Consider the following 72,089-nt stretch of genomic DNA (forward strand, 5'->3'; position numbering starts at 1 on the left):
GCGTTCTTCCGACCGATGAAAATAGCATGGAGAAACATAATTTTACAGTGGAAGAAAACTGATGGTCGAAATCAATCTTCGATTCCTAAAGGTTGTTTTCCCAAATTATTTAGTAAATTAATGGAAAATTTAAAAGAAAATGGCTCAGCAAATGTTATTTCTGGCTTTAGAAAAACAGGGATAAATCCCTTTGATCCCTCTGCGGTTTTAAAAAAATTGCCTGATTGGGACAATCAAGCTGAACAGCCCGAAATCGTTGATGAGACAATCTTGGACTATTTAAAAGAAATGCGATACGGGACGAATAATATAGTTGAACCCAAAAAAAAGAAAAAGCTTCAGGTTCAGGCAGGAAAAAATGTGTTATTATCGAGCGATGAAGACGACTGACCCGGAATACATACCTTCTTTAATCCTAAAATAAAAAAAAAGCAGAGAAATGAAAAAATATTGGATGGAGTCACTAAAGGGAAGGGCAAAGGAAAAAAAACAAAATCTAATATAAAAAACGATTGCAAAGAAAATGATCCACCTGAACGTGAAAATCAGCTTGATAATGCAGTTCCAAGTTGTTCGTACAACATCAGTCCTTACGATGTAAACAATATGCCTGTTATTTTTGAAGACGATCTGGATGGCATCGGGCAAATTGAAACAATTGTTGAAAATGAAGAGAATGCGCCAGTTCCAAAAGAAAAGAAGAAACAGAAAAATGAAAAAAGTATGGATGGAGTAAGTAACAAAGGGAAGGGTAAAGGAAAAAATACGAAAACTTATAATAAAACCGATTCTTTTATTATCGTACACCTTTTAAAAATGCTCTTTTTTGGCCAGGAAATTTAGAAAAGAAGAGGAAGACTACCACAGATTGCAAGGGGCAATTAAAAAAAAACCAAAAATGTATCCCACCGTAGCAACTAGCGACCAGTTTATGGAATATCAACGACGAGTTGAGGCAGAGAAACTAGCTAAAGAGAATGATAAATTAGAGAGAGCTCAAAAGAAGAAAGAAAAAAGTCAGCAAACTAAGTCAAAAAAGAAGACAAAAGTTGAAATCAATACAGATATTACAGAAGCAAAAGAAAAAATGGAGTACCCAGAAGGGGTGTTTGTTGTTGTGCAATATGAAGGAGAATATTTTCCCGGAATAGTGATGGAAAATTTAAATGATAACATAAAAGTAAAGACAATGACAATGAGTGGAAGTTACTGGAAATGGCCGGAGAAAGATGATATCTTGATCTATGATATTACAGACATCATGTGCAAAATCGAAAGTCCAGCTCTCATGTCTAGCAGTGGGACTTATGATGTTCCGAAAATAAATCAACTGCGAAATCAAAACAATCTGTGAACCCTTTAATAAATACATATAGTTACGTACATACATAATAGTATTTTATATATCTTTTAATAATTGTTATTTAATGATCTCATTAAAAATATATAGTAATATATTTTGTTATTATAATAAAGATTGACATATGATGTACGTCCTACGTTTAGATCCTTGTGAATCTAATTTAAGTATAAAAGAGTTTATTTTTGTTATTTTTGGATCAAATTCCTAATAAATGCTGAAGTAATATTCAAAATGGTTGTTTTTTTAAGAATTTTCACTCTATTTCTAGGTCATACAGTTGATTTTACAAGGTAAGAATTGGCTGGTCGGAATCTAGCTACTTAGTGGTCGGATACACGAATATTTGTAGTCAGTTGGTCGGAAAACGGTGCTTTCAGTTGATTTCCAGTCGTAACAGTTTAAATACAAATATATACATATATAAGTCATTATAAGAGACTATCATGTATAGATTTTCAAATTTAAGTTCGTGATCTTTCAGAAAAGCATATTTTTTAATGAGCTCTAGAGTATTTTCTTTATCTTTTGAAGGATTCATTTAGCGATATCAGTCAGTGGTCGGAATTCGGTGCCATTGCGTTACATATTAAACATACAAATAATTTTAAAACATAAATAAAAGCCATTTATTTTGGCATTCACATGCATACAATATCTAGCAAAGCCTGTCATCATTTTGTTTATGGTACAAAAAAAAACATTTCATTAAAACCTAACACAACACACTGACCAAAAAGGCACTTGCTAGATAAGAACCAGACCAGAAACAATGCATAACTGAGCACAACAAAAGAATTAGTAGTTTTTTTTTCTTTTCCTGAAAGCCCCTAAGATGAAGACAACCAAGAACAAGCACTATTCACACAAAATAAATTCCAAATGCCTGATAACTTTTAAAAACAAAATTCTCTGCAAATGTATGTATTGCAAATGTTCTTTTATTTTCATTAGAAAAACAGCGCCACTTTGAGATATAAACATCCACTTTTCATGATACTATCAAACCATAATATGCCTATAGACAATACCATTAGCACCATCCCAAACAAAACCTCTAAGACGACCCACGGACCAAACAATCAACTAACAAAGCTATGAAGAACCAATTAAAGAGATGGCAAACATTTTCAAGAAAAACAAAATACTAAGGCAACTGACCAATACCCCAGTCCTATCATCATTTTCAAGAGCCCTACCAGTATACTTTGGACATCCTCTTCCATTTTATGATGCTTTTTAAATGAATTCATTTTGACAGTGCCCAATAATTTTCACTGGCCTTTAGTGAGCACTTTGTTGGTCATTCTATCCGTCCAACTAATTATTGTGATGTGATGTTGGGTGACTTTTCACACATGGTTGGTTAGCCCCATGGTAATAAACACAAGTTAATTAATAACTATGGGTGCTAACACTACTGATAAACTACATATATACATATTTATAAATACATATTACAACATTTTATAACACCCAGACATTTCCATAAAACATAACCAACACAAATATTTCCAGAAAAAATTTAAATCAAATCCTAAGATGACCTACTGACCACACATTGAAAAACACCACCAATGAAATTAACCTTAGACACATTTTTACTGTTCATATTTCTATCACGATATAACGAATGTATGGGTGTGATGTGTAACGGAGTGGACGGTGATGGCCTGAAGGGACGGTTCGACTTAATTTCACACACTAATAAACTAAGATGGTAATTTCACACCACACCATAGAATAACAATATTATACATTTCAATGTAGTGTAACTCTGTTTTAATAAGGTTTTATTAACCAAAGACATGTTATAAGCGAAATTGACCAAGCAAAGAAAGAAAAGCAAGTTCCAAGTTGAGGTTTGACATTGACAATCGCTAATTTCCGACTTTCCGTAGCTTCACTCACAGATAATCACAGATTATAGTTACCAAGCAAGCAATAGACAACTGGTTCGTAGTGATGCCCTGAGTTCCGGTTTATCATATTATATCGAACATTTTAATTCCTACTAGATGTTCTTTACGCAATTTATAACTTTTTAGATCTCCATATCGGTTTCGATAACGGATACTTCCTAGCGTAAGCCCAAAGATTAAAGGAATATAGCATGAGCCTTTTTAGGCTCAAAGACCCCATCGCAAGCACTGCAGTGTATTTACAGTATGTTCATGGCTAGAAAACGCAAGTATGTGCCGCGTAAGTTCGGCACTTATGGTGTGTCATATCAGGCGATTACGTTGGTACGTAAAATCAGCCGCGGAACTTCGGTCGCGTACGTTCGGCATAGTGTGTTTAGACACTTACGCTTTAGGTAGACGCTCTGGTTCCCCATGCGAAGGATGTGTTCACACCATCTGAGTTGTCGCTGCATTAATAAAGATAGCATATTGGATCGTCGGAGAACCTCTGTGTAGGGAACGCGATCCTGCCACTTCATTCGTGAAGTGAAATGGACCTCAGACAGCTAAGATGAAATATACCTACCGAGTTTTTTTTTTCGTAGCATCGAGATAGAAATTATAAGTCAATGGTTCGTAAACACAGGCAAGACGTACACGTCAATTTTATGACATGGGGTCTCCAGACACGATCAGTGAGTTGTCCAAAAGTTGCGGTAGCATTTGCAATGCGTATTTTATATTGCTTTTAGCAATAAAGATTACAATGAATGAAATAAGAAGTTTGTAACGCGTTAAAATCAAATCTTAATCGATTATTTTTTCATTTAATAATCTGTGCTTTGATAGGTACATACAATAATCCATGACATGCAGTGTTGCCAGAATGTTACTTTTGTAACAGTTTTCGTTACTTTTGACCCTCTCATGTTACCTCCGTGTTACACGACTCAATATGTTACTACTAAGACAGACGAAAAAATACATTATACAACGTTTATCAAAAACATAGTAATTCGCCGAATTTAAAAACTAAACACACATCAAAGACTGTGTTTTGTTTTATTTCATTACATCGTCAGTCGATTATTTGATCAACCATTATTACGATCCATTTTCGAAGTTTAAGAAACGGGACAGGATGAAATGAAAATTCATTTTAATTTGAATGTAGTAAAGTGCCACAAGTAACAATCATGTTAAAATTTTTACTTTTCTCGTGAAAATGATACTTTTTGAGCTATCTCACGTTATCATGTGCGGTTTGACTATCCGCCGCTAGCAACACTGCACGTACATTGATCTCCATCCATGTTTTCGGCTGAAAGACATGTATCTATGGCCAAGAATAAATTAAAAAAAAATTATGTCCATTGATCAACTTGTCTATAAGTTGATCAATGGACATAATTTTTTTTTACTCTCTCTACTTAACATAATATTATTCTGGCCTCTGGGTTTATTTAAATGGTTTAAGGTGAGCCACGCGCAGCACAGTAAATCGCGTTGTGTTTCTTATTTAATAACGGCTTAATTATTAAGAGGTGATGTGTTTTTGGTCCGTTGTTTGTCATAATAATCATGTGGTCGTTGATTCTAGTGTCCTGTTTGAAAATAAAAGCATTGGGTTGTTTGTTCGTTCCCGTCGTGTGTTTAGAGTGAAATTATTGTCGCAACTAGCCTGCATCGACAACAAATCAAACGTTGTCTTTCGGGCACTCCGTACTCAATAACAGAACATTCACACAATGTTCCTAAGTGGTCCCACTGACCAAAGTGTTTTACTCAATGTTTGTTCAAAGTCAAAGTCAAAAACGTTTATTGAAATAGCACTTTTTCACGTCAAATAATACAAAAGGACAGCACCCCCAAAACGCCACCCTTTCATCACTTCCTAGTGTTATGGTTGGGAAAAAGAAGTGGTGAAGAACAAACTTCCCAGCAACACAGCTGTCTATTACAATTTAATTATGTATAATTAAATTACAATTATACAATTCAATATTGTTTCAAATTATAGTCACAAAAAAAATATATATAAAAAACACTTGTTGTCCACTTCAGAGCTGCCATCTGCGTGTATCTGTGAAATAATCTTAATAGTGTTGTTTTCTAAATAAATATATCAGTAAAAGTTTTGATAGCTTCTGGAATAACTCTACAATGGTTAACAAGAGTTGATGGAAAGAATGTATGTGTTTTCTGGTATTTTTATATACTAGTTAGAGGTTGTTCTGTTATCCAAAGTTGTCATTGTGTTGTGATTTAGAGAAAACCCTGAGCTTACAGAAGTGCTGGTTTACAGAGGAAATCATTTATTTGATTTATTACAAAGACAGTATGTCTATATTGTTTTCAGATTCAAATATTTTATTTCGGATTTCTCCATATGTATGCTAAAATTGTAATAAAGCAATAACCATGGATCCTAAAAGAATGTTCGGATATATTGTTCCATACAAACGTGTTGCAGCGTAGGAGGATCCAGTCATTTTTATATGTGGTCGGACAGGAGAATCAGAGGACAAAACCTGCGTTATCCTTGATTGTATGGAAAAGGGTACAGGGAACAAGAAATGTCACGAAACCAAAATGTTAAGTGTTATTATAAACTTCTAATAGGAACTTAAGTTTACCTTATAAAGTCTTATTATTAGGAACATAAAATATTGAAATAAAAATCTTTTTCAATAACTAAAAAAGTACCTAATTAAGTTTTAGAACATACAAAAAGTGGTAATGTCCACTGTGTCCCATACAAGGAATGTCCTACTTAATATTTTTTACTTCCGTGTGGGATTTTAGATTGATAAGTGTCATATTTTTATGTATTTTATGTATTCTAAGTATGAATTCCTTCAGATTGGATATGTTATTTTGATGGAATCCAAAAGTTTCATTTAATGGACAACGAAATGAATGAGCCTAGTCACTGTGTAGATCTTATCCTAAATTCTGCATTTTCTGAACGCGCTTGTTATGTTGGTGGGTGTCATCGCTTTTAAAAACGCAACTCCAACAGGCTCTCCAACTTCATAAATAGAAACGGGTCTGCCTGAGTTTCGTTATAGCCAGGTATCTATGACTGCATTGTAATATGTCTTGAAAGGTCCAAATATACCCATGTCCAACGGCTGCAACTTTGCTGAAGTGTGTGGGCACAATGTCAATATATTGCCTGCAGCTTTGGCCAACTTCAAGGTTTTGATAAACAAATGAGATTCATGACTATCCATAATCAAAATGCTCGGATTTTCAGGTGTAGAATTTGTGTGTTTGATGAAGTGTTGAATAACTTCGGGGACTATCTCCGAATTCATCGATTCGCTTTGTGCTGCTACACCCAAAGTACCAGCGGGAGTATTTTTGGTCATGTGATTCTTAACATTTTTGCGAGGAAATATCATGACTGGAGGTAATGCTGTTCCTCTAACTCTTACTATGCAGCAAGTTCTCACTAATGTTTCTCGTTCCCCACTAGTGACTTTACTTACATTTCGACGGCTTTTGAGGGCAGTGACACGCTGATGATTTTGGACTGTCATAGTAGAAGTCTCATCGAGATTAATGAGTTGTCTAGTTTCAAAAGCCACTATTTTCACTTTGTTTTCTTTAACTGAAAATGCCAAGACGTGGTAGGTTTAATGATGGACTCGTAACTTTTATTCCAATCAAATACAGGAATTGATGCTAGATCTTAGCACATACCATTTTGTTTTAAAAGATCTGCATATTCGGATGGAGAGATTATCACTCCCTTTGTTTTCAGAGTTTTCTCAATTCTGGCAAACAGCCTGTCTGGAGGTATAAAGGAGTGACCTACAACAGGGAAGATCAGCTATATTTTCTTGATATTTGTTGGGGCTTCTGTGTACAACCATTTACCGAGCATCGCTATCATGCCTGTATTTTTATTTTGTCCAGCGCAACCGTCGGACACATCGTAGAATTTTTATTGTAGGGTAAAGGAACCAAAGAGTGCGCAGTTTTGAAAAATATTTTTTGTTACACACATGAAAAGTAAACATAATGTAGCACAAAATAGGTATACCAAAGTTTTATAAAGACAAATTACTACTAGATAATAAATTCGTGTCCCATCTGTAAATTTTGGGTTTCTTTCTTTGGTTTTTTTTTTAATGAAAATAGCGTCCCTTTATCTGTGGAAATACTGCTGTAAAACTCCTCACGGCAGCTTCCTCAAAATCGCTTGTGAAAATATTGACTTGCATTGTCGGAGACAAATAATACTTCTTCTTGATAGGTAATGAAAAGTATTTTAATTAAGATAAATAATTACAGGTTTACAAGGACAACGCGACACTGGCATCGCTTAATATTAATTTTTATGTTTTTTCGACTATGCTCTAGCGGCGTAATATTAGCAATGGCGGCGCGCGGCTCCAGCGCGAGCGTCTTGCCCCGCGTCCCTCTCTCCACCCCCTCGTGTCCCGTAGAGCCGGGCACACATCCGGCCGGTTTTAGTAATATTTAGTGTGGGGCGCGAACATGCATTTTGGGAATTGTTGTTTTTAATGATTGAAATAATATTTTGTAGGTCGATTTTGTTTTGTTAGGTAGTAAAGCATAGGCAAAGGTAAAGCATAAAAGGTAAAGGTAGCATAGGTAAAGGTTTTACGATATTTTCAACCTCACCGTAGATGCTGTAGAAGAAATGGTTTAGGCGCGCATTTAAATGTTCCGTCGCAGTATATATGATTGCAGCTTTCCAGTTCCTGTCTACCCCTCTGTGTATTCTCGCAAATGAAAGTATTCTCGTTTTTCCGTCGTTATAGTCGGCAAGTATAAAATCTTGAAACGGTTGAGGCACCTGGATATCAAATAAAAAAAAATATCTTAAATTAGTTGTACTACATCGAATAATAATAATAATTGATGATTGCAGAGATGCGATGGGCCCGTTACGTTATTGGTATAGGTGTTGATCTCGATGGCTCAATAATTATGATGTATTACTTTTTATTTTTACAATGTTTATGCTTAATATAATACATTTGTGCGTTCATTTTAATTTCATCCTCGCCGCTATATGTGATTTTTCCGGCCAAAATTCGATGGACGGATCTGCACCAACTGCAGCACCTACTCTAAAAGAAAATGTCATCGTTAATACAGTAAAAAGTTGAAGGAAAACAAATAATTATGATGTATTACTTTTTATTTTTACAATGTTTATGCTTATTATAATACATTTGTGCGTTCATTTTAATTTCATCCTCGCCGCTATATGTGATTTTTCCGGCCAAAATTCGATGGACGGATCTGCACCAACTGCAGCACCTACTCTAAAAGAAAATGTCATCGTTAATACAGTAAAAAGTTGAAGGAAAACAAATAATTATGATGTATTACTTTTTGTTTTTACAATGTTTATGCTTATTATAATATACATTTATGCGTTCATTTTAATTTTATCCTCGCCGCTATATGTGATTTTTCCGGCCAAAATTCGATGGACGGATCTGCACCAACTGAATATTAACAAATGAATAGTGGTATTACAAAAATATTGTTTTAATTTATCTTTATGACTTTCACAGTCGAATTGAAAATCAACTAATAAATCGGCTATTTCTGTTACGATTTTCTTGATATTTATTTTTCGTAGACCTTTTTTATAAATGCTACTGTGATATTTTGAAGTGCAGATAAGCAATTTTCTAATTGTTTACTTGGATAGTGGTTTGGAAATAAACGCAAATAGTAAATTTTAGTTGATTGTATTTTGTTGGAGGATGGCTGGTTATCGCCAAGAAGAGAAATAAATAAATAAATCGTTTATTTGCATTAAACATGGTATACAAAGGTGTTCAATAATAATATAGTAGGTACAAGCATGTTTAGCTAAGATGAAGAAGAACGAGCGATGTCTAGGCAATCAAGGAAATGCACGCGTACCTGGCTCTCCAGCGTTGGGCTTCACAAGTTAGCGGCTGGCGGTGGTCTTCCGATCACATAACACAATTGTCACGTTCACACCCGCGGGCGGATTATCACAATAGTTCGCTATCCTACAGTAGGGGCGAGGATGCGACACGGGAGAAGCACGAATACTTCCTTACGGGGATGCGTTTACTTCCAGCGGTGTAGCAATGGAGTCACGGCGCGCGAGCGCGTGTCACTCTTACTCGCCAGGCGTGCGGAACAGAACAGGAGCGGGGAGCAAGAGAAGGGGTAGCATCGCTCGTTTGATTTTATTCAAACGCAGTACTATTTATTTGGATGCGTGGGCGTAGTCCGTTAGTAAAAATATAGATGGCGCTACCAGATCGCACAGCCATTTTTATTGGCATATGCTTTTATTTTTATGTCAGTGTTGTCTAAATTTTCGACAAAATTTTACAATATTTTTCAGGCACTTTGCCAAAACCCAGCCACACATAATTTTTCTGACCGGCATCAGGTTCACTACGCTCCACCAAAATTTCTTTGTTACATAATATTTCGTTGTCTTTGGAAATATCAAAAGTCGTTTCCGGCTGCTCTGTTACAAAAAAATCTAAAGATTGTAGGCATTCATTTAAATCTTCTTCGCAATTTGCGCGGTTTGTGTGGGGAGAGTTATAATTGTTTAAGAGAAGTGCTTTAAATGCCTTTTCAAATCCTATTATGTTAGGGGCAACATTCCTCGCCCCATAACCCTCTGATATTTCCAAAGAAGTTCTCGACTGGGTCCTGGTTCAAATGTCTTGTCAAAAATGTATCAAAACCATACTTTAAGTGTAATATTTTCCAAATTACTTCTATGCCTTCTATAGTTTTAATCAAGTTATTAACAGATGGGACAGCTGTTTCCGTCAATCTTATTTTGTTGCCACACTTTTTTGTTACTTTAAATTTAATTGTTTTTAATATTTTCTTGGCTTCTACCCATAGTTGATAGTGCTGCGAATGTTTTTAATGGGTCCCTTATATTTTTGTCCATCCGGAATGTGAAATGTATTAACATTTAAGCTGTCGTAAAGCTTATCCAATAATAAAGTGGTATCTATCAAATTTTTACATTCAATATTAAGATCCCCTCTGGCAGTTAAATGCTTTGTTGCGACTGTGACTGCAACACTGTGACTGAAGATCTGCGTCGCCGACTTCACTCTCATTTTATTTATTTTTTCAGGGTTTACATGTTCTTCTGTTAGTTTAAATAACATTTTTAATTCCCCGTGTGTCTGGTCTGCTACATAAAGCTGTTGGAAATATGCCCATTCCACAATTTTTGCTTCATTATTTATATTATAAATCATATCTTTGGTCAAAAGGTTATTTCTGATACCTTTTATCAGATGAGGCACGTCATATAAGGGGATTATAGTTTTCCCATTTAATCGAATTTGGTCATATCGCCATTCTAATCATTCTTTCTACGACACATTCTTTCAGCCTGTTGTCCAAAACTATACCCACACCATTTCTGTTGCCGTCACTTCCACAATATAAAAACTTATATCCTTCACCTATCTCTCTAGCCCTTGCACCCTTCCATTTAGTCTCCTGCAGGCACGCTACATTTATTCGACGCCTTTTCAAAACATCTGCTAGCTCTCTTCCTCTTCCAGTCACCGTTCCTACATTCCAAGTGGCATACCTCAATTTCAATTCTCTCACACTTTGAGCTCGCATCTTACGTCGCACCCGCCCGTTATGGTGCGACAACCCTTGTCCATTTCCCACAGGAGGAGGAGCCAGGTGCTGCTCCTGCGCATCGCCTGTGGGGTACGCCCTAGCCCTATGGCTCATATCATTTACTATTCTCATGCTGCATAGGTTTCGGCTTAAGTTTTATGGTCGGCCGTCTGCCTGACACCAACCCTCTTTGGGAATGCTGTTGTGGTGATTTACCCGTCACCGTGCGGGTGGCCCAAAAGTGCTATGCACTGGACTTTAGGTTCCCTTAGTCACCTCTTACGACACCCACGGGAGAGAGATGGGGATGTCCTATTCTGATCCGGGAACGTCACGTTTTGTTCTCAATAAAATCCGAAAATGTCTCGGTGACCCCAGGAGGCAAAGAGAACTTTTGTCTATTATTTTTATGCCATCGGCTACTGCGTTAAAATTTTGGAGTGTCGTCTGTCTATCGGTTGTGTCAGATATAAAGAGTTCGCATTTGGAAATGTTTAGGTCAAGGCCAATGTTATGGAGTTTGTCTCTTAGGGAAATGAAATCATTAAGTACGTTATCTGTGTTGCCTCCCAGGGCCCCATCATCGAGATACCAGACGTTGAATTCAGAATTTAGTTGCCGAATTATTGGGTTAATTGCCAAACTAAAAATCACAGGCACGAGGGGATCACCTTGTTGACAGCCAACAGCGGGATCTAATAGGTTGTCCCGATAAAGTAATTTTGTTGGATGTCTATAGCACGGCCAGCAAGAAACTGAAAATTTGGGGTATTTCTTTTTTAGCTTCTGCCAGCAAGGTGTCCCTGTTCACCGAGTTGAAGGCGTTCTTAATGTCAACCTTCTTCATTCCCATAATTTTGATAGGGCGTGTACGGCAGCCTCGCAGCCCCCTTTCGAGCCATAACCTAGCTGCAGGGGCTGAAATTTGTTCGAAACGTCCTCACTATAAAATTTACAGCAGATTTTAGCTGCCATACGACGATAAGTGGTCCCCACGGCAATTGGACGAATACCGCCATATATCTTGCGCAAAGCACAGAGGTTTGCTCCATACAAAATTGCTATGACGGTTTCGTCCACCTTGCCGGAGAGCATAAGGTTGGTCAGGGCCGTAAGCTCCTTCAAGAGTAACTCACCAGCTTCCCCGGCGCTCGGGCAGGTAAGATCCTTCAGGTGTTCCTGAAGGAGCCTATGGCTGCCGACCAGAAATTGTGGTGTGTCTGAATCAGGAGGGTCGGGAAAAGAGAGGCCATCTGCTGGGGCTGGGTGTTTACTCTCCAGAGCGGAGAACGTGTCTGGAGAACACGGAGCCACCACATCAATGCTAAAGAGAATTCTAGCAGCCCCCCGACTGTCACCCTCGCCTAGCTTTGATTCCTCTAGGCGGGGTATATTAGAAAGTCTTTGGGTCGGTAATTTGGTATCGAAATCTTCATGACCTAAAGTTAGGCAGTTGTCTTTAATTTGTTTTGTCAAGGACTTTTTGTTTGGGAAGGTGAGCAATTGCTCCCAAGCACGTTGCGAGTTCTCCCGTGCAGCCAGGCGAACACAACCTGCCAAGTGTTGAGCAACCAGAGGCCTGGCTCCACCGGGAACTCGCTTTAATATCGGAATTGAGTTTTTTAATTTAGATAATTTTTGCCAGAAAGGATCGGTGGTTGGAGTCGGGTTTGTAGCAGTCGCATTGGCAGAGCCTGCACATTGAGATTTGTGGATCTTCCCAATGTACACGCTCAAGCCTCGCTTACCTCTGAAGAAACGAGCTTGGGGGCACAGGCGGCATCTCTCTAGTGCATCCAGAGATCCAGAAGATTGACATGCACTATAATCCATATCATTCCCGCTGCGCATCCGTGTGCTGCGGCTTGTTTTATTTACACTATAAGCTAAAAACACTAAAATTACTAATGTTACAAGAAAAATAAATCCAAAAACACAAAAATAATAAACGCGTAATATTATTTTAGATTAGAACATCACCTGAGATGTCGCGCAATGCCGCGGCCCACCAACACTTCTGTCACTTCTGTGATGTATGTACAGGCGGCATGTAAGGATCTAATATCACTAGATATACATGAGATATCGAATTATATTGCAGTGCGATGTCGAATTGTTGACATGCGTTACGTACGACATGAAACCAATAGGAATATGTATCACAATTATTCACGATGCACTTCTGTCTCGTCGTACGTACCTATTATGCACAGGTACACATACACAAACTTTATGTAACAAAGTTGATCTTCCTTCATACTTACCTTACGGGATAATTAGTTCAATTTTTCATTTAGATTTTAACAGGCTTTCCAGGCTTAGGACTGGCAATATTCATTCATGAATTTAGATTTAATGACAATGAATATTGGCGTATTACAAATCAACTGTACAATACAATGATTGTTATTATTTTTTTGTTCTTTTCTTTTGTTTTTTTTATTGCTACTAATAAATACTAATTGCGATAACTTTTTTGTCTTAAGGCGAGTTCTTCTTTCATTTAAAATTAGTCCCGCTTTAGAAAAAACTCTCTCGCAGGGCACGGACGTAGCCGTGATGTTTAGCCATGATGTTTAGTTGAAACAACATAAATTTGTATAATCGTGGATATACACACACCTTTACGCTCGCTCCACCAAAGCAGTGGATTTTCCGCTTTTTTGATGAGCGGTTCTTGTATATATTTATCGAATTCTACTATACCAGCTGCCGTCGGATTTTGGGAACGAGACTGGCTATTTCGGCGTCAAATTCATCCCAAATAGAGCTAGATTCACCAGGCTGTGAAGACGTCGCTTGTGGAACTGGTAGTTCTTGTATCGAAGTTGCGAGGATCACCAAACCCGCTTTTCTTAAATCTTGGATCTAATATTGTGGCCTCACAAAGAACTGCATTATGTTCCACCCCGTCAAATCTTGAATTCATTTGTGATTTAAGCGAATTGAGCAGGCTTTCAAGTTTTTCGTTTGCGATGGAGTATTTAAGTGTCCTGTTTATTACTTTACAATAAACTATATATTATGAAGAAGACACATATTCTTCGCCACTTATTTCTACAGTGACATTGTAAAATATTTTTAAAACTTCAGTCGCTTTTTGAATCACAGACCAGTCCTCTTAGTCTGGCCGCATTATTGCGTATAGCGTATAGCGTGGCTATTAGCGGATCTTTCACTCTAAGAAATCGCATGAGCATGTCGTAGGTAGAATTCCAACGTGTTGTTACTTCCTGCTTCAATTTTAATGACGAGATATTCATTTGTTCTTCGATCTTCATCAATTTATTTTTTGCTGGAATAGATCGGTGACAATCGTTACCGCCTCGTCCTGCCACGGTCTCATCCCACATAAAACACCAACTTTCTTTGGGAACTGAATCCATAATTGTGAAGTTAAAAGTCCACAACTTTCTGTAATACTAACTCTGCCCTTTAGTTAAATAGGGTATGGGTAAACATTTTTGGAGGTCCACTGTCAGCATTTTTTTGGCACCGTGGCATAGCTGCAACTTTATCAAATCCTTTCAAAGTGTATCGTAGACCGCTTTCCTCAAGGTGTTTATGATGTAGAGCTTTAATATTATTTTTTTCAGTTTCATCTGTGGCATTTTTGTATTTGGTAACATACGTATCGCAATCATCACAAGTATCATGAGCAGGAGGATTGAAACCGAAATTAAACTCTGTATTAAAAATATGTCTGTATAGCCACGCCTTTGCCATATTCTCTTTCGGTAAACCCTCTTCAGTACAGAACTCTAAATACAAGAATATAATTTATCAATATTTAGGTTTAGGTGGCTTCCAAGATAATGTCTTTCTGTTCTGTTTCGACTATAATGGCTCTCATATTTATTATCATTCTCATATTTAGGTATCTTGCTAATATGTTTTCGTACTGTCTCTTTAACTATATCTGCTGTTTTATTAGGCGGTGGATGTCTTCGTCGTCTATCTGCTTGAACAAATCCTTGTTTAGATTTTTTTACCGCGTTCCTCACCACAGTTTCTGAAATAGCCAACGTATTCAAATTTAATGTGTATACTCTTTTAGGTGATTGATCAGGGTCACGGCGTCTGGATCTAGCAGTTTGAACTTCTGAGACGCTAGATATAATAAATTGTCTTTTTAAATCCCACGTCATCTCTTCCGCGTAATACATCTGATAAATGAATTATAATTCCGCGTAATACATCTAATAGAGTCGTTGACATTTTGTAATGAGACTTTTACCTGGGTATCGCGCCCGTTACAATGGCCTCAGTCTTCGTTCGTGCACAAGAAATACTCTTCGCATTATTGGAATCTTCAAATATAGCCTTTACCAGTTGGCTGGTGCAATCCATAGATTTAAATGACTGGTGATGTTTCACTGTGTGGAAAGCTAAAGTGGCTTCAGCGGCGGCTATTTGGTCTGTCAGTCCAGAACTTTGTGGTTGAAATAAAGAGTCGGTTTATTATTTATAAAGAGTATGTTTTTCCGTTAGGATATGTTTTTCCATATCAGCACCTCCCTTGAACTTAATTGAAAAATGATTATTACATATTGAACAAAACACTTCGGTAGGTTCTCTTCCATCTTTCATAATCGGAAATCTTTGTTTTAAAGTATCTGTGAATGTACACACGTATCGTGGTCGTTTGGTACTTGAAGACATTTTAACTCGTATCCATCCAACAGCTCCGATTCTCGCTCGCTCGCTCGTCCCGTAATGACACTCAATGAAGCGTAGTCCAACCTTCGCAATGGCGCAAGACGAACTGACTGAGTGAGCGAGCGAGCGGCAACAGCGCTGCGGGGCGACGGGCGCCCCCCTCCTCCCTACACCCCGCTGTTTTGAGTGCGATGTACATACAAGCTTGCAACGCGTCGCGTAAAACGCGTGCGCAAGATTCGCAGTGTATACGTTATGGACCATGTGATTAATTCGGGCATTATTTATAATGCCCGAGCATTATGAATACTGTCTAGCTTTATCGGGCCAAGTGATTAATAACTATCTTAACTTCATTATTTATCACATTGTACGGGCATTATTATATTGCTGCATGACAGTTGGGCAATTTGATGATAAAGCTATATTTTATGCGGTGTGAGGGTGGCAATTGTTTTGTTCTAATAAATAAATCCTGTTGCTTGCTGCATATTTTATGATAATTGTTTCAAATTATATGTTCTATTTTAATGGGAAATTATAAGTCTAGTTACAAAATTATTTATTGGACAATTGACATCTAATTTACTAACTCGGCCTCGTTTTTCTTGATCTCATTGTTATTGGCTCGTTTTTTTTTATCATCATCATCATCGGCCTATCGCAGTCCACTGCTGGACATAGGCCTCTCCAAGTGCACGCCACTGAGATCGAATCATCCATTTTTTTTTATGGTAGAATTTAATTTGGATTCAAAACATTGTATTAAAAATTGAAGTTAGTGACGAAAACGAATCGCTGCAAAACCGACTCCACGTAGTCTTGTCTGCCCTACCCCTAGAGTGCAATTCAAAACCGTGTAGGCGCGGAGGGGCGAGGCGGCCTGCGAGCTGAGGCGCAGGTAGTTGAAGCGCTCGCCGCCGCGGCTGAGGCTGGCCGGCTCTGCCGGGCAGCAAGCCGAAGCTGCGGTGGTGAGCGTGAAAACCATCTGCGACGATAAGCTCGCATGGTACCGCCGGAGCCCCGCAGCGCCGGAGCCGTGACAGAAGCCATGCTTGCTGCATGTTGCATGCTTACTTCCATGCTCGGTCAATTAATGATCTGGTCAGTACTTACTCCTCCGGAGCCGCCGCCGCCGCTCCTCCTCCTCCTCCTCGACCGCAGCAGTCGGAGATACTAAAAAATAAAAGTTCACTCAAACCATGCAAAACTTAAGTAAATCAATAGAATGTTACAGGCAGACCCAATCAGTTTTAGCACTTTCATTAGTAAGTATGTCCAAAGCTTTGAAGGCGTTCCATTAAGCAGTTTCATGTATTTGCCCAGAGCTTCGTCCACAATGTAATAAGCTGCCACACCATGTTAGAAAACTTTTTCCCACAGAAACATTCCGAGACGGTTACTTAAACCACCAATATAAATATATCATCACATTGTGACGATATCTTCAGAGGCGCATGCGATGCAAAACATACCAGTCTGCTGTTCACCGAGTCAATCCGATGTAACTTTGAAAAACCTTGTAAAACACGATAAATATTTAAGTAGGGAAATATTTATAGTTCGCAATGATTGTTAATAAACTTACCAATTGCCCATTTTGGTTCTCCTGATATTTGACCGCAACTTGATACACTTTTGGACAAGGAATTATACGTGAAATATCTGTGATAGTGACTTAGGTCATTTGTGTGGTTAACGGTCACCGAAGAATATTGTGCCGTCACGGTCAGGTTTTAATCTATTCTAATGACAATATTTTGACAATCTTCGAGTCGAAGATTGCCAGGCCCGATCTTGTTGACCAATCAGAGTTATCGAGAACTTAACACTAGTCAGAAAAAATACCTTCAGTTGATCTCCTGTTTATTCCGTAGCTTAATTTCCAACTTGTAGTCTACTGAATAATTTAATCCCGGTACAAATAAACATATACCTACCGTTCGTGTATTCAGTTAACACTTTCGATGCCCAGCACCCGGGATTCGAGTCGAACCATAGTTCATTCCTTATGCCCGCAACCCGAATACCGAGTCGTCGCTATGTGTAGCTATAGATGCATGTGCTCATGCCCAGGACCCGAATAGCGAGTCCATAGCTAAGTAAGCTGTAAGGGTTGTCAAAAGTAAACAAATGAAATCAATTGAAAAAACATCGCTTTAGTTTATAACGGATTAGAAAACGTAAATTGGTATTATTCCATCCAGTTATTGCTTCATTCCAGTATTGTATTAATTTGGTACATGCGTACTTAGGTTAGATCTTGTTTGATGTTAGTAATAATGCGCTCACGCGCGCCATCTATTGATGTATGTCCAAATCAAGAGACGTTAAATTCGCAAAGATAATCCTTGCCTAATATAAATGGGAAATAAATTTATTATTAGGTCAAAGTAATATAAAAATACTAGTGTTTATGCCTGTAGCACACCTCCGCTGCGAAACCCAAAGGGCGAAACCGCCACAGTTTCGCTGTGAGTTGTGAGTTGTTGGGCGGCGAAACAATAGCGAAATTCCCTGCTTATACGTACAAAACTGACTATGATGTTGTCTCTTTCTAACATGATTTCGCTCATTTGCTTAGGCGCCGTCTACATCTCCGCCCGTTGTCCGCCATTTTGGTGTGGTTCCGCGTGTATCTTGAGCGAAATAGGAACAATGGATTTGGAATTTACTGAATTTTTAAAGTAGTCGACCACAGTAAGATTAGTTCCTCCTCTGACTCCGAAAACGACGACATTTTCTTTCGATTCTTATTTATCAACTGTTCTAGTTTTAGGTTTCGCTCTGTTTCGCTATTATAGTTTCGCTTAACGGCGTTAGCACACTGACGCCGCAAACCGCGATAGCGAACAGGAAAAAGCGGTAAACAAGCGAAATTTAAGCGGTCGTTTTCACACCGCATTTCAGTATCGCATTTTCCTATTCATTTTAGTGCAACATGTCGTTTGAGTCAGACTGGTTTCTTTCTGAATCTGAAGAAGAAGAACTATTACTTCTTGTATCGACATTAAGAAAAAGACGAAGAATATGGGTTCATGAAATTAATCAAAAAAGAAAGAAGCTTGGAGAAAATAAATTATGCAAAGAACTACAGCAGCATAGTGATCGTTTTTTCACTTATTTTAGAATGTCGCCTGAAACTTTTGATTACTTGCACAACCAACTTCAGCCATATATCCAGAAGAAAAATACAAACTTCAGGGAAAGTATATCCTCAAAGGAAAGATTGGCAATATGTTTAAGGTAAGTTTATTTATTTATTAAAAAAATACAATTTAGATTAGTATGTAGTAGATAATTCGCACACATGTTTCATTACTCGTTCCAATTAGCAAAACAACTTTGAGCACTCAAGTAATTATTTTCCTTATTATCATTTCTTTGGTCTGATGGTTGAATCATGATGTACTTTTGAGTACTTTTTTCATCAGTTATGATTTGTGATGTGTGTTGATCACTGATTTCAGATGATTGTAAAATGATGATATTAGGTGTTCGTATATTATTATGGGTGTTGACACCTGATGTGGACGGCTGATTGAGGTCACGATTTTCTGTTTGGCTTTGCGTGTTTGAAAGTGTATTATGATAGTTGACGCCTGATGTGGATGGTTGACGGACGTTACGATTGCTGTGATTGCTAAGATCATCGAGAGTAATACTTTCTGGAGTCGAAACATAGGTACTGTTGCTAGAGTTTGGTCTATTGTCACTTGTTATTTCTTTTAATTCATACTCGGTTATTAATTTCATGATTTGTAATTTAATAATGGCTTGGTTGTTCAAAGAAAGTTTCTTGACACTGTCAGCAAAACCTAAAAATGTCATATCAAGCCTGTCACACAATACATTAACTAGATTTTGACCTGTATTTGGAGTAGATGATTTTGCAATCTTCCTCTTTTCTAAATAATTAATAATTTTATCGGATGGATCTAAGTTTCGGCGTCTTCTTCTTCGATATAGATCGCTTCCTGTCTCTGAAATATTGCTTACTGACCCATCATCCTGTGCTTCTTGTTGTGTCTCATTTCCGATTATAGGTTCTACTCGTTCTTCTATATCCGTTGGATTTTGAAGTAAATTTTCAATCTTATTATTTTCCGCTGCTTGCAGTTTTGGAGGGCTAGTATTTAAAGTGCTCTCAGTAGATCGTAAATTTGTTGTAGAATCCACATAACTCATGTGTTCAGCCCACACCCAATTAGCATATTTCTTTGCAGCTTGCCCACTAAATGTTAGTTGAGACTGTTTGTACTTCTTGTAAGTATCACGCAGATTTTTCCATTTTGCTTTTAGTGATTTCACTGAAACAAAATTAGGAGACACATGTAGATTATGCAGATTTAACAAATCTCACACAGCGTAATACATTCTGTATTTCATTTTTCAGATTTTTGGCTACGGGCGATACTTTTACTACTATTTCATCTTCATACCGAATGGGTATAAGCACCGTTTCAAGTATAGTTTCTGAAGTTTGTGAAGCTATTTGGAAAGTATTGCAGCCAATATACATTCCAGTACCAACTCTACAGACATGGGAGCAAATATCAGAAGGATTTTATACAATATGGGGCTTTCCAAACTGCCTTGGGAGTATTGATGGAGAACATATAACTATCTAGTCTCCACCTAACAGTGGATCGATGTTTTATTGCTACAAAAATAAATTTTCTATCGTTCTTCTGGCGCTAGTTGATGCACATTATAAGTTCATTTATATAGATGTTGGATCATATGGCAAGGATTCAGATAGTACAATTTTTGAAAATTCAACACTCTACAAACTTGTAAAAGGAAGGAAAATGGAATTGCCTGCATCTAAACCTTTACCAGGTTGTGAAAACCCTACACCACACGTGTTCATCGGCGATGGAGGTTTTAGATTGGAAACTTTTCTAATGAGACCGTTTACTAGAGAATCAATAATAAATGATCCTGATAAAAAAAAAATTTAATCGTGCATTAAGTAGAGCTAGAGTTGTCGTGGAATGTGCATTCGGAATATTGGCCCAGAAGTTTCGTATATTTTTGAGACCCTTTGAAACTGATATAAACAATACCGTAAAAGTCGTCAAAGCAGCAGCATGTCTACACAATTATTTACAAGATATGGAAAGTGCCTATGTGTATGAAAACCAAAATTCTACTAATCCTTTGGGAGCATTTGTATCCATACAACCAAACAGACATAGGGCAAATAATGAAGCGTTTGATGTTAGACAAAATTTTGTGAATTATTTTAAAAGCTAGTTTCTGTAATTAAATGGAATGCATTGTACACATCTACATTTTTTAAAACATCCTTTAAGATTATTCCAAACGGACCCCATGGCTCTGACCCAGTAAGGAGTCCTTATGAGGAGTCCGTCAGAATTCAAAATCTCACCGTTTTCCACCCCGAAGGGAAGAAAACGATTATTTCAGGTCTTGCCGAGGCTTGACCTTTCGGAGATTACCTACCTTACCTAGAGTACACACATGCTTGCTACTTGCGTCCATTCATGATAGTGTGAGCTGCGGGCGGGCACAGCGACGACCGCGCGGGGAGAGAGGCGGCGGCAGGCGCGCGATTGTAACTCGAACGCGCTCTCGTCAGTACCTATCTCCGAAAGCCGGCAAGAGCTTGCTCAGGTCAAGCCTCGGCAAGACCTGAAATAATCGTTTTCTTCCCTTCGGGGTGGAAAACGGTGATATTTCAGTTCTGTGCCTTCGGCTTGACCTTTCGGAGACGTGTCTATCATCTGCCGGTGCTATTAAGCGTACTGTGATAAAGGTGAGAAATAAAACCTTAGGTTCTCATCTTCAAAATCAAGCTGTTTTATTAAAATTAGAATCAATGGCTGTTATACAAGTAAGTACAAAATCAGTTCAAGTCTTGTACGATCACAGCAAACGTATCTTTTAACGATAAAATGCTATTAATACAGTTTTATAACTAATTCTTCTTTATCAAACATAAAATCTTTATTCTTCATCATAGTTTAACAATTTAGCAAATATAAACTGACTCTTAAACCTTATCATTTTAAACATAACAGGGTCCTGACCCTTTCTTATATCTAATAAATAAACATTAGGTAAAGATTGAGATCTTTAATGAGATCAAATGTTCAGTCTTACACTGCATTAAAGGAATTATTAAGAACATTAACATTTCTACCTCGAGGCTGCTCTACTGATTTACAGTAGTGTTTGAAAAAATTTGTCGAGCCTCTCCAGTTCCCTCGTTTCAATATATCATCCAGCGGTACGTTGTTCTGGAAGTCATTAGAAGCTACAGCTGATCGAACCGAGCCTGGGCTGCAGTCTATGCCAATATCCTTAAAGGGTGCCTTCAACCAGCCCGCAATAACGGTTCTGGAAGCTGCTTTAACCTTCCCTCGCGTTGTAATAAACAAATTATTTAAGCCCTCTCGTGCCCTCCTTCTACTGTTAGTCACGTCTATTAAGCAATTTATCCATTTTACTAAACTCAAATCCATGTCACCTGAGCATGTTAGATGCCATCCGGATTGACGGTTCCTGTCATTATCTGTTTTTGAGCCAAATCTTGGCCAAAACGTTATTGAGGAATCTGATCTCTCACAATGCTGGTCGTCTATCATAAGGAGGGTGAGGTCATGTATACGTCGACCTGAAGCTAGCAATAGAAGAAGCGCCACGTGACGAGATACTTGAAAAATACTTTCCTTATCAGGTATATTCGATTTTAGCCACTGAAATAAGTCTTGAATGTTCCAGATCTGAGTCTTTGGTACTGCTGACATACATTTTTGAATTTTTATGGCTTTGAGCATTGCAGCCACTACAGGATGATTTCCTAGTTGTTTTTCTTGAGTAGGGTCGGCAAAAGTAAGGATTACAGACTTGTGAACCATAATTGTTGATGGGGCTAATTTCCGTACTCGTGAAAGGGAACCCAGGTAAGCAGCAACATCAAGAGGTCGAGGACTATTAGGTTTTCTCCCATTTTGTCTACACCACGAGACCCATTGCTTCCATGCGGACTCGTAGGTACGCCAAGTCGAATCGCGCCATGCTGACTGTATCAGGTTAACGTCAGCTTGGTCTAAACCAGCTACTAAATCCGCCCACCCCGTATCTTCCAGACCTCCAAATATAGATTTTCTACCTTCGGCGGAGGAAGGTTCGTGGATAAGTCGATTAGGTTCTCTATTAAGTTCGGTATCAGGTACGGGGCACCCAGGGCTCTGTGTTTGAGGTCGCTTCTCCAAAACACTGTCTCCCATCGAGGTACCACGATCAGAAATGTTCCGGAGGACTTGTTCAGATGTTGGAGTACCCGAGGTACAAGTGGTGGAGGGGGGAAAATCCACGCCAGTTCGTAGTTCCAAGTTCGGCTGAACGCATTCACGAAGAGAGCTTGTGTGTCCTTTGCATCTATCGAGACATAGACCGGTACTACTTTCGATTGGTCTGAGGCGAAGAGATCTATCTGAGGAACTCCCCATTTTCGAAATATCTTCTGTGTGATCTCGCTTTTGATGTGCCAATCGGGTAGGGCTTTTCCTCTGGATAAGCAGTCGGCGATTGAATTGTAGCGGCCGGGCAGGTAAAACGAGTGAATGGTTGCATTTAAACTCTGAGCTAAGACCAAGATTTCTTTTGTCATTTCTAGCAGTGCGATAGACTTGGTTCCACCCTGGTTTCGCAAATACGACACCACTGTCCTGTTGTCTGACTGAACCATTATTGATTGACCTAGAACTACCTCTTGGGACTCCTGCAAAGCTACTAAGACTGTGTAAAGTTCCTTTCTGTTGATATGCCATTTTAATTGCTCTTCTGTCCACAGACCTGAAAGGAGGTGGTCGCTCATCTGAATGCCCCAGCCGTCGTTGGAGGCATCTGTGCTCACAAACATCGTCGGTTCCGGTACAAAGATCCTTCCGGGATTTCTGATATTTTGAGCCCACCAGCGAGCTTCCTGAATAGCCTGTGAACTCACTGCCACCCTCTTCCCGGGCCGGTCTTGTGACAGTTTTCTTGCCGCTCTTTGCATATGCCTGGTGTAAAGTCTTCCTAGAGGGGTCACAAGTGATGCGAACCCTAGCCTTCCGATCAATGCCGTGCCGGATTCCCATGACCACTGCTTTGTTTCTAAGACTTGATTGAGATCTCTTGAGATCCGGTCGATCTTGTCTTTTGGAAGCGTCTTTTGGTTTGTCGATACATTCCAAATAATTCCCAGAAATTTTATTTCCTGTGTGGCCCTTAGCACGGATTTTTCTAGATTGACACACCAACCCATGCTCTGTAAAATTTCTACTGCATAACGCATGTGCCTCTCCAGCGTGTTTGGGTTTTGGTGTGCAAATAGGAAGTCGTCCAAGTAGACTAGAACGCGAAGACCCTTTTCTCTCAGAAAACTTGCTACCCACTTGCTGACACTGGAAAAGGCTATTAGTGCAGTGGACAGGCCGAAAGGTAAAGATGTCATTTGATAAACCCGATTCGCGTAAGCGAACGCAAGGAATCTTCGATGACTCTTTTTCACTGGGATATGAAAATAGGCTTGGCTGATATCTAGCTTTCCGAGATAATCTCCTTCTTGCATAAAATTTGGAACTTGACTTTGATTTATCAGACGAAATTTCGGGGGTTTGAGAAATTGGTTCAAGCGTCGTAAATCGAAGATTTGCCGTAGCTTTCCGTTTCTCTTGGGTATTAGAAATATTCTTGATAGGAACCCGTTCGCAACCTCGCAATTCTCTACCACACCTGACTTGAGCAATATCTCTATCTCCTTGGACATAGCAGGGGACAGGTTTGTGGAAAACCTTCCTAAATTTTCGCGCAATGGAATCGAAGGTGGTTTTGCTGCAAAGGGTATTGTATAGCCTGTAATAATTTTAAAATCTTCTTTGGAGCTCCTAACTCCTGCCACCGAGCTTGAAATTTCTCCAACTGTCCCCCGTGAAAATTGTCAGTACTTACGACCTCTTTGTAATTTCTTATCCTTTCCGTGTCGATCGGGATGCTTATTTGGTGCCTTAGAGTTTCCGCTTCGGCGGTAGTTTGCACTGCGAGTAGACGTGGTGGTGGTCGCTGCTGAAGAGTGACCGCGACCAGTCGGTTGTTTGCTTTTGGAAGCATGCGAAGATGCTTTGCGAAATGAGTTCTTCCGAAACGAATGAATAGTTTCTTTTATTTAAATTAGATGAGGCAAAAATTCCCGATGTGCCACCGTTGTCTTTAATAAACGCGCTAAATAGTTTTCATCAAACAGGTGGGTTGGCGAAGGAGGTATGTTGTTGAGGGCGCTGGTGAGGACGTCATTTTAGGCCTGAAAGTTTTCTACGAACCTCAATGGTTTCAGCCCTATTAGCGCAAACATATTGTAGCAGTTGATCTGACACTAATTTGAACTTAGAGTCCTCTGCCTCCACCAACCGTCTCAAGTCCGTGCTGATGTCTGGGCATTTTTTAATTATGGCATTGAGCCCGTCTGCTAGCGCCTTGCGCTGGAGCAACAATCCGTGTGTGATTGTGCCTAGAATTCCTTCTTGCCTCGTCACCCACGGAGAGAGCCGCGAGGCTAAAGTACCCAGTTCTGTATTTACTTTTAGCGGGCTAAATGGCGAAGCGGCGTGTAAGTGCTTCTCTACGTCCTTGTATCTGATGCGATTCCAGCTATCAGTGCCCAGTCTTTGACATTCAATGCCTTCCTTTTTGGCTTGCGACGACGGCTCCGGAACAAGAGGATCTGCTTCTTTAGTCGTGGGTCGAAACTCAAGCTCCTTTTCGTTTCGCTCGTCTTGCTCGTTTGGATATGGGCCCCAGGTAGGGGCTTTCCACGATGGGGCGTCCGAGGCGTCCGAACTTACTTCTTCCTCGCCATCGGAAAAATCGTTTTCCTTGTCAGAATCAGAGTCCGAATCTTTGTTTCTGCCTCTGCTTTGAGTGACCATCTCCAGGAGCATTTCCATTTTCTGCTCTAATGCACAAAACCTTTCTTCCTGAAGTGACGTCCCAGTAGAGAACGGCGGAGACTCAAGCCTAGGTCGACGTGTCGCGGGCTCTTTGACCCGAGACGTCGACCTCCTCTTTCGACTGGTCTCTTCTGTCTCCGAAAGACAGCCTGAGAGTATTTTATCTGTCTCCGCTCTTGTGTGGAGAAGAGGCATAAGCGCAGCAACCGACTGTTTCACGTATTCCGTGCGCGCCGCAGATCCGCGGATGCGGTTGGAGATGGCAGGAGGTCCTATAATAAGGGCACGTGTAAATGCCCAGTCTAGTATCTTGTGCCGAATTTCCCTATACCTTTTTTCGGACAGGTGATCCGCCTCCGGTATAAAGGCACGAACTAACCCTACGGTAGGCAAAGCAACTACGAGTTTGTTTAGTATATTTGGGTCGACTTTCTCCCCAAAGACTTCCTCTTTCGTTGCCGTGGTCACCTCCCAGTTCGTCCAACCATCGGGGAGATGCTCTTGAGCCAAAACTTTCACCCGTTCCAAGATCACGTTCTCTTCCTCCGCTTCGGCATGCTCGTCCAAAAGTTCACCCAGAGTCACCACTCCTCCAAGCTGGGTCATCTGAAGCAAAGTGAAAAAGTTCACTGAGTGCTCACAAGTTGGGGAGCGGTTCAAGGCGCGGGGCGCGCCGCTCAAATATCGAGCCGCGCCATCCAAATGTTGGGCGGCGTCGCCTAGATTAAGGGCCGCGCGGCTCGAACCTTGAGCCGCGCCGGTCAAATATCGAGCCGCACCGCTTAAATGGTGAGCCGCGCGCCGCTCAAATAGTGAGCCGCGCCGCTCAAATGGTGAGCCGCGCCGCTCAAATGGTGAGCCGCGCCGACCAAAAGTTGAGCCGCGCCGCCCAAGTTTTGGGCCGCAATGTTTATGTAAACAAAACATGCAACTCGCAGCGCGACCCGTAGGTACGATAGTGGCTGGCTTGCCAACGTATCGCTTATATCGGTCGCAGTTTGTGGATGGTATGTCCGACAAACATTTTATTGGCTCTAATAAAATTGCAGATGCAAAATTAAGCACTTAGACCTCAGCATTCTTGTTCACAGTTGGCTCGCACCTAAAACACACAATTCACACAAAACAAAATAATGAATAACTTACCGTTATATATATTTTCTTACACAAACGTTACAACAACGTTACACCACAATATAACGGTTACACTGTAGCAATACGTGCGCACGCTAGAATAAAGATAGCGTACTGACGAGAGCGCGTTCGAGTTACAATCGCGCGCCTGCCGCCGCCTCTCTCCCCGCGCGGTCGTCGCTGTGCCCGCCCGCAGCTCACACTATCATGAATGGACGCAAGTAGCAAGCATGTGTGTACTCTAGGTAAGGTAGGTAATCTCCGAAAGGTCAAGCCGAAGGCACAGAACTGAAATACCTAATTTCATGCTCATCCACCCTACCGAAAGTTGTATGGGGTCGGTAGGGATGAAAACATCCTATCTGCCCCTACATCTTAATAACCATTTATTTAATTTTTTTTTCTTCCTTGAACGCGTAACTTTGCATTAATTTGTATTAAACCGCAGTTAAGGGCCAGGTAAACGTTCAAACTTGTTTGTCAAACTTTACGTTTTCTTCAAACAACCGCGTACACGATCAAACCAAGGAACAAAATGATTTTCATTAAACGCTTCAAACACGTAGATCAACGTAGATTGTTTGACAAACACTTCAAACACAGCCGCACACTCTCAAAAAAATTGATAAACACGTAAAATTTGACAAACACGTTTGATCGTTTACCGGGCACTTTAGGTTAAATTAAACTCACCATCCAAGCCGGTACTTCCCTCGATTTTTCGCCACGCCACTTCTTTTTTATACGAATTCTTGTAATCAGGATGTCCCATAAGGTATAATTCGGGATAACCTCGAATTTCATTAATAATTCTTTCAGTTTCTACTTCCGTCATCTTGTATCGTCGCGATATTCTGTCGAAAAAGACAAATCGCGTCGTTTCTCTCCCAGCGGCGAAACTAAAATGGCGTACAGCGGCGTCCGTGTGAAACAAGTATCGCGAGGTACAACGATACCACACAAACTAAGATGCAATTATAGGAAGTCATAGGCGATAGAGCGAGATGTAACATAACGCGATACGTTTCGAAGTGTGGGACAGACTTACCGCAGTTTCGCTATCGCGGTTCGCGGCGTCAGTGTGCTAAAGGCATAAGTGAAGTACTGTTGCACAGCGAAACTCACGCAGCGGTTACGCAGTTGTTGTTTCGCAGCGGTGTGCTACAGGCATTACAGCTAAATCACATATCATTTACAAAATATGAGAAGAATTACGGATTTCAAAGGTTTTTGAAAGTATCTCATTTGGGGATCTCTTTGAAAATATTAATAACATAAACGGAAGTAATACGATAAACGGAAGTAATAAATAAACTTCGTATATGTTTGTATAATTATAATTGATTAATTAGTAAATACTTTGGGTTGAGGGTGATAAATTACTTTTAAGATGTACAAATAGAGGATTATGAATGATCGTTCTACTTCACACAGTGATATTATATTGATTTGTTTTTCTAAATATAATTAGTCTGCTACAATAGAGTGTGCATTAGCTTAGGATTCTAAGTGGTGTAACTTATTTCTTAATAAATTCTTGTTTTAGGCAGGAGCCACTGTTGAGAGGCAATGCGGGTGCGGGTCAGGCTGTAGAATATGTGTGGGTAGTTTTTATTTTCTTATACTTTTTATTAATTTATGTGGTTGCTACCTGCTACCTGCAAATACACAAAAAAAATAACTTTTCAACAAATCTTCTGCGCATGATTATTACTATGAAACTATGACCGTCCTGAATGTTTAAAATAAGAAATAATCATTATTTTGTTGTACCTATTCTATTACATTCACTAATCAACAAAAAGAAAAGCTAATTATGTAATACTCTTCTATAGTTAAGTAAATGTAATTTAATGTAGTTAAAAAAGAGAACATTCAAGTATAAACTGATAAACAAAGCTTACATTAGTTTTAGTTTGACCAGTAGCTCACAATTCTATGAGACATGATTTATTTTTAGCCGTATGTAGTACCTAGTTGCTAAATAATATTATTTAGAGTGAGTTGCACCACAGGCGTAGTTAATGCTATAGTTAAGATTAATTTTAGCAGTAACTATAACGATGACCACAGAACTTTACAAATGTTTGTTGCACCATGATTTTTTTGTTAACAGTTAACGCTAATGGGGTTGACAGTATAAAAAGATAAATTATCCCTAAAAACTGACGGGGAAAATTATTTGTTATGACAACACTGTGAGCCTTATGTCAAATTTATTTTCACGAATCTCGTTTCGTGAGGTTAGGTTTGTGTTATTATAATTGTTGTGTTTTTGTTGTGTCCGTCTGTTTGCCGAATCAAGCACGGATATTGTAATAGTAATAATGGATGACTTCAAGACAAAGTGAGTTTAATTTTATGTTAAATTTATTATACCTGATAAAAAGTGCGCCACTACATTAGTACATTATAACTTTTAGCCTATGCAAGTTAAATCAAGCGTGTTTTACTTAGGTCCTATATAAAATAATATCTCAGTCCACACTTTTTATTCATACAACATTGTTTAGAAAATGTTTTATTTAATTGTTCATACAATAAATAAAAAAAAACTATGTGAAATAACATAATTAAACATCCATATGAAAAATTCATGGTATATTCCTTACTGCCTATTGTTATTTACCACATTGAATAAAGTATTTGTTATTTTACAGGGAAAGAAGTGTCAATTTTACTAAGGAAGAGATTAGTCGATTGCAGATACTTGTAGACAAATATAAAAATGTACTTATGTGTAAAAAAACTGATGGGAGTAGTACAAAACAAAAAGACCATGCATGGCACTGCATCGCAAAGGAATTTAATGCTGTTGGTCAAGTACCTAGAAACATGAAGCAGCTAAAATATAAATTTGAAAATATGAAAAGATCTGCAAAGAAGGTAATTCTACCTACTTTCCGCTGCTTGGAAGTGAACTAATCTCACCTTCTAAAAACATGAATCAATTTATGTCTAATGTTATAACAAAGAAATTATATTTTGCAGGTAGCAAGTAGAGAACGTCAGGAAATGAGACGCACAGGTGGAGGAAATCCTCCCTCACTTCCTCCAGATTCAGAAGATGCTACTGATTGGTTAAGATCCATTATGTCTGGATCTATTGATGGAAATGAGGCTATATATGATGATGACATTATTTCCCCAAATTCCATTGTTACAGTGAGTAAATTATTGCAGATTATAAATAAGGTGTAAAGGAGATACTATAAAATATATTCTTTTTTTTTTTTCAGATTCCCATAATTCACAAAGATAAGGATTTTGATGAAATTCCTCCTATACAAAAAGTAATGAGGGTTTGAATTGTTAAAGATAATTTGATTATTTTTAGACCCTGTTATCTACATATCATCACAAATATTTAGTGATTGTGATAAAACTTATAAGTACTAAGCTTGTAGGTTTAAAAATTTAAAAAATAAATAAATTGCACTATTTATTCAAAACTATTTGCCACCAATCTGCTGTTTAGATTTAGTAATAAATTGAAAAGATTAATAATAAAAGCAATGTTTTTACAGAAAGTGAAACTAGACACAAATACTGATAGTGAAATTCAACATGACATGCCCAATATACTCAAGGTATTTATGTATTCCAAATTATTTAATATGTATTTGGATTAGATGCATTAATTAATTATATTAACTTGTTTGCAGGATGTTGTAGTCAACACAATTATTACAGATCAAGACAAAAGTTTTGATAATGTTGAAAATATTGTCCCAGATGAAGTTTTTGATGCTAGTGCCCCACATTCATCACTAAAGAGACCAGTAGCACCACAACTAAGTCGTAAGTATTTTTACATGACAATCTATAGCCAAACTTTGTACTTACATACATAGATAAATATATAACAAAAACACCAGAGTTCACCACAAGTGTTTTTCCTTGGTGGTGATCGAACCCACACCATCTAGTACATCAGCAGGGTTACCACCGACTGCGCTAATAGGCCATTTAATTATTGAGTGTGTAGCCTAATATTTTATTTCAATTTTAGGTATCATAAAGAAAAAACAAGGGAAGAGTGAAAATATCATAAAACAAGCACTAAGGGAAAAGAAACTGACAGTTTTAGATGGCCTTCATGAGTTGGAGATGGAAAAGATAAAGTTATCTATTAGTCACCAAAATGAATTACACAGCCAGTTACTGAGGCACAATGAAGAAAAACATAAGCTTGAAGTGGATAAACTTAAACTTGAAATAGATATTTTAAGGGAGAAAAAAATAAATTTTTAAGATACATTTTTACTTTTTGTATAGGAGAAATTTCATCAAAATCCTTATCTTTCTGAATTATGGGAATCTGAAAATGCCATGCACTTTTTGTTTTCTACTGAGAAAAAAAATAAAAATGCATTTTATTTTTGAAGTTTTTATTTATTCATTTAAAACATAGTCTATCTTAATGTAATCTATCAAAATAAGTATTTATTAGCATATTCCTATTATGCTCGTCATGCTGGCTAACATATGCAGAGGTCAGGTCATTGTCATCAGAATCTGATGATTCATTATCAGAGTCGTAACATGTTGGCATCGGGTCTCTCAATTTCTTGCAAATATTATATAGGACAGCCATTGCCACTATAGCACATTGGGCTCTTGCTGTATTTGTTCTGAGTTTCCATGACACTGCAGGAAACCTTTTTTTCCAACAACCAAAACTGCGTTCTACAATATTTCTAGTACGAATATGACTTTCATTGTACAGTTTTTCAGCTTCTGTAACAGGATTACGTAGAGGTGTTAGCAAATATGGTTTATTGGCATAACCTTTGTCTCCTAGTAACCAAAAACCATCAAATTCTCCATCTTCTAGGCGTCCCTTAATGACACTGCTGTTGAAAATATGGCTGTCGTGACAGCTTCCAGGCCATCTAGCAACTATATTTGTAATGTACATCTCAGCATTTGTGATTACTTGCACATTAAGAGAAAATACCTGTTTTCTATTTCTATATGTTTCTGCATCTGCACCACCTGGCGATTTGATTGGTATATGTGTGCAGTCTATAGTTCCTATTACTTTAGGAAATGCACATATTTCATAAAATTTTTTGGCCTCAGTTTCCATTTCCTCAATATTTTTAGGCATTGCAATCCAGTCTGTTCTTAGTCCGGCTATAGCTCTGCTCACTCGATGAATTATTCGACAAACAGTAGATTTGTGAACACCTGCAGCATCCCCAATGCAGCGTTGAAAAGAACCACATGCGTAAAATTCCAATGCCATTATTATTTGCTGCTCTGGAGTAACTGCAAAGTTTCTGAAAAGAAAAACAATATTGTTTATGTAGTTATACCTTAGTCATACATAGGACGACTCAAATATTCCCACTATAGTTTTTAAAGCCTTTATTAAACAGGCACTTACTTCATGGTTCTGGTTTGGAGCAATGGTGCTAAATGAGAAGCCAGGGCTCGTGCTAAACCTTTGGAAATCCGAAATCTATCCAAGAACTCCTGCTCATTCCATTTTAGGAATCGATTAACACGTGGTTGATACACTTTTTTCTTTCGAGAATTAGGTAAATCATTATAATTTTCGTCGTCAGAAGAACTAGATTCCCATAAAATATCACGTACTAAAGACATTTTTAATTTTTTTATACTTAAATATGATAAAACAACAGAAAACAACGGACTAGGTTATTATTTTGACAAGATTTTGACATTTGTTAACTTAGCAATAACGATAACCGGCCAAAATTGACTGGTTACGGTTATCGTTAAATATGACGTCATTTTAACCATTGTTAAAATGGTGCAATCCATTATTGACTTAACCAGAGATTTGACCGTTGGTTCGAGTTTTGTTATCGTTAAAGTAAGTTGGTGCAACTCACTCTTAATGTTACAGAAGGCAACCACAATGTCGCTCCGGGCGGTCAGGGCGGGTGCAACCCTGCGCCTACTAGTATGTACCAAGGAAACTATTCTTGCACCCAGAAGTTAGTTCTTTATAATCACTCATTTAATCCCAACTCATTTACCATGAAAGTGTAATTAATAGAAATCTTTCTAACACTAGTTATGAAGTAATATCAAAGAATATTGGTGTGTAACTTTGCTAAAAATGAAACTACAAAAATACCCTCAATCAGTCTTTATTTACAATACATTTAAATTTACAATACAAAAAACGATACACAAAAGAAACTTATAGACTACTGTACCTACATTAAACAACTAATAATTATGAAATGCCCGAAAACATTCTAGGCAGAGGCCAGGTTGTTTTTCACAATTGGGACAATAAAATAGGGTGTTCACCCTTTTTTTTGTGGTGTCCCAACAATGCTTACACCTTCTTCTTTTTGTGTTTCTGTTTTCATCTTTTGGAAGGTGAGCAGGCAAGTGTATGATTCCATTTGCCTGATCATTTTCATTTGAAACAAGAGGTGGCAGCAGTTTATCTATAACCTCTTCTCTAAAAAAAAAAATCTAATTTCTTTTCTAATTTGATTTGATACAAGAAGTAGGCATTCAGGATCATCATTTGAAAGATGTGAATGCCTACTTTCTTGTACCAACGCATGTTTTTGTGTTCGCAAGTGTAGTATGATAACATTTGGTCATGCCTATCAACACCACTCATGAACTGATTATATTTTATTACCATCTCCGGTTTAAGGATTAGTTGGCCTCTTTTGTTGGCTACAGGCTTTAGTTCTGGTGAATGAGTGGTGCTGATAGTCAAGACGTCGCGTTAGTCACGCCACTTGCAAACACAAATAGCGTTGCGGTTATATCTGTAGAGGCTGCCACCTTTGTGCAATTTGGTTGCAACCATTGTTGGGTTCCCTTTGCGGTTTACTCTCAGAGTTCCAGTCACGTTCATTTGATTACGTAGCAAGAACTCTGAGAGTGCTAAACTGTTATAAAAATTGTCCATGTAAACGTGGCGCCCTGAACCTAAATAGTTTTCCAGCAGTTTTATGACTACCTTATCTGTGTGGCCTTTCCCTCCTACATCTTGATCACGTTTACCCTTGAAGACGTGAATTTTGAGGGAAAGGCCACTAGGTGAAGCCAACATGTACAGTTTGATGCCGAATTTGTGGCGTTTGCCTTTAAGAAATTGGCGGATCCCGCTACGACCCCGGCTTAATATTTGATGTGTTATATTTTAAACGTACTGAGGGTTAATATTTAGTTTATTTTAAATTAAATGTCAATCACATTTAAAAAAATGAAATTAAATATAATTGTATTACTTTGCCCAATAGGTCACGGGCAATATGTATAGTGCCCGGTCAATTTGATTATTTGAATAATTATTATCAAATTGCACTCTCATATTGGGCATTTTTCATAATGACCGGGCATTATGTATACTGCCCAATTTATCACTTGGTCCATAACATATACAACGACGTTTTTGAGAGTAAATTCTCATCTGTAGAAAATCTCAGGACTTTTCCATGGAAATCAGGCCTTTTAAATAAGTAAGCAGAAATCAATATGTCGTAAGCGTAAGTGTCAAAAATCAATATGAAATCAGGCCTTTTCTCCGGACTTTTGATTTTTTCATCTGGTAACCCTACACGCACGACAACTGGCGCACTGATGCAAGTGACGTTCGTACGAATAGGCGCGCGCGAGTTTTAATTCAGAGGTTAAGAACATTAACTCCAATGAATAACATTAAGTTCCCGCGAAGCGTAGAGGTAAATAATCTTCATCAAGGTCAATCTCAAATGGTCATTTGAGGTCCGTTACCAGTTAGACATTAGTGGATTTAATGTCATATACTATTGAATATTTATTTTTATAGATGTAATAGGATTTAATGTCGTATACCATTAAGTGGAATTGGTTTTTGCGATTTTAATGGTGTAAGAAACATATTTTCAAAAAAGTGGAGTTACTATTGTATACCTCCGAGGTACAGAATTGTTTGACCTTTTCCGATTTCAGCCTTGTTCGGCGCTCTATAATAATATTTCCGGAAATGGAATATATGCGCTCGCAAGACACCGAAGTACTCATTGCGCAGCATTTATTTCGATATAATTGTGCCTAGTTTGGGTACACAAATTGGTGGTACCTCCACGAAGGATCTAGTAATTTGTCGTGTTCATCCTTTATCGGCAACAACCTATCTGCAAGATATCGTTGCACTACTGTTATTGCAGATGCTTGCGGAGAAAATTGCGTTTGCTCGACATCCCCAAACATTTCGTTAATATTATCCCTTATTGATAAGCCGTCTTTAAAAGGTTCGCTGGATGTGCTCGTACTTGTGGATGGTTGAGGTGACGCTGACCTGGTGTCATGAGATTTCTTGTTGATTTCTGCAGTTACGAGTTCTATCAGGGTTTTCTTGGCTTTTTCGGGAACCAGACTTGTCTTTGAAACAGTGCTTTTGTATCTGGGATCCAACAATGAGCAAATTGAAAAAGTGCCGCTGAATTCTATTTGCCCCTATATTTTTTTCAGTTGTCCCACAATGATCTCAACGGATATGGCTACATCGGGGTCGATTGTAGTTGGAATATTATTTTCATAGACTGTAACATATTCCTCACCACTCATTTGTTGAGTGACTTCTTGTAAGGGTTTCATGGTACATAGGTCCTTGCATATTTTCCATTCTTCAACAGATAACATTGGTATGTATCTGTCCAACAAGCCCGCTGTACTTCGCAGTGCATCCTGCAATTCCAAGAAACGTTCTAACATAAAGAACACAGAGTTCCACCCCATAGGAACTGCTTGACGAAGCCTCTTGCTGAAATTGGTGTTAATCTGGAGTAAACTTTGTCCTTAAGGCAACCCCAATAAAAAAATCTATATAATAAATAATGGATTTAGCTCTGGCGACCTCGCGGGCCATAAAATAGGTCCCAGTCGGCCAATCCACCGTCCAGGAAACGCTTCGTCAAGGTGGGCCCTCACTTCTCGTGCATGTGTGGGCTATTGCAAGTGGGCTGCTGCAAGTGGGCCGGACATCCGTCATTTTGTAACCACATACTTTGCAAGAAGTCGTCAGATTCTTCTGACAGTCCCGGCAGTGTGTCTCTCAATGAGGGTCTTCTCAATTTTTTCTGCCACAGGGTGGCGCCACGTATGCGTCTGGTCTAAACAGCTGTCAAATAGTATGGAATTGTAGGGTCCGAACTTATTGTTTATTGAAATTCTGTTATATTGGAAGTGTTATCGATTTTATTATGGACTACGGTCAGAATAAGGTTTCCGAACTAAAAATTGAGCTAAGAGAGAGGGTGCAAAAGTCACTGGTACTAAGGAAAAGCTTGTTAAAAAATTTGTTAACACAATATGATTTAGTTTTTTTTATTTACTCAACCGCAATAGTAAAACAATAATGCAGTGCTTTAATTATAAAATAAAAAAAACACTAGGGGTCGGTTCATATCTAACGGAATATGCGTCGCGTATTATCGGTCGCGTAACGCCAGAACTGACAAATATACGGTAAATTATTCAATCATTCACACCTAACCGATGATGCGTTAGTGCGTCGACCATACATTTACGATACGCTCGACGCATTTTCCGTCAGATATGAACCGACCCTAAAATCGTTCACTATTCATAGTAAAGATAAGCACTTTGACAGTTACCTGGACCTGACGACTCGGTGCTGCCACCTCGTGGACGCCATTTTAGAAAACCCTCATTAAATAATTTTGTGCGTAAAGTGTAGCAGGCAGTTCGACTGGACCGACAATTTTGCCATTAAGAATACCAGTCCATAGATTAATTTTCAGTTGGTATTGTGAACGCTCTTCTCTTGGTAAATGTGGGTTTGATAACTGCCAGCTTTGCAGATTATGCAAATTGGTGTAGCCATCTTTTTTGCAGGCTGATTCGTCACTCCACAAAACTCGGTTAAAAAAGTTCGGGTCTTCATTATGCAACCGCATTATTGTGCGGCAAAAAGCTACACGCGGTGCGTAATCTCGACTTACTAAACATTGTACTTTCTGTACATGGTACGGATGGTATCCTATTTTTTTCAGTATTCCGTGCGCTGTAGATCGTGGTATGCCAGTTCTTCTTGCAATAGCTCGCACTGACGTGGACGGATCTTCAGCAACTTGTTGTACAACAACATCAACATTATGTCCCTGTGGTCTTCCTCCATCAATATAAGGGCCACGAGGAAGTTGGCCCTGTGAGTAAGAGTTGTGCACTCTTAAAAATACTCCATAAACAGGTGCTGACGGTTTGGATATCGCTCAGCGTAAATCCTAGCAGCGTCTCTTGCAGAGTAACTTACTCCTCCTTTGGTGTTAACACGCCTTGTTTCTCCGTAAACAAGATGCATGTCGCAATACTCGCTTGCAGAGTAAAAAGGTTGCTATTGGTTAGCCATACACACAGAAACTAAAAAACAATTTTGCTGTCCTTCAAAAAAATCGCCAACTATCGTTAAAAAATACGTTTTTGGTACTTTAGGAGGGGTATATCTCTAAATCCCTACGTGCTAGTGCAACTTTATGTTCTGGACTAAAAATATAGGGAAGGATAAATATATTTACTAATAGGAAAGTAAAAAATATCTGCCTAGCTTTTTCCTATGTTGAAGTTAGTTTGTAGTAAAACCTAGTGCCACAGAATATCAGTATTTTACATGAACAGAGCCAAAAGCTTAATAATCTCACCAAGGCACAGAGGAGTCTATGAATAATGAAAATCCACAGACTGTCTGCGACTGCGACAAACGCGTTACTATGACAAACGCAAAACGAGATGTTACTCTGCACTCTAAAATTTTGTGCATATTATCCCGTAGCATACCATGACTGTGCTAGGAACGTATCCGGCACGGAAAGCAAACTTTGGAGAATGCCTGCTACCTAAAGAAAAGCTTGCTGTGTGTTTACGGCAAGTAAAAAACAATTTGTTTATAATTAATATTTAATCAAACTTTTGATCTAGTATTCATGGTAAAGCTTTATGCTTGATTATTATTATTCCACTTGTTAGTGTTTCAAAGCTCAGGAGACGGAGGTATAGGTAGCACTCGTTTGTATTCTCGAAGAAGTCGATGCTGGAGATGATAGGCTAGGCATACGGTGGTGTAGCTGTAGCAAAGCTAGGTGGTGCGAGCTGCTGTAACTCCATTTCGGAAACTAAACTGAATATTTTGTTTTTTTGCGATGGCTTGTGTGTAGGGAGAAACTTCTTTACTGTATCTGATATGTGCAAAAAAAAACGGTCTCATTCATAGTCTTGTCGTGGAGATTTATTTTGCTTTTCTAAAAATTTCGACATACAGCGGATGCTGTTTGAATTTCTCATTTAAGGAGATCAGCCAGCTGCGCAGGACATATTATAGTGCACGAGCATTTGCGCAGACACAGGTGCACTCCCTATTCCTTCACTCTCATAACCCGATGGGACGGCAATCCGACACGGCCGGAAAGAGATCAGGCGCAGGACCGACATTTACGTGCTCTCCGATGCACGGGTGAATCAATCACCAACTTCCAGACTACGGGCTGCTTTGTGAAAGTTTAAGAAAACCCTAGACTTCGAGCACAGCAGCCGCGCTTGCAACCACTAGACCAACGAGGCAGTCATATATCGAACTCGGATCGGTATGGAAAATGTTGTGCTGAGTTTACATCAACAACTTTAAACAACAAAATTAAAAACTTAATATTATAAAAAAATAATTTTCCATTTCTTTCGTTTTTTTTCTCTTCTTCACTGAGCCATTGACCATTTTTTGTTACTCATATCATTTTTACCCTCATTTAACTCTAAACCAATCGTGGAGATCATAAGAAACTATAAAGCTTGGATTATTTTCAATAAAATCAGTATGCATCATGGTTGCGTTTAAATCGCTGGGTAAATATTTTCTATTCGGAGCATGTGCTCGTCTGTAGTGTGCAATAGCCGGTCTAAAACTTTCAATATGCTCTTTGAGCTTTTCTCTGTCCAATTTTTTCGAAATATCATGCTTCCCACGTCGATCTTTTTGAGCACTTGGAAGTTTTTCAAAATATCAAGCACACGCCTATCATTATTTTTATGGTATCCCTGAGTCGTCAGATCTTCGCGCGAAAACTTTTCGGAAAAATTCTGTCTATACACGCGGAAGTGTTTGTTTCAGGCCTCAGCCGCCTCTTCTGACAACTGACCAATAGGCAGAATAGCGTGATCAATTACCGTGGCCCCATGTCTTAAAATTTTGTGCATTGTAGGCGACATTGGGTGCCACCCATACAAATCTACATAAAGCTTTGTCCGAATGTATTTTATTTTATTTATTTATTTTGCAGTTTGTTCAGCAAAGTTTTCAAATTTCTGCGTATTAATTTTCAAACCACTTGACAGGGTCTCTAATATGACACTGCATTTTTTTATTAAATTAATGTCAACCCCTGTAAAGCGAGAAGAAATATCGGGATTTAAGAAAAATCTCCTTGATGTGTTCCCGTCATTAGTGTTCGCAAACCCTGACTTTGGAATATCCACTAGCAGCCCCATTTCCTCTCTAAAAGCTTCTTGATTTTTTTTTCTATCTGCCACTATATTTTTATGTTCTTGAGTTCTTGCCTGCCATTTTCTTATAGGTATTTTATAAGATAAATTAAGGAGTGATTCAAAAAATCGAATTCTGGCATGTAGTGTCGACAACCCAAATTAGCTCTAAAGATCTTCTTTCTTCTTCATTTAAACTTTAGAGTACTTCATCTAAGTACATACATAACTTGTATGATCTAAAAGATCCTGCAAGTTTATTTCAGCACATGTTTCTGTAACTCCAATCGACTCTTCACGCGGATAACAGTCTGTCTTTGCCTTTTTAACAAGTGAATAGCACGGATAAATGTTTGTTCGCAGCGTGAATAACTTCGTATTGATTTCTTGTCAAATTAGCTTCCACGAAAATTGCTACCTCGTTTTGAGTTGAAGTATAACGTGTTCTGTACTTTTTGGCTCTTGTTGGCGTTAAAGTCATATCTTTCATAATTTTAGCCGTGTCACCATGTCCTGCAGCACGTTGACTCATTTGGGCTGCATAGGTTAACTGTTCACAGGGTATTTGTTCCCTCAAATCCTTTGTTTTGCGCCTCTTTGCTTGATCGCTCAATTCTTTGAATTCTTTTGTTGGTCTGCCGGCCTGTTGGAATCGCAGAACTAAATAAACGTCGGCATTGTTTTAATTATTCAAAACAATCGGGAGTGCCTCGAGCAAACAACGCTGTATTTTAATGAATTGTCTTTGTCTGTTAAGGTCTTTGTCATCTTCGGTTATTTTTAGTGTACATTTACGTCTGCATGAGTCAGTACATGGAAGCCCTATTTTCCTTGAAGGCACCAATTTACCTTTCTTTAAAGTTTTATATTGTTGTCCAGAATTACGTAATACTTTTGCTCTATTTCTTTTCCACAGTGCAGGATTTGCCTTCCTTTTGCGACTTTTAGGCTTAATGTTTTCTTCCTGCACAATTTCAGATATACTTGAAAAACTTTCAGCAGACTCAGAAATTCTGGATTCGATCCTATCAAGATTTTCATAATTAGGGTCGGCATCAGAGTCATCAATCTCTGACTCTGAACTTAAAAACACATTAGTTACAATCGCAGAAGTTGATATTAAATTAACTAAGCTGTTTCTGCATTTCCCGCAGCTTATTCAGTAAGTTGGGCGTGAGAGCTTCATTTGAAAAACTCAGCAATACTACAGCAATAAAGGCGTCAGAGTGGCTTTCACACACGAGTTACTTGAATGTGCTAAGCATGGTATGTGCCATTTATCTGTACCTCTTATTGCAGTTGGCTGCATTGTCACTCGCAATAGCCGTGGTATAATGGGTGATATTCCATTCTGTCATTATGTCGCACAGAAAGGCTGTTAAATTCTCGCTCGTGTGTCACATCGTGTGTGTTGTATTCAACACATCCGATTAAATTGGACTTTAATTTAGTTTCTGCCGATGTGGCGCTAATGTTATGAAGTCAGGGCTAAGGCTCGACCGAGAATACACATAGCGTGAAAAAAAATATAATGCTGTCAAATTTTTAATACAGTACTTTCTGCTTAACAAAACTGTTTTATAAAAGTTAAATAACATTATATTATAACATAAAAAAGCAATTTTTCGGCATTTTCGCCTTTCAAAGAGGTGTCTTTTCTCCGCCTTCGAGCGTTCTTCGAGGCCTCTCGTCGTATAATTGTCCTGCTTTGCTAAAAAGTTGTTCACTTGCTACGCTAGTAGGCGGCGCAGATAAAAACTTATTTGCTGCAACCCTAAGCACCTTATAAGGAGACGAAAACTAATATTCAAAAATATTAGCATTTCTTTGCAGTATTGGCTCTCTAAGATAGCTTTCTAGCGCTATTCCGATCACAGAGCTTGAACTGTATTCGTCATTGGCCATTGGCTCGTCTTCCAACTCTATGGAATCATGAGCTGCCCATAAATTGGATCCAACAAGTCTGGGGAACTATTACTAGTAAATGAATATTATTTAAAGACACTTAATAGAATATTTCTTGTGTCAGCATTGTATGCCAAGAATCTTTTTCCATATTTTTTCAGCAGCTTTTGAATACGGACCTATTCTTCTTTATCGTGGCCTTCTTTTCCCAATGGATCGCGATGCTATCTTCTCTGTTTATTGGATGGGACTTCGTACGCTGTAAATAAACAGTTTTTGTAAAATCAACAACAATTGTCGTTTTTTGTAAACAAACAAACATGAACCATTTTAGTTTCACCGATAAAATTAGTTCGATGAATACGTTTTGTTGTTGCTTTGAGTTACGTGAGTTTATGTATAGGTTCATGCGTGAAAAATAGTGCATTGACACATTTTTTTGGCTAACTAAACGTAAATTCATCGCAGTACGGCCCATCACTAGCTACTTATCCGTTGCTATGGAAAGTCTTTCTCTTGATAGAAACGCGAGTCTAGGTACAGCTCGCGCCATGCTCGGGTAGAAGACATGTCGAGTGGGAAAGAAAGAGCTTTGTCGTTTCTTGGTAGAATAGAGATAGAATCGCCATGCTGGGCCCGCTGGAATTGAAAATATAATACAATTTTGGTTAAAGTTTCTTATAGAATATGTCCATAGCTTATCATTTGTCATTTTAGTTTTTTCTTCCGGAAGGCGATTTAAACTAAAACTTCTTTTAAAGAACACTGTACAAATGGTCGGTGTCAATATCATTGAAAATCTTTAATTTTTCTATAAGTTCTAAAATCTCACTCCATGTGAACAAAGTTTTTTTTTTAATGAAAACTTAGAGATAGAGATCATTTTGTATAAAGAGTCCTCACTAAAATCAAAACGTTCTTCCAAATACCTGATGGCCCTTTGGAAAAACTGTTCTGGTTCTTTGTTAAAGTTTTCTTTTTCGGCGTTTGGCAATTTTGTTAAAATGAACCTATTTTTACTGCCATAAAATTTGACCTGTTATCGGCTTTTTAGCTGGTTCAGCAACTTTCTCATAATACCATCTATTTCCAGGACAGTACATCTAATTTTTTTCCCAAGCCAATATCGCCGTCTGAAACTCTAACATTACGTTATGTACAAAATATAAATACACTTCAGAAGTTCCCTCACTGTCGCACCCTTACATTCATCAACCCCTTTATTATTATCAAAAGAAGTAAGAGTTTTATAGATACAAAGTCCCATATTTCCTTTCGACATTCATCTTCTCCTTTTAACAAGAAGTAATGTTTTATGGCTGGCCATGAAGTAATCGTTCTAAAGCAGGCATAAGTGACAGCCACCTTGTTGGGACATACCGAAGGAACTCTGCAGAAGACAGAGAATATAGATGCTAGAAGCATTCTGATTTATACGGTCCAATTCTTCTTCCATGCTGATTGATATTATCATACTTTCAGGAATATTACAATCTCTCAAATCATTTTCGGTTCAGAACAATAAGGCATGGTAGGATCTGCTAAATATGCGGCGGTAAAAAGAGTTTTTATAGAGTTAAACAAAAAAACAACCAATGGTCCATTTAGTCGACTTATTGTCTTGTCTTGCATGGAACATCGCAACGTATTTTTACGTCTTCTTTATTTATGGTTTACCAACAGATGTAAGGTACTGTTAATCATGACTTACATATGTTTGGTAAGCTTAGAAAAAACAATACCTAAGTAAAAGCAAACATCGCATGCTTTGTGTTTTATAGCTCAGAAAGAATCTGTTTATAATTTCTCTCTCGCACATAGATTTTCAAAAAAAATACATTTTCTATATCGTGTGATAAAAAGCTCATGGCATGTCTTATACAATTATGCACTATATGTGCATGACAATTACCTTTAACCAAACCTGGAACCAAATTTTTCATATTTGTAAACAAAGAATGATTTACTCCAAAATTAGCATTGGTGTTATCAGCACTTAATCCAGATACATTTTGAAATGATAATTTGTGTTGCTCTAAAGACCTTTGAGTAGCTTCAAACATACGATCAGCTGATTCATTACTGTTTTCATACAAAAATATTGTATTTATTTATAACACTGTCATTGTAGACATTGACACACATTTGAGGTTAGGTTGCGTTCAGAAATTATTTAAAAAGAGTATTTTCGTGTACTTTATTGTTTTCATGAAGTATAAAGTACAATTACTTGAAATAAAGTACAATACTTTATAATAAAGTACGGGTGGCAACCCTAATAGTAATTAAGAAACGACGATCTCAACCAGACTGAAGTATGGGATCGAGAATAATGCACGCGACACCATACTTAACTATGTACCTATGTGCACTTACATAGCTATATCTGTCTTCTTTCTTTGGTAGAGTAAATTTTATATTTGCTTTAATTAGCTTTTAAAGCCGTGCAAGTCAAATAAATAAATAAATATTATAATTTCTTCCAGATTTCTTAAAGATTGAAACTTGATATTTATCTATTAGTTTTACAATTGCTTGACCTACAAAATACTGAATTTTCTTTTTAAATACATATCTTACTAATACGAAATCATTGACTTTGTAATAAATCAAAGGAGTATTTTGCTTGGGCTCCGTACTACAACTTGCACCCCAATCGTGTCTGAAGCTGGAGACGGTGATGAGATTAGGAGACGGTGATTTATTCATCTTAGTTGTTCCAGTTTCGATCAACCCCGTACGCTCAGATTTTATTGTTTTTTAAGCATTTTGGAGCTTTTTATATTTTTACTTTATGTTATATACTTTACATTCACAATATGATCGGGTTTTATTTCTTTAAGTGCAAAAGGACCATATTTGCGTCAATCTAAATATGCCCGATTTTCTGCTTTATTTTTATGTCCGATAAAACTGTCACTATATTTTGGATTCTTTTAGATAAAGTTAAGTTTAGATTCTAAACCACCCCGTAACTTCGTTATTTGTCTGACTTTCTGCAACTTCATCTTTTTTTCTTTTACGCTCTGGACTTTTCTATCATCGTCTCGTTTTACCAGCACGACTCTGCCAAGCGCGCCAAAATGTTGTTTAACCGGAAACGGCACCAGAGGAGCAATCCGAAACGACCGGAGAGAGATCAGGCAAAGAATCAATATTTATTGTGTTTTCTGATGCACGGGTGTATCAATCACAACTTCCGGACTGCGGGCTTGAATGCACGTATATTCTTGTAATGAAATAATTTATTATTGACTGGCTATTTATGACTTCATGCCGACGGACTTCTTTCTCGATTTTAGCAAAAACACGGTCAGGTGGTATATAAGAGTGCCCGACGACTGGGAACCCTAGCTCTATTTGTTTAATGTTTTGCGGAGCTTCTGTCAACCATTTTGAGAGCATAGCCAACATGATGGTGTTTTTGTTCTGGCCAGCACACCCGTCAACTACAAGTCGAATTGTTTCAAAATCAGAAAGTTCAGTGTTTTTCAGTCTGTGGTTGTTGAGGGACGTCACTAGTCCCGTCATTCATTTTTCGTTCATGTTGAACACACAGCACTAGCAGCTGTCAATTCATTGTAAAAGCATGTGGAACATAAATAAAAGTTTTAATACCAAGTGGAAGTTATTTAATCAAGTTTAATCACACCCATTATGACACAAAACACAGCAAATAACATGGTGTCAGCGTGGGGTGGAATGCCGCCGCTTCCGAATGTGTTTTGTGGGAAACCTGTCGAAAAATTTTCAGTGGTGGGTGCAACGATTGAAGATATATCTGACGGCTCACGGAATGGAAAAAGAAAACCCAAAACGATTGGTAAATATTCTACTTAACTATATAGGACCGAAAGGGATTGAAAGAAGAATGGCGAAAATGGACCCACATGATTTAAAGATCATTCATTCGCAAATCTATATGAATTTAAATAACAAGTTTGATAGAGGATTGTATAAAAAATATTGAGTTTTTAGCTCATGGGAATTAAAAGTTAGAAATAAACTAAATCTATTAAAAATTAGATAACATGCAGTTTGCGAACGCATCGTGTGTCACTGATTACGTTCCTATCTTCATAGTTAAGTAGATTCATCGCCGTACACTTGTGGACGTCTACGTTTCTACGTGTTCTACGTTTGGCAGTTATTATTTTCTTGTATTTTTTACTTAAAAATAAAATAGAAACAGCAACAATGAATAAGCAAAGTACACATTTAGTGAATAATAATTACAACGCCAGCATGTTGTATTGCTAACCTTTTTTGTGCGAACGCAAATTGGAACGTTTGTGGCTAGAGGCTGCTGTCAGTGCTGTGTTCTGTCATTCCATGTTTGGTTTTGTTTCCAACGGCTAACTTAGGATTTGAATGCGATTTTGTGGATTACTTTTTGACGACTTTCTATTTGGACTGACTATTCTGCACAACGACTACCGTATTTATCTTTGGATTCCGATTTACAAGTGATTTGGACTTATTAACCGTGCAAAATGCGTTGTGTCAATTACATTGCACGATTACGAAGACATCGTGTATTGGATGAAAATGCTCAGATAATTGAAAAAGTGCAGAGATGGGTTTAGTAGGTTATTACTGCTATTGCCCTGTAGGAACTCGGACAGTAGGGTGTTGTCTCTCATGTCATGAGCATATTATGGTACATGGGTCATGCCAGACACCAGAACTATGTTTCTGCGCCAGCTTCATTCTTGGACAATCTTAATAAATTCATTATCCTCTTCCTTCTATGTTGTGATAAAAAGTAAATAAAAGATGTATTTAATAAGGAGTATATTGTTTCATTTAGTAAACATGTTTTTATGTAATAGTTTAACACCTATATGTTTTTACACACACTGCTGCTGAGCTACAACGTGACGCCTGCGCTACGTTGTTGCGGCACGCTGCGCTAACGTAACGACACTACAATAAAATCGTGCGACTTCTCCGCTGCGGCGCAGAAGTCGCACAATTGTACATTACTGCAGTTACGCGGTGCATGCGACGGGCACCTGCAGGGCTAATGCTGCGTATGCATTAACCCTCAAGAGTTAAGGGTGACAAATCAACATCGAACTTTGCTAGGCTGTGCTATGTTTGGTCAACTAAATAGAGCTTGCCTCGCACAGCGCTGCACAGCTTGGTTTGTTTGTATCCTCATTAAAATATTAGAGACGGCCGAGTTAAAAAAACAGCACTGGACTGTGCTGTTTTTTAACTGCTCAGCTGCACAGCTCGATGTTGATTTGTCACCCTTACACTGATGCCGTGACAACGCGACGCCTGCACAACGTAGGTAGTCGCGGCATCTGCGCTGCCCACACTTTTATCGGATGCCTACGCTGAACAAACAGTGAAGGCGATCTTTAAGACATCGTTCATCTATAGTTTAAACCAGGTCACCAAGTTCCTAGTTCACAAATATTCTTTTCGTTTGAGAGATTTTAGGTTATAATCTTCTACCTTGCATAACTTTTTTCTTCCAACTTTTGCAACTCATTATCCATTTGCTTTTTTGTTAGTTTTGTATAGATCTACAAGTAGTACTAAGTTTCAATTATGTACGAATCTTATATCAATGGGTCCCAGTTTACATACAAGTTCGCCATTCTTCTTTATAACACTTTTGGAGAAAATGAAAATGAGACGTTGGAAGAAGTCATTAAAAAAATTTCAGAATACTTTGCTCCGAGAAAATCATTGATAATTATACGAAACGAATTCTTTACAATTACGCAAGGAAATTCAACGCTTGAAGATTATTTCCAGAAACTTATAAACTTAGGAAAGGACTGCGAATTTGAAAACTTAACTGAAGGAATAAAAAAAAGTCGTGGTGGCCTAGTGGGTAAAGGACCAACCTCTCAAGTATGAGGGCGCGGGTTCGATCCCAGGTCAGGCAAGTACCAATGCAACTTTTCTAAGTTTGTATGTACTTTCTAAGTATGGTTCGAAATAGGGAGGTCATTTTTAGCATCATTTTAGATCCCAATGATTATCGTTCTCTAATAGTCCTCTTGCCTCACATGCCTCTCTAAATGTCGAGAATTCTTCATCATTTAGCTTTTTGAGATCTGCAAAAGAAGTTGGCCCCCGCACGTGGTGTAACAGTATTCTCAGACAAAAACACTCCATATTGGTAACGTGAACCGTGTAAACTCGGCCTAAGGCTTCTCCAGATTTGACACCAGGCCAATTCTGGACCGGAACTCCTTGGATTCGTCGTTTCCATTCCCTCCTTGCGTAGTCCTTCCATAGCGTCCTTGCAAATTCATCTCTTGTGCAGAGCTCAAAAAAAGCGGTGAGTGTTGTTTTTGGAGCAGAGGTTATTATCTCTTGGAAATTGTTTGCAGTAAAATAGACACGTTCACCATTTTCCAAGTGTACAGTCAGGTGTGTGACTGTCGGGTGCCTTTCGTGTAACGGGAAGGCTAAAAGCCGCCACACGGCTTCGTTGCTGCTAACATAACGACCAGACTAGTACGTTTGGACTTCATTTATGGGATAAGCAGCATCGGTGTTTTTGAAATTAAAAATAGCTTGGTCGCTACCTTTGTTTATGTATTTACATATATATATTTGGTAGCGCGCACTGAGCTGCTAGCCTCTACGTTTATATGGGCGTTAAGCATTTTTGACAATACGGGCGAAAAAGGGACTACCCAACTATTAATTCTTCCTATTTTAATTCATAATTTATTGTATTTATTTTAATAATATTATTGTTTTATTTTTAATATATATTATTTAAATTGCCGGCGGACGTTAACACGTCAGCTTTCGGCTTTTGCTGAAAACCAGCGCTGAGACTCTGTTGAACAGAGTGACAGCAACATGCTGAGCAAGGGTTTAAGGAGTTTAAAATCCAATTTCAGTGAACTATTTGATGGTGGTCTTGGTTGCTTACCGGGCTTGGTGAAAATACAACTAAAGGTAAATGTTGTACCTGTTGCTCAAGCTGCACGTCGGGTTCCCTTTTCATTATTGCCTGAATTAAGAGAGGAACTAACAAAAATGGAATCAATGGGAGTTATTGAGAAAGTAAATAAACCCACTCAATGGGTAAACAATCTAGTCCTGGTTCTCAATCTAGTTCCGGAGTCGCCTGCGAGGATACATTGTATGGGTTTTAGTGTAAAAAACTTTGTTAAGCCTCCCTTGATGTTAGGGTATTCATCTTTAAACCTCTGATAAAGTTCGTCAATGTTACAGAGAAGGAGCTGTTTCTGTATGTGCGTTCTTTTTCCATCGTCTAATTTAACAGATATAAAATCTTTTTTACCAGGCATTATGCGGCTAATGTCTTCTTGTAGATAAAAATCTTTAACCAAGTTCTCCGTCTCGGCTGGTAGCCTACGACCAGCGCGTGGGTTCGGAGAGTATAAGATACCGAACTTAGTGACATAATAATGTAATCTAGACTAATGCCTCAAGTCCACATTAGCTAATGATTAATAAAACTTAATACCTACGTACCTGTTAAAAGGATACGTACCATAATGAAGGTAATTAGATAAACGTGATCATTAGTCAATAATAATAAATGGTAAACTATTGTATGATTAAAAATAAAAGCAAATTATTAAAAAAAATATGAACTTAACCTAACCTAACATAAACAATAAAACTTATTTTATACTTCGTCACTATCAGAATCCACTTTAGAATCAGGCTCTACAATAGGTATAACTTCTAAGAACTCTGTCGGAGCTTCCTGATCCTGAAGTTTCAATATTTCTACTGTTTCCTTAAAGCATGTCTGCCGCTTGTGGGCATCTAATTTTGGTCTTGTGAAAGAAACTAGAGGATCAGAAGAGACGATAAGCATATTGAGGATATCTTTTTCCTCGAATGGTGTTCTCTGAACCTCCTAAAGTCTTTGTTTCGGGCCTCTTAAGCTTCTTCCGAAAGACTTCCAATTGGTACAATAGCATTTTCTGCAGTTATGTGTTATGTGTTATTTTTGTGCCGTTTCTTCACACTGGGAAAAGTGACAGCCATTCTGATATCAGAATGGCTGTCACCTTTAGATGCTGAATTTCTTCAAAACCACGAGGGTAGCAACTAATGGTAGCTGGTAGCATTTAGGTAGCAACTCTTTATATGTATTTCGAGATGATCGGAAAGTTGTGACAGGGATCCTGACGCAGACCTATTTTCAATATTAGTTTTAAGTACGATGTATTTCACACTTCCAGGGCTCTAAAATACATAATTTGTTTTTCGTTTACAGGGAGTTCATAGAAGAATTTGTTGAGCTCTTGCGTGTTGCCCGCGCCCGCCCCGCTCCCGCGCCGCTGTATTCGAGGGCTGGTCCATTTGATTATACGCGTAAGATCCTGCCGCTCCCGCGCCGCCGCCGCTGCCGCCCCGCTGCCCGCAATATTCGAGGCAGAGGCCTGAGGTTGGAGTCCTTGGCGATTGTAATGTTTCCATCACTTCGCTATAAGTTCTTCCGTTGTCGATAGTTTCATGTAGTTCCGGTGTCGTTTCATTTTCAAAAGGTTCCTTTGGTATTTGTGAATCATGTGATTCTGATGGTGATGACGTTGATGGTGTCTGTAAAAAAGGTATTTTAATTAATTGAATGCTAATATATGCTATTATTATTTCAACAGCGGACGGTTGGTTAGATATCGAACAAGGATTCAGAAGAAAATTTCCACACTGTATCGGGTCAATAGACGGGAAGCATATCGTAATGGAAAATCCTTATCACAGTGGAACCGAGTTTTATAACTATGAAAAGACTTTTAGCATTATTCTAATGGCACTAGTGGATAGCAATTATAAATTTATATTTGCCGACATAGGAAGCCAAGGAAGAATAAGTGATGGTGGTGTATTCAACAATTCATTGTTATGGAAAAAAATCTGTAGAAACGAATTAGATCTGGACACCATGTCCTTTTCCCGGATCAAATATTGATGTACCATATGTCTTCATACTTGTAAGTTATACTTGGTATAGTCATATTTAAGCATTAAAATGTACATATCACAAACATTTTAAATTTCTTAATTTTGACGATTTTAAAAAAAATCGCACGTGATGCCGCGATATTATGTCAAAAATTCACAAATAAATAGTACTATAAAAGAGTGCAAGGATATAACGACCAACCTTGCGATTCCAGAGATATCCTCATTTTTCATGTCAGCTCCATATTTTTTTTTCTTATAACATTATAACTCTTTCATTTGTGCACACAATTACTTCATATGACATTTTATAGAACAGTAATGATCAGCAGAGACAGCAGAAGGCATTTCCAGCAAAAAAAATAACATTTAAGACATCGTGATCCTATGTCTTCTACAGCCGATTTTTAATCCACCGTGCGGCGGTGAAATGCATGAAACATATATTATTTATTGACATACCATTGCATCGCTGTCATAGTCATTGACTTGTATCATAAAATCAAGAGGAGCAATCGCCAAGACTGCTAGGTCCTCTGGAGATAGTGATGGGGGCTTATTGCCGCCTCCAGTCTGCAACTGCTCTCTCCTGTGAAGAGATAAGTTGGCCTTGGCAGCCAATTTCATCCTCTTCCAGGCCAATTTTAATTCCGCATCTGTGCGGGTTTTCCCAGTTAATTCATTCAATCTTAAAAAACCTTAATTTTAAACATCATCGTAACGATATCGCACTAAAGTTATAAAAAGGCATAAAGTCGCTTCCTACTTATTTGTCACATTTTTCCATTCACGACTTTTTGACAAACATTTATGTTTGTTTTGGTCGACTTATCTTCCAGAATTTTAGCCGACTCGGCAACAAGCTGGCGCAGAAATTTGTTTCAATGAAAGTAATTTAGATAACATATGTATGTAGGTACATATTATGGTTGTTACATACATACACACTGTATGGCATGGCAAAGTTCGACCTGCGGCAATTTATCTCGTAACCTGTCCTGTCTGTCTAGGCAGCACTCAAGCTTCGAGGGTTTGCCCCGCACAATTTTTATGCATCTTTTAACTAGTCATTAGTCAGTAAAATGTTCCACACAGTGATAAACTAACCTTTTCTTCTGTAGTCTAATTTTCACCTCTTTTGCGTTTTCATTATTGCTATTCTTATATATAATGAAGGAAAAAAGAATTAAAAACGGTCACGGTATCACCACAAAACAAATTTTTTTACTGTAGAAAGGACATTGCCACCCGTTGGGCCCCTTATTTGTGATAGAGTGTCAAGAATATTTTATTATTAAAAATCAAGTCCTAATTTTATAAAACTAACTATTTTTTTTCAGAATTTCTTGTACCCTAGCATTGAAAAACATAATTAATATTTATTTTATTGAATCTAAGCTAGTTCCGCCATTAAAACTTAACCTGAATGTTGCCAGGTAGACGACAGACTATCTCATTTAAATGAACGAGGTGATCGATTGAAAATATCGATATAATATATAACATTTTTCTCTTATATCAAAATGTACAAGTATATATATTAAGTATGCACTCGTAAATAGTAAACAAGAAAAGAAGAAAGAAAAACTGTTTATAACTGTTGCACAAACAATAAAATATCAACACTAACAAAAGTCACCACTAAACTATATCTATAAAACGGTTACACCTAACACCATACATGGAATACAACAATAACACAATAATTAGTAAATGATATTATTTATAACAAATCGATTTAGGAAATCGATTAACAAAATATTTAACATGGTAACATCTACTTCGGAACGCGAGTCTATCTGTCAAATCAATACGTCATTCAAATTGTTTTCGTGCCGGTTGTTATGTTATGCGTAGAGTTGAATTTATTCCTCCGTATTTGCTTCTGATCGTTACAATTTGCGTAAAAACTGTCGAGCTGATCGTTTTCGTGCCTCCAGTGGTTTTTTTTTAGATATTGGACTCTTTTCTTAATGATAAGTGAGCACATTGACTCGTGAGCATTGGACTCTTGTTTTTAGTGATATTGTTGTTTTACTCCGGAAAAATGTCTGCACCTGGTAGAAGTCGAGTAAACTACTCTTTGTCTCGCCGGTGTGTTAATTGCTCTTTACGTATAGCGCCTAATCTGCGTAGACGTTAAATTGAAGAAATAGATGAACCAATGCTTATCCTTCTAAGATCCTGGGTAACACCTACATTGGTAAGTTTGTTTTATTATGTTTGTGGATTTCACACGTCTCTAAACTGTCTAAACTACCTTACATTTTATTTTGTCATTTTTTCCAGATATCTTCTGATGATATCCTGTGTGTGAAATGTTTTGTATTATTACAAAACCAGACAGCATCTAACTCAAATCTGTCACTTGTATCCCCTGCTCGTGGACACCTAAACATATGCTACGCATGTGGCTTGTCAATAGCAAGTCGCAAAACTCATAGAGTCAGTCAAGATAGTTCCTCAAAGGAATGTTATACTAAGATGGACACCAGTACATCACGTAAGTGTTTATTCTTATTTATTTAAACTTAATGTATGAATGCATATGTATGTGTGTTGAACTAATTAAATATTAATGAATATCAAGTATCTAAATATAATATTTTTGTTATTAGGTGTTGCATTTGGAACGAGTTTGTGTTCCTTGTTGGGCGGCTGCATCAAGACAAGTCCGGAGGCAACCCGTTGCTGGCAGTAGCCAACACACTGTGGAGTCTGCACCGGAGACTGGTACCATGGATGGAAACATAATTACAGATATGATGATTCCTGTACCACCACCACTGCCACGGCTTTAATGATATAAGCGCTCCAGCACAATTTCTAGACAACATATTCCTTGAAGAATAAATGTTTATTATTTTAATTGGTTGTGTTTTTTCTTATTAAACATCTGTATAGCATTTACTATATTTTAAACTCCTTTATAATTAAGCCCTTTCTAAAATAAACTACAGCTAATCATAGATGGCACAGCGATCTTACTAAGTAGCAGGGCAGTGATTTTACTATGTCGCTTGCAGGAGATGCTGTCATATATGTCATACATACTCGTATATACTAGGTACCTACCAGTTTGCCAACAATCTTGGGGTCGGCTTTTAGTCTAACCGATGCCGCTGAATACAGTATTGCTCAAAGAGTGATTGCCCATCTGACCTCCATACCCGATACACTGGGTTATAACATGTTACCTCTTGGTAAGTGGTTGTCACACTTGCTGGATTCTAGCTACTCATAACAAGTATAAATAATGCACCCAGAATCAGCAGTTTAAATGTAAGTACTAGCAGCCACCCAGCTGAAGTTTGTAATGGATGGTCACCCAAGTGCAATCTGACCAAGTAGCTTAACTTAAGATATCTCCTTGTGGTTGTTGTAACGTAGCCACATGCTCCTCCAACCAATTTAGCCCTAAGTATATTTATTTCTACTGGTGCCAGCAAAACCTACTTCCGCTGACTGCAAGTTAACAGTTTAACATATTATTTAGCAAGAAAAGATGATATCTGATGTTTTTATTTCATTTGGGAATCAATATTAATACTAAAAATATTTTATTGTTTTAACGCAAATTGTTTTTGAAAAAATATTGTCTAATAACCTCAATTTCTTCATCAGAAAAAAATCAATAATTCTCGGAAACTAGGGTGAAAAATTATAAATTGTTTTCAGGGTCTGAAAAGGTAATTGTCGTTCTTCAAAATAAAGTTAAAACCGCCATGGCACGCAATTTTTTTCTGGGGGCCCAAATCTCCTAACAAAACGGGCATTCTCCTTTAACATTAGAGCTTTAAATGCCCCTTCGAAGGCAATAGTGTTTGGGGCAATATTTCGTACCCCAAAACTCCTGATATCCTCAAAGAAATTTTCAATGGGGTCTTGGTTGAAATTTCTAGTCAACATTGCATCTAAACCCTATTTATTAGACAACACTTTCCAGAGATATTCCATACCCTCTATAGTTTTCATTAAATTTGTAATCGATGGCACAACTGTCTCCGTCAATTGAATCTTATCACCCAATTTATTGTTCTTTACATATTTTACAGTGTTTATTACTTTTTTGGCTTTTCGCCAGAATTCATGGTGAGGCGAATTCTTTTTTTTAACAGGCCCTGTAAAAATTGGAACTCTGTAGTAGCAAATAAACCAATGACTGTATACATCACCCAAAGAAATGTTTCTTTTTCTATTTTTATGTTCGTTCGATTCTTACAATATTATGAGAATAATATACCTATTTACGGTTGAAGAAGAAACGCACAATGACAAAAGACATAAAAGGGATGGACAGACCGAGGTACACCGTTCATACCCTGCACGATCATCCTTTTCTTTTATTCATCTCCTTTCATTCATCATCAAACAATGCCAAAAAACAATATTTAAAAATACTGTCCAATGGAACAGGAATTTATTGCCAATAGCCGATTTTCATGAAATTTTGTATACAGAGTATTCGAGTAATGGCACAAACGATTTTCATGAAATATTGTATGCAGGGGATTCGGGTAACGCAACCAACGATTTTGATGAAATTTTGTTGAAAATCTAATGAGGTAAAAAAAAATATGGTTCAGTATGGTACTCTTTAAAGCAAAAATCTAAACATAACGCCATGCCACATTCAGCACACTCATAGGTGGTTTTCAAACTGGTTCCCCTTCTTTCGGCACACCACTCGCATTTTCGACGTGATGTCCGACCTTTGTCGGCATACTCTTTATTTCCAATGCGCTGAATAAAATGCCGCTCCGTCAGACGACCGAGTGGATACGTGGGACGTCGTCTAGAAGTAGCTTCTGAACGAGCCGTTGGGACGTGGAGTAGATGTTTGTTAGCAATAGCTTCTAAGAGTTTTAGACGAAACTGTAGAGCCTGGTGCGCTTTCCCAGTCGATTTCTCAACAAGAATACGGATATTCTGGATAGAAATGTTAAGAAATCGTTTAAATAATTTCCTGTTCCATTTGATGCACTGCTTTCGCTCTACTAAATAGAGCTCAAGCATTTGGTCTACTCTAAACGATCAACGCCACCCATCCCTCGATTATAATCGTCTATAAGCTTGGGCTTATAGACCGAAATTCGGCCTGGCTTGGCAGCAGTTTGAATTTGAGCCATGTCATGATACGTGGATAAACAGGTCAACCGCTTACGGTCTTGGTAAGCCATTACCATGAGGTCACCACATTGGCGTCCCATGTATTCCCCTTCCACTAGCTTAGCTTTTTGAACGGCAATGGGCACGTTTTTCCGGCACGCACGTAATGTGCCAACGCAATCCGTTTTTCGCCTTTTCAAAAACCTTGCTAGTGATGGAGAGTTGAACCAGTTATCCATGAATAGGACATGGCCAAGATTCAAAAGCGGTGCTACGAGCCTCAGTACGGTGCTGGTACTCGAGGGCAAAGTAGAGTTGGTCGTTCTTTTGCCAAGGTAAATAAAAAAAATCCAGAGATAACCTGTGCTTTTTTTTTTCATCATCGAATGAACCCTCCCGCTGTGGGTTAGCAGCGGTGAGGGAGTGTCAGACTCTTACTGACTAAAAACCGTCGTGTTTCGTCGTAGGCCTTTATGTACCAGGGCCGCGATATCTCTTTCGAACAACCCGCAGCAGATAACCTGTGCTGGATTCACATAAAGGAGATTGCCACGGGGCAGGTCCCTTTTGTGGTATCGTGTGCCTGAATGGAATAATAACCTAAAAATATTGTTTATTTTTTTGTTTCCAAATTATTTTTTATACAATTTCTTTCACCCTGGGAATAAAGTTAAAATTAATTAATAGTTAAACATTACGTCGACATCCGTTTGATTGGTAAACAAAAAAAAGTTGCCAGATATCAAATAACTATTGAAAATTACGTATTTTAATCAATAGAGTAATCGATATCAAAACAAAACAGTTATTAAAAATAAAAAAATACAATTATTTTTAATTATTATTCTAACTATATTCATGATAAGTCTATATTGTTGAACAGATAAGATAAGATAGATAAGATAAGAGCGATTTTAAATTAAAATAAAAGCCTTACGTAATTTAAAAACTTAAATCGATTTATTAATGATTAAATATAATTGCTCTGGCAACATTTACTTGCGCATGTCACATCACTTTGACGTTCGTTCGTTGTGTGTTCGTGATTGCTTTGTATAATACGTTGAGTTTTGAATTCCGTATTTACTTAGTTATTATTTACGATACGTGCCTTTCTGCTACCACCGAGTTGAGCTAATAAGTTCCTCGCGTACTTACTTTATGTTTTGTGAGATAATTGACTCCTCTTTGTGAGATATTGACTCTAAGTGCTTGACTCTTGTTTGTGCTGTTCTTTGTGAGATAAAGTGCTATTCTTGGAGAACAATTTGACTCTTAGTGAAATCCTTGTGTGATATTGAACTCCCGAACTGTTTTGTCAGAACTATGTCTACCCCAGCCAGAAGTCGGGCACACCGCCTGTCTTACCGACGCTGTATTAACTGTTCCCTTTACTAGCGTCTAATTTACGCCGGTATACAGTTGAGGAGTTGAACGAGCAAATGACAGTTCTTCTACGAACTTGGACAACGCCTACACCTGTAAGTTATCGTGTGCATAAACAATAATAATTATTGTGGACAATATAAATATAGTGGTTAAATGCATTATGCAAACTCAAAATAACATTTGATTAGAGTAAACTTAGCACTGTAAACTTAGTTCTTTATGAGAGTTTATGTATTTACAAGTTTAAGCAGTTATAAATATAGAATAGTATAGAATATAATCTTTTCCAGGTAACGTCAGATGATATCCTATGTATTGAATGTTATTTGCTGTTGCAAGAAAGGATATTGTCAAATATAACTGGATCCCACGAGGATATATCACCTGCATATGGTCACTTAAATGTTTGTTATGGATGTGGTATCTCTGTTGCAAGTCGGAGAACCCACAGAGTTGAGTTAGACTGTCCACAACGTAGCATGATTTTAAGATGGACTTTAGCACATCTGGTGAGTATTATTTAATAACATTCTGTATCATCACGCCTATAATCCCCAATCACAAGCGTGACGACGATTAGGCAGAGGTGTACCTAACAGTACACAATACATTTTGTCAGTTATGTTCTAAGTAATAACGGTGAGACCATGCAATCAACCAGGCACAAACCCAGTATTCCAGGCTCTTCTGGTTACTACTCATGAAATCTTAATGGAAATACCCAGAAACCCAATCCTGGAACTGAACCTGAGATCTCATACCCTGCAATTGTGTTTAACATTTTCTAAATAATGTTTCAGAAAAAATGCTGCATAGTTTATTTCTAATTGATGCTATTTTTATTCATATGCTTGCACAATAACAATATAGGGTTTGGTACCTATTCTGATATTCACTAATACCAACTATTTCATTTTAGGTTCCACATTTACAAAAAGTGTGCATTCCTTGCTGGTTAGCAGCAACTCGGGAGACGAGACGTTTGGAGGTTCAAGATTCAAACAGACCTGCAAGGGTCATGGATGCAGCTCTATCTTCATTAGAAGACCCCGAGATACCTGAACCACCTCCAATGCCAGCTCCAACATCTCAACCACAACAAGCATTACGAGTTCAATCTAAGATTAACTCACAAAAGTATAAACGAGTTGCTGCAGCTTCTCGTCACTGTATGTTTGTAGGCTGTGATAATGATGAACGTCTTTAGTACCTATGACTATAAAGGAACTGTTGTTATTGCAGTACAATATATATATACCTTTAAATGCTAGAATCTGTCATCACCATTTATATAGCAATCAGTGGGATGAACTGACTACCAACCTAAATGACTTTACTAGCTTTCAAGTTGATGATATATTTTCCATACTGGAAAGAGCTTCTCAAAGAAGTTTAGATTTTAATAATATTGCAGCAATGGATGCACATTTACGCCATTATTGGCTGGGACTTACAGAGATGCAGTTTAATGAAATATTAAATAGCCTTCCTACTTTACATAATAAGGTTAGAAATCCTAGCCTTGCATTAAGCACATTTCTTGTTAAACTTAGGACAGGGGACAGCAACCAAAGACTGGCAACTCTTTTTCAATTGCCACGATCTACATTAGAAAAAAAAATGAACATTGTTAGGGAATGTTTAAAAGAACATTTTGTACCAATGCATTTGGGAGTTAATCACACTAATATACAAAATGTGGCCTCACGTAACAGGACTATTCCTGAAGGTCTATTCGGAGACAGTAGCATGGCTCCAGATTCTAAACCTGCTATTGTCATATGTGATGGTACATATGTTTATGTACAGAGTAGTAGTAACTACAAATATCAGAAACAGACATATAGTCTACACAAATATAATAATTTGGTTAAACCCTTTTTAATCACATGTTGTGATGGATATATTTTAGAGTGCATTGGACCATATGAAGCAACAAAAAATGACTCGACAATCATGAGTGATCTATTTCGTAATGAAAGTGGTCCAATGCGCTCATTTTTTAGACAGGGGGATGTCTTTATATTGGATAGGGGATTTAGAGACGTGATCCCTGAACTCCAAAGCTATAATTATAAAACATACATGCCTGAGTCATTATTGGAAGGTGAATTTCAATTGACCACTGACCAAGCAAACAAGTCTAGGTGTGTGACTATGTGTAGATGGGTAGTTGAAATTGTAAATGGTCGCATCAAAAGAGACTACAAACTGTTTCGACAAGAATATTTTAACAGAGCATCAACACACCTTATGGATGATTTTAAAATTGTTTGTGCCCTTTTGAATAAATTCCACCCAACAATTGAAGATAGACCTGACGCTGCAGAGTATGTGCAAATTGCTCAGGCGAGATTAAACAGTAGTAATTATTTGGGGGAATTTATTCGAAGGGATAACATCAATAGGAGACGTACGGTTTTCCAAAACATAGACAGCAATGCTCCCCATTTAGATCATTTTCCAAGATTAACTTTAGATGATTTAAGAAGATTTGCATTGGGATCTTACCAATTAAAACAGGCTAGATCCTATTATGGGGAGCACATAAGAAGTAATGGTACTTATAATGTTGAAGTAAGCAATGATGTCTTGGAAGAGGATTTGCCCTTAATATTGGGTCAAAATAATTATTTAATTAGGACTAGAATTAAGTCCCGCCATGTGAGCCATAAAACATATTACTCTTATTTGTTGATAAGTAGAGATGAAGATCGGGCAAATTCTTTAGAAAGTATCATTGCTTACTATTGTAACTGTCTAGTGGGTAACCGTACGGTAGGGTGTTGTGCTCATACTATGACAGTATTGTGGTATTTAAGCTGGGGCCGCTTCAACAATGTGAGTGCTCCAGCTCAATCTTTGGACGAAATATTTTATGAAGAATAAATAGTTTATTCATGTTTTGTTTTTTTTTTATTTCCCTTGCTATTACTAAAATAATAATAACTATCAATAACGGTAATTATGAGTCTATACTAATATTATAAAGAGGAAAGATTTGATTAGGTAGGCTATAATTTATCCGGGTATGGAAAGGTGTTCCCGGGGACGCGGGTGTAACCGCGGGAAACACATAATAACAATTCCATTACTTTATGCATAAATAGAGACATAATTCCATGGTACTGCTATTTACAGTACATATTTCTATGCTCATAGTGATCTATAGTCCATGTCAATTTCTAATTATAACCTATATTCTTAAAACAGAAAAATAATGATATCTCTTGAACCAGGGTGAATAAATGAAAAAAGGTTTCTGATTATGAAAATGCAATGTTTTTCCTATTAGTTAAAATAAAAATCTTCAGGGCACAAACATTTTTCACTGGGACCCAACTTCCCTTACAAAACGGGCAATCTCCTTTAAAGTTTTCAGTTCAAAACGTGCGGATTTCGTTTTTATATATTGTTTAATTAACAGAGGTCCTTTCCAAAGAATAAGGGATTCATCTACCCAGATATCTTGGCTAGGAGAATATAACTCTTTAAATGTTGCGTTTAAATGGTCTAAAATTGGCCCCATCGGTCATAAAACATTCTCCGGATCAGAAGGATCCGAAGAACCCCAGGCAAAATGAAGGGCTCGATTCAAAAGCCAATATCTTTCTTCTTTAAAAAGGTGCCTAAATGCATCCGTCTTCAATAAAGGTATATGTTGCTATAGCAAGATTTTATTGAAGGCATTTTAATGATGCCAAGCATCATCCAAAATGCGAACAGTACCAATATCTCATGCACATTCGTATCATACCATAACCTGGCAAATCTCTCACTCGTTCGTTTTATTTCATTCGCGTACCTATTGGTTTCGTCCACAATGTGATTTAATATGCTATCATCCCAACAAGACCTGAAGGCATCATAAGGATCATCAAATTCACAACAAGGGCTAATGGTATCGCGGAGAAAGGTCTCTTTTTCATTTTGCCAGCCATCCATAGCCTCCCACCTAAAATCTTCCCGATCAATCTCATGAAAGAGCGCTTCCTCCTCACTTACACTTTGTCTCTGTTCATTCGACGACACTAAATTCTTATCACGCCTAGCTTGAATTCGCCTTACTTCCTCTGTCAAATTTGGAGGGAAGTCAAGGTCAGAAGGATACTTCTCGACTAATTCCTCCCCTCTTTTCCAACGTCCAAAATTACCTCGGCCTCTCCCAGAATGACCACCGCGACTACTAGCGGATGCTACCCTCCTTGATGCTGTCGCCACCTGATCTAGGCGAGAAAAGCGAGGTAATGTAAAAGGATGTGTAGCCTCCAGCACTGGCACGGACGATACTCCTTCAGATCTATCCCCGACATCTAGGCAAGTTACAACACCAAGTGGAATATCAAATGTTTTGCTCGGAAATGCAGTGGCGGCGTAGCATATTTGATGACCTTTTTTACTACTCGTTCCTGCAGGTAAAAACATGAATAAAAACGTCTTTTCATTTTCTTAATCTTTATAAAAATGTATGTTGATTGATAATGTTTACATTAAATAATGAAAACAAACAACAAAAAACATTCAAATAATGTTTAGTGTTCTATCGGAACACACAGAATTTTGATTACAGTACACTATTCTTGAATTACAGTTTTAATAATTGTTTTCAATTCTATTTTATTCAAATACTTGGTAAAATAGTATGCTACGGGTTGTTTTAAATTACGCTTAATGTCCTTCACCATAAATACAAGGACATGATCAGTGAACTTATTGTAAGTTAATCTTGATAAGTTGATCTTTATGATTAATGTAAAAGATGAAGATATATTTCGTCAAATAAAAGGCTGCACAAGCGGTCTGACGTAACTTTATGTGAAAGATTACATTTTATTCTTTCAAATATCAGACGGAGACACTTTAATTTCACTTAGTAGGCGTTCATTGCCTTTGACGATGGCAGTGTGAAAAAATTTGATAATAATCTGTAACACTTAGGGTCAATTCCCACTGAAAGAGCAGCGGCCGGCAGCGGCCGTAAGAGCACGGACAATGTAAGAGCGCGGCTGCCGCGCTCGCGCTTAATCACTTGCATTTACGGCCGCTGCCGGCCGCTGCTCTTTCAGTGGGGATTAACCCTTAGGGCTATTTTTGAACAGTGCCAAAGACAATATTTTTTCAACAATTGAAAAACGTCTACCCTTAGGCTTCTTTTTAGTTTGAAGCTGCATTTTAATGAATAGTTTGGCAGCTTTTGTCACCTGTTGGGTAATATGTTGAAATGTTTGTTTGTTTTGTGCCTTATTTATTTATTTGTTTCTTGCGTCATTCGTGTGTTTGAAATAAATGGATTTTCTTTCTAAATGCAAGGTTTTTTGACAATGTTTCTGCATTAGCCAATCGTTCTGTAACGGACTTGGCTTTTTGCGTAAACGGCATATTTCACTCCGTAAATATTTGATTTTTGTCTGCAATGGGGCCATCTGCTTGCATTTGTAAACTTCTGTTGATTTGGGAACACCTGAAAAACGTAAAGGAATTAATGATAAAAATAAACACTTTCTGGATTTTAAATTTTGGAAATAAAAAACACTTGATTCTCAGCTGCGTACGGTTAGATTAGAAGCTAACCCCAACATATGTAGTTGGAAAAAGGCTAGACAAATTTAATTATGATGTCGTGAACATGTGACGACACAACAAAACCAAATAATTAATCGCCGAAAGACAGGATTGATCAACATTATGTGGAAACAAGGCAACAAATGTTAGAACGACTGTTTACCACCTTCTCATCAAAATATGAAGCTATGGTTGGCGACTATGGAAGCGGCAAGATAGCGAATTATTTTCAAGGCGATGTTTTTGAAGCAACATCAGAGACGCATTTATCTTATCAGGTTGAGCTTAAGAAAACTATGTCTACGTTTAAAACCACAAAATCGTTTGTTCAATCAAAAAGCGATAAACGTAGACTCTTCTAGTGCCCTAAAGCAGGGGTTCCCAAACTTATAAGTGTCACGCCTCAATATTGCCTAAAAGAACGTGCCTACGCCTGCCTTCGGCCCAGGGCTCAGCAAGTAGTCTCAAGTAGGCTCTCCAAACAATTAAAAAATAAATAATAAGGGCAATAAAGTCCAAAAAGTCATTTTCAGATGTTTATTAGAAAAATACTGCTTTTACACACTTTTACACACAAAAAGTATTTATTGTTGACCAATTCGTCGCCATTTTGTAGCGAAGAAATTCTTCGGCTTGTCTTTTAAAGCGCTGTGTTTTGTTGACAAATGACGTTCCAAACGCGAAGGTCTCATAGCATCATTGCTCAGTACTTCGTAACATATAACACACTGCGGCATGTCGATACCACTTTTATTTATAGAAACAAAACCATCTATAAATAAAAATAAATTGTTGTTCGTTAGTCTGATTAAAACTCGAGAACGGCTGGGTCGATTGAGCTGATTTTGGTTTTAAAATGTTTGTAGAGGTCCAGGGAAGGTTTGAACGATACGAAGTTCGCGGGACCAGCTAGTAAGAGATATAATCCCTGTCACTACTCTTACACACAAATAACATCATGTTCATGGAAGTATTTTGTTCGACTATTTCGTCTTGGTTCATTGGTTCATTCTCATCTTGTACTGTTTCTTGTATTTCTTCGTTATTTGTTTCAGTAGAAGTCTGGATCGAAACTGGTTCCACTTGACCGTCAGTTGGTAATACTTGTACATTATTCGTAATCGCAGTTGACGTGGAACTGCTCGAGGAACTGCTAGAAGAACTAGATGACCTACTGGAGGAACTAGACTTGTAGTTAGGATCTTTTACTGAATCATCGTCATCTTCCGAATACGATTCATAATCAGCGGGTGGTGGCTCGGTATATGAAGATTTATTTTCAGGCGGATTATAACTGCAATGCGCAATAGGCTCAGCTTCTTTCCAAGCTTCATAAGTTTTAACATTATCTGAATTTTCTGAAATAAAACAAATACATAAACTAACCAATAATAATAACTTTCAAATTAAAGTTAACATTATAAGATTATGTATAAAAAAAAAATATTTTCTTCCTGATGTAACATGTACTTTTCTATCTGACGTTCCGTTATACGCGCAAACTCGATAGTTGTTTAAGAGAGAATAATTGGATCGAGTATATCGTTAAACGATACTAGAAATATAAAATTACCTTTAAATAATAAAACGTAATATTTTCAACCGCATATATATTTGTTTAAAATTATCATAGTTATTTATTTTTCATCAAAATGCATAGAATTCGGAACGATTGAACGAATGATTTAAATATTTGTTGCTTATAATCTGTGGATATTATTTGAACCACAGAAAAATCGAAGTACCAAACAGTCTTCTCTTAGTCTACGTTTTGTAATAAGGACGGCCAGTTTTATTGCTAGCTTTAACAACATATCTGTCATGCGGAAGAATTTTAGTCACAACAAATGGTCCGTCATATCGTGGCACTAGCTTGCCACTTCTAAGGCCCTTTCTAAATACCTTTCTCTCTGCACTAGAACCAACTGACCAACCTTAAAAGGTGCCTTGCATTCTAGTGGTAGCAGTCTCCCGTAGGTTTTTAAAACAGCCTGACCTAACAGGTGTAATTAAATCTCCGGATAAACGAGGCCGGAAGCCTTTCAATAATATCAAAGACTGTGTCTACATTTTGCAAATTAGCACTTATAGTTATAAGTTTATTGACGCGATCATCAGTTAATCGGTTTCGCGATTTTCTGTGTGTTCGAGCAAACAGTGACCAATTTCGCTCTGCCGATGCAGATGAAGGTGGTATACTTAAAATCTTTATAGCCATTGATGCAATTGGTTGGCTGTCACATAGTCCCTGCCACTACAACTTGGGTTCTAAATTTTGGACCGGTAACCAAATTTGGCGTTTATTCCAAAACCCAGTTTTAGTGCGGAACTCGGCAAGATTGGTCATGACTTGAATTAAATCTTGGTTTAAGAATGAAGCAAATTTTGTAAGGTAGTCTGTTGCAGTTCCGAATTCGGAGGTCTGGAGATTTATTCCAATATACCGGGGTTCTAACAAGTTCGCAGCTAAATGAATAAGTCGGAGAATATATTTCCGCCTTTTATTAATATCATTTACGATATCTATTTCTTCTTCAAAAGTTACAAAACTTCTGGTTGTATCGGACCGTAACTGAGTTTCGATTGTTTGTTTGATTTCATCGAAAAGGTGAGGGATATCTGATAGTAAAGCTTGATTAGATTCTGCAATTGAGATAGCTTTCTCGATCGATGACAATATGTCTAGACAACTATCGACCTTAGTCCAGGTTGCAGCCGAAACAATTATGTTTTTTAAGTTTCTTTCAATTTCTACATCTTCTGAAATAGCTAAAAGTTCAAGAGCTTGTCCATTTTCTTTAAAGCTAAGCTTTTATATTACTCCTTTCAAGTAAAACTGTTCTATTTTTACGGCATTTCTTAAAACTACAGCCTAACTTATTTTTTTAAATTCGTCGTAATGTAGTTTTTGAACCGTTGAAATTTAGGTCTTTCTTTGCAACCGCCAATATTTTATTTAATGTGGGCACTTCCTTGCGCACGTCATATATAGACATTATGATACCCCTTATGGGGACCAGTGTGAAGTTATCCATAGGAACTCGTGTATTTTTAGTTCCTCGAGCACCTTTTGTTGGCGTTGTTATTTGAGTTCCTTGTTGCACCGCTAAATCACCTGAAACGGATACAAATAAAGCATTAAAGATCTTGTATTATTTTACACATTTATTTATCATCTTTCACACAGAAATATATTTTGCGTGTTGTGTTTCTGTTAAAAACTCGCATTGTATAAACTAGTCTTGTGTAGTTCGCGAACGATGAACGATTAGGAAACGTATATTTTAACTGTACGAAAAGAAATATTTCAGACCACAGATTACTAATCGGTCAGTCGGTCTATTAGTTCGCGTAGCGAAGATACTCCGAAGAACGACCGGGACGGAAAGAAAGAGAGGGAATGAGATCTGTTAGGGAGTGAGTGAATAAGCCGTTCGTGAATCATAGCATTATCATATTTACGAACGGATTACTACCGACCGACGAATTCGTAATTGAAATGAATGTTAAGCCAATTGCAATGTCATAATGTCTATTTTACCTTATCCTCCAGAAAATCACCTAGAGTCATGAGTCTCGGTTAAATTTGAATGGTGTATGACGCTGGTGAACGTTGTTTCGCGCCATTTTAAATCGCGTTGGAAAGTTTGAAAATTTTGTGATGTGAATTATTTTGCTTCCTTTTTATTTATATTTTATATTAACTTAATTACTTAAACATAAACCTAATATTACTTAAACCTAAGGTATTATATTGCGATAACGTTACGAACTTTGTAGGTGCAAATAGTGAACTTGGTAATATTCTACGCGCCAGTCGTGCATCTGTCACAAAATTTGCTACCTGCGAAGGTATAGAGTTCGTATTTAGTCCAGCATATTCTCCTCATTTTGGAGGTATATGGGCTGCAAAATACCATCTGATTAGGATCGCTGGTAATCAATCGTTTACTTTTGAAGAATTGACCACGCTATTTTCACAGATAGAAGCCATATTAAATTCCCGACCTCTGGTCTTATTGGAACTATGGTCATCATAAAAGAAGATAATGCACCACCACAGCGCTGGCGTCTTGGTCGTATTACACGTCTACATATGGGACCAGACAACGTGTGTCGAGTGGTTGATATCTACATCACCAGAGGTACCATTCGTCGAGCGATTCACAACATTGTTCGTCTGCCAATCGAACCAGTTGAAAGTAAGTCTTTCAAGGGCCGGAGGTGTCTACGCCGGAACGCAGCCTGCCAGAAAAACGGAACGCAGCTACGCGGGGCGACGTGCGCGGGGGCATTCCGATGACGCTTGACTGCCATTATTACTTTCGAACAAAGAAAGGTCGGTTTCATTTACCGCCCAAACATGAACATTAATGTTACAATTTCAAATATTTTCTGTAATACTTATTCTACTTCTTCCACCAAGACAGGACACCACCACCAATTCACCAGTTCAGATTAGCATCCCAAATAGACCATCTACAGCCGCAACTTCAGTCTCCAAATCATATCAATCAAAATGGTTAAAAGATGATCAAATTTATTTGAGAATCCGAGTGATGAACAAAATTACACAGCCTGAATTTCGTAGTCACATTACTGCCACTAAGGAGTTTTTTCATCGCTGTCGGTATTTTCTTATCCCAAGCGCTAAAGAAATTAAAAAAGGATATGACCTGGATGATCCCATTCTATCAAAAATTTACTGTATTGAACCTACCAATGCTGCTTCTAGTTATTACAGAAATAAATTACCTACCTTACAGCTTATGATACTTGTTCCAAGAATTGTTAAACTCGATGACATTCAATTGATGCAGGCAATAGATGACAAATGGTGCAGTTTTTCCAACATTTTAGATAAGATATCTATGCATACCGACGAGTTTGGGGCAACATCAAAAAACAATTTGAGAATAATAAAACACTGGCTCAATTTGCCTTAAATTTGTTGTTTGCCCCATTCTAGTGCAGATTGTGAAAAAGCATTCAGCGAAGTAAACTTAATACAAAAAAAAAAAACTTAGAAACAGTTTATCGAATGAAACACTGAAGGGAACATTATTAGCCAAACAATTAATAACAAAAAACAAAACTTGCACGAAGTTTAAATCGACAAAAGAAATGTTAAACAATATGACCACAGAAAATTTGTATAAGTCTAATTAAAAAAATTAATCTAATAAATAGTTTTTTGATTGTGTAGTTTTAAGTTGTTATTTAATTTTTATTAGTTTTATAGTAGTGCCAAATAAATATGTTTTCTTTCTTATTTATTTATTTAAAAACACCTTAAACTATCTTTACAGGATCTCTTATCCTAATACTAAGAAGACGCTAAGAACCAAAAACTAAGTATTTAAAAACTAAATAATTTACAATTATTTATTTTCTAAAACTAAACGTTTTTTGTTATTTTTAATAAAAACTCTGTATTTTTAGGTTGTACGATTTTTTCATTTCAAAATTTTCTTAGCATACGATTTTTTTGTAGTCGCATGATCACCCCATTTTTGCAGCCCTGCTTCGTACTTATCTACCAACCTCCATCTACAGTAGTAGATTACTGGTATAACACGGAAATTGATAAATCTGATCTAGTATAAGTAGTAGATTACTGATATCATGCGGAAATTGATGAGTCTGACTTAGGCTGCAGTTAGACGACGCAAAAAAATTCTTGCGGCCGCCGCGCGGCGTTCGCTCCTCGATCACACGGCGGCCGCGCGGCCGTCTCGCTCTCACACTCACACTCGAATGTTCTCGATGTACGCCCCGCGCCGGCGTCCCCGCATTCTCTTTCATTGGTCCGTCAGTCACTTACGTGAGACGTTGTAACGCGCGGACATTGTGATTTCGAAGATGGATGAACTGAGTATCAATCCTGAGACATTGATATCTTTAGTGGAAGTAAGAAATATCCTTTGGGATAAAACAAGCGAATCCTATAAGGATAAACGTCTAACACTAAAAGCCTGGCATGACCTATGTTCAATTATAAAAGAAGATTTCAATGACCTTCCAATTGGGGGAAAAAACACATTCGGTAAGTTTTCCATCTTTTGTTTGGTAATTAAACTATTGAACACAAAAAAAAGAATGGCGAACTTGTATGTAAACTGGGATCCATTGATATAAGATTCGTACATAATTGAAAATTAGTACTACTTGTAGATCTATACAAAACTAACAAAAAAGCAAAAAAGCTTGCCAATTACATCATTAAAAAGTAACTATTTTTAACTGAGGCTTGTGTAGGCTTGTTTCGCGTCGTGTTTATCGGTGCGGCACCAACGTGGACTGTTGTTTATCCGACGCACATACGAGTATTTGCATAAAAAACCTGGCCATAAGTCGAATATTCAAAGTTTGGCTAAACTCAACGCAACCATCACTTTCTGATAGACAAATAACCTGTTCATAACATATCGCACCCCCGCCCTTATCCCTTCCCCGCGAGGCACACAAGTAGTCGGAACTCAGTCGTCGTCCAGTGCGATCCATTGTTTTCTCGATAACACAATTTTTCGTGCTCCTAACATTTGTCTCAGCACACATGGGATCGGAAAGGGATCGTCACCGTATCGCCTCGAGCCGTTCAGAATAGTTTGTATTAAACTCCCTACTGCAACGCACACTAATCGGAATAATAACGTAATCGCTTCGCCTCGGAACAGGCTCCGAACTTGAATTCCCGCGCTTACGGCTCATCGTCCCCGCGCTTACGTCTCTCCGTACCCGAGCTCACATCTCTTCGTCCACCCTTTCCCCTTTCCCCTCCCGCGACTTGCCTGCTAAAGACGCCGCCATTCGCAAAGAGTATTTCATTCGTGTTGCGCGTATGTTTTATTATAAAATTTTAAGTTCGATTCAAACACAAAATGACGATGCAAAGGGAGAAACTTATTGAAGAAGTGAGAAAATATCCATATTTATATGACTTAAGTGGTGCTAAATACAGCAATACTATAAAAAACAACGAGGCTTGGAAGTTACTTTAAAGCAATCTGGTAAGTACCTACTCCTATTTAAATATTTATTTAATGTTTTTCGCGTATGTAGGTATGTATGGGAAATAAAACAGTTGTGATTAATATAATTATAATGAAAAATTTAACTGGAATATCCATCAACATTAATATTTAAAGCTAAAAGCTATTGCCATGGAACTCGTCCGGTAGAAGTTATATGTTTTGAACTTTTCACGTACATTAAAAGCGGTAGCCATATGGGCACCACTAATACTTGGTAATTGACTTAACAATCGGTCTTCGCCGAATTCAACTGTAATTTCCTGTTCTGTTCTGTTCGGTTCCTGTAAATTCATCTCAATGGTACGCCACAGCTGGATATGGTTTACGGGCTCCTGCAACATCGTATTAGAGAGATGGTAGCCTGCTCCAGCTTTGGTACGTTTGCGAAGTTAGTAGCGGAAGCGCGCCGTGTCGAGGACATTCTCGACGAGGGTCGGCGGCGCCCCGCTCCTGCTGAGGTTAAGCCGTTGATCTCAGCCACCGCCCCGTCTTCGCCCGTTCGATCTTCGGCCTCTGTTTCTAAGGCCCGGCCTCAATGTAATTACTGCAAGCAGTTTGGCCATTTGAAAGAGGCGTGTCAGAAGTTAGCCAAGCTGAAGGCCGCTGATGTTAAGGTGTCATCCTCGCCTGCGCCGATGCCGACCATCACGTGCTTCGGGTGTGGAGCACCCGGGGTAATCTAAATATTGCAACACTTTGCGCGCAACCCTAAGTGTAGTCTCCGTAGAGCTGGTCGCCAATTCAATGTGACCCTCAAAAAGGTTCACGTCGTGTTAAAATTGAACAAACAAAACCCCTCTAAGTTTAGGAAGGTACATGCGTTGCTTGATAGAGATAAGCCTACTGGGTGGCCTACTGTAATTGGGTGCTTGAAAAAGTGGTGCATAACCCGTTGTTTTTAAGTGACATAATGTGGACTGACGAGAGCACGTTCACGCGAAATGGAATATGGAATAGGCAGAACTTGAGATATTGGAGTCGACAAAATCCATATCAGTTTCACGAATCTTCGCATCAGTATCGCTTTTCTCTGAACGTCTGGGCGGGAATTCATAGAAAACAGATTATTGGCCCCATTTTTATTGATGGTAACCTCAATGCAGCTTAGTTTCTGGACCTGCTAGAAGGACCAGTGTCTGAGTATATCGAGGAATTACCGATAGCTCAAAGCAGGCGTTTGTGGTATCAGCTGGACGGAGCACCTGCTCATTCAGTGGTCGGTGCTAGGGAGCGGCTAAATCTCATGTTCGGTGAACAGTGGATAGGACGGTTTGGACCTGCACGTTGGCCACCAAGATCACCAGACCTTACTCCTCCAGACTTTTTTCTTTGGGGTGCCGTATACGCTACTGACGTCACCAGTGTCGAGGACCTTAGGGCTCAGATATGTACAGCGTTTAATAGATTAAAAACTTTAGCTGCGAATGAAAACATCTTAAGCAAAGTACGGCAAAATATTTTACGACGCTATCAGCGTTGTATTGATGTCAACGGCGGACATGTTGAAAATCTGCCTATTTAAAATTAATTTCGATAATACGTGAGTGCTATGTTGATTAGAAACAATTTAAATCAAAGTGAATTTAAATCAAGTGATTCATAACAATCATAATGAATAATTAAAATAAAAGTGATGTGATGTGATTGTAAGACGATTGAGATGTTAAGTTTGCCGCCTTTGATTCGCCGCCATATGCGACGATGCGACGTTGCCGCTCCTACAACACAGGTCAGTGAATTATGAAATGTACATACTTGCTAAAATGGTGTTCTTATTCTCGCACATTTTTGTTCGAAAAAGACATTTTTTTATTTCTGCGTTTTTTTCTTTTTTCTCTGTGTTAATCGACATATATAAACCAGTATATTAACGCATTTCATTTAATGTGATTATGAACGACACACTTTGTATACTTTCTTATGTACTCTCTTATGTACTCCTCATATGTACTCTCTATGTACTCAGTTATTTACTCCTGTTATGTTCTTTCTTATGTACTTCTCTTACGTACTCCCTTATGTACTCTCTTACGTACTCCCTTATGTACTCTCTTATGTACTCCCTTATGTACTCTCTTTTGTACCCTCTTATCTATTCTCTTATGTACTCCTCTTATACACTCTTTTATGTACTCTCTTATGTAATCCTGTTATGTTCTCTCTTATGTACTTTCTTATGTACTCTCTTATGTTCTCCTCTTATGTTCTCCTCTTATGGTCTCTCTTATGTACTCCTGTTATGTTCTCTCTTATATACTTTCTTATATACTTAAAACATTTTTTTCAAAAATGCAGTACGCACAGCCAAACAAGAAGCCTTCCGGACGCAGATTCTCATTAAAAGAAAAAGTGCTCTCACTTTCTTATAAGAAAAGTCCGAGATGTTACCCTCTTTTAGCAAAAGATTTTACTTTGCCGTCTGGTAAATGTCTAAAAAGACTACTAACTAAAATAGAAGTGGAGCCAGGGCTGAATAAATGTATTTTTATAAAAAATAAAAATACTGTAAAAGAGTTATGCCCAGAAGACCGATTATGCAGTCTAATGTTTGACGAAATGTCAATTTCTCCTCAAATTCACTACAACGCTGCAAAAGACCAGATTAGAGGGTTCACTTTTGACGACAAGAAGATTGCAGACCATGTTTTAGTCTTTATGGTGAAGGGATTGAGGAAGAAGTACAAACAACCCATCGCTTACTATTTTAGCAAGTAGCAACTCTATTAAGAAAGCAGAATTAAAGAACATTCTACAAGATGTTGTAAAATATGTAAATAGTACGGGGTTGAAGCAAATATGTACTATTTGCGACCAAAGCACAGTAAACGTGAGTGTCATAAATGAGTTGGTTGAGGAGACTAGAATAAAATATTTAAAAGAAAAGAAGGAGTGGAAGCACGAAAAAATTCAAATAGGGAAAACAGAAGTAATCCCTATATTCGATGTCCCACATTTACTAAAAGGAGTGAGGAACAATATACTCACAAAAGATTTAAAATATTATGATTTTGACGAAAATTGC

General features: G+C 38.0%; 3 protein-coding genes and 4 long non-coding RNA genes across 8 annotated transcripts; 4 read left to right on the forward strand and 3 right to left on the reverse strand.

The window, feature by feature from the left end:
* Positions 1-16,289: 16,289 nt before the first annotated feature.
* LOC135118521 (uncharacterized) lies at positions 16,290-17,151 on the reverse strand. The gene is made up of 2 exons (XR_010277636.1): positions 17,043-17,151; positions 16,290-16,743 (listed from the first exon to the last, which is right to left on the reverse strand). It is a non-coding gene; the product is annotated as an uncharacterized LOC135118521 (long non-coding RNA).
* Positions 17,152-18,671: 1,520 nt separating this feature from the next.
* Positions 18,672-20,854, forward strand: LOC110383508 (uncharacterized). Its single transcript, XR_010277631.1, has 2 exons — positions 18,672-18,813; positions 19,964-20,854. It is a non-coding gene; the product is annotated as an uncharacterized LOC110383508 (long non-coding RNA).
* On the reverse strand, positions 18,810-27,773 carry LOC110383509 (uncharacterized). The gene is made up of 2 exons (XM_049841525.2): positions 27,357-27,773; positions 18,810-19,877 (listed from the first exon to the last, which is right to left on the reverse strand). The coding sequence occupies exons 1-2, from the start codon at positions 27,496-27,498 to the stop codon at positions 18,886-18,888; spliced, it is 1,134 nt and encodes a 377-aa protein (XP_049697482.2). The 5' UTR covers positions 27,499-27,773; the 3' UTR covers positions 18,810-18,885.
* LOC126054753 (uncharacterized) lies at positions 24,867-26,826 on the reverse strand. The gene is made up of 2 exons (XM_064040826.1): positions 26,676-26,826; positions 24,867-26,135 (listed from the first exon to the last, which is right to left on the reverse strand). The coding sequence occupies exon 2, from the start codon at positions 26,133-26,135 to the stop codon at positions 24,873-24,875; it is 1,263 nt and encodes a 420-aa protein (XP_063896896.1). The 5' UTR covers positions 26,676-26,826; the 3' UTR covers positions 24,867-24,872.
* A 908-nt stretch (positions 27,774-28,681) lies between the features above and the next one.
* LOC126054790 (myb/SANT-like DNA-binding domain-containing protein 3) lies at positions 28,682-31,032 on the forward strand. 2 transcript variants are annotated; one of them, XM_049841530.2, is made up of 7 exons: positions 28,683-29,010; positions 29,324-29,549; positions 29,655-29,828; positions 29,903-29,956; positions 30,191-30,253; positions 30,329-30,464; positions 30,676-31,032. In XM_049841530.2, the coding sequence occupies exons 1-7, from the start codon at positions 28,991-28,993 to the stop codon at positions 30,915-30,917; spliced, it is 915 nt and encodes a 304-aa protein (XP_049697487.1). In that variant the 5' UTR covers positions 28,683-28,990; the 3' UTR covers positions 30,918-31,032. The 2 variants fall into 2 exon arrangements, with proteins under 2 accessions (XP_049697488.1, XP_049697487.1); XM_049841531.2 differs by lacking the exon at positions 29,903-29,956 and having other exon boundaries at positions 28,682-29,010.
* Positions 31,033-51,743: 20,711 nt separating this feature from the next.
* LOC135118527 (uncharacterized) lies at positions 51,744-53,443 on the forward strand. Its single transcript, XR_010277646.1, has 3 exons — positions 51,744-52,176; positions 52,263-52,476; positions 52,592-53,443. It is a non-coding gene; the product is annotated as an uncharacterized LOC135118527 (long non-coding RNA).
* A 2,964-nt stretch (positions 53,444-56,407) lies between these two features.
* LOC126055662 (uncharacterized) lies at positions 56,408-59,374 on the forward strand. The gene is made up of 2 exons (XR_010277627.1): positions 56,408-56,980; positions 57,391-59,374. It is a non-coding gene; the product is annotated as an uncharacterized LOC126055662 (long non-coding RNA).
* The last annotated feature ends 12,715 nt before the right edge of the window (positions 59,375-72,089 follow it).

The sequence above is a fragment of the Helicoverpa armigera genome, chromosome 23, assembly GCF_030705265.1.
Source record: "Helicoverpa armigera isolate CAAS_96S chromosome 23, ASM3070526v1, whole genome shotgun sequence".
In the NCBI taxonomy this organism is placed as follows: Eukaryota; Metazoa; Arthropoda; class Insecta; order Lepidoptera; family Noctuidae; genus Helicoverpa; species Helicoverpa armigera.

Bases quoted from the DNA above. Each gene is read 5' to 3' on its own strand.
- LOC126054753 (XM_064040826.1), bottom strand. From the start codon at position 26,135: ATGACCCAGCTTGGAGGAGTGGTGACTCTGGGTGAACTTTTGGACGAG.
- LOC110383509 (XM_049841525.2), bottom strand. From the start codon at position 27,498: ATGACGGAAGTAGAAACTGAAAGAATTATTAATGAAATTCGAGGTTAT. The intron at 19,878-27,356 runs GTGAGTTTAATT...ATTTTGTTTCAG, and splicing joins GGGAAGTACCGGCTTGGATG to TGAAATCACTAAAAGCAAAA.
- LOC126054790 (XM_049841530.2), top strand. From the start codon at position 28,991: ATGGATGACTTCAAGACAAA. The intron at 29,829-29,902 runs GTGAGTAAATTA...TTTTTTTTTCAG, and splicing joins CCCCAAATTCCATTGTTACA to ATTCCCATAATTCACAAAGA. The intron at 29,957-30,190 runs GTAATGAGGGTT...ATGTTTTTACAG, and splicing joins AAATTCCTCCTATACAAAAA to AAAGTGAAACTAGACACAAA.